The sequence below is a fragment of the Pinus tabuliformis genome, chromosome 6 (assembly GCF_031772625.1).
Source record: "Pinus tabuliformis cultivar Carrire ecotype Pingquan chromosome 6, CPIR1, whole genome shotgun sequence".
In the NCBI taxonomy this organism is placed as follows: Eukaryota; Viridiplantae; Streptophyta; class Pinopsida; order Pinales; family Pinaceae; genus Pinus; species Pinus tabuliformis.
In genome coordinates, this window is record NC_142292.1 from 789,646,141 (window position 1) to 789,718,229 (window position 72,089).

Consider the following 72,089-nt stretch of genomic DNA (forward strand, 5'->3'; position numbering starts at 1 on the left):
TATAATAGCCTGCATAGCCTAAGAAACTTCTTACCTCTTTTTGTGCTGTAGGAGGCATTAAGTTAACTAGGACTTGGATTTTTGCTGGATCCACCTTAATTCCTGAAGCAGAAATATGGTGTCCCAGAACTATTCCTTCTGTCAACATCCTATAACATTTCTCATTGCTCAACGACAAATTTGTTTCAATGCATCGTTTCAGAACTTTATCAAGGTTATTTAGACAATCATTATATGTGTTTCCATAAACTATGAAGTCATCCATATAAACCTCTACACATTCATGAATTAGATCAACAAATATTGCAAGCACTGCTCATTGAAAAGTTGCAGGTGCATTGCATAAACCAAATGGCAAAACATTATATGCATAGGTTCCCCATGGGAAGTGAATTTTGTCTCGTCTTGGCCTTTTGATGCTATTCTTATCTTGTTGTATCCACTAAACCCATCCAAGAAGGAGAAAAATTTATTTCCAGCTAATGAGTCTAACACTTGATCAATAAATGGCAGAGGAAAATAATCTTTTAGTGTAGCTTTGTTTAGTTCCCGATAGTCCACACATACCCTCCACTTTCCATTTTTCTTTGGTACAATAACGAGTGGAGAAACCCATTGACTATCTGAAATAGGATAGATGAATCCAACATTTAACAATTTTTGCAGTTCCTCTTTCACTATTTCTTTCATCATGGGATTCATTCGTCTTTGAGGTTGCTTTATAGGTTTGAGTTGATCATCTGTATAGATGTGGTGGATACATGCACTAGGATGGATTCCTTGCATGTCAGTATAATCCCAGGCAAAAATTTTTGAATATTTCTGTAATAATGCAATTACCTCTCGCTCTTGTACTGATTGCAATTGGTTTCCAATGTTTAAATGTTTTCCAGGATATACCTCAATTGTTTTTATTGTTGGATTGGAGATTCTGTTTATAGGAAAGATGTCTATAAAAGAATTCCGCAAAGTTTGAACAGTACAAGTTTCCTGAAAGCATTGATTCAAAAGGTTACTTGTAGCTTCATATTGGATTTCTCTAAGTTGCTCTGAAATACTTGGTTCTGAAATGAAAAGATCCATTAAGTCTTCATTCTCTTCTTCTTCTCTAAAATCAAAGAATTGATTTATACTTAAAACTGATTTAGTTTGTTGTTTTTCTTGAGTTTCAAGCACTGATTCTAAAGAAGTTGATTATGCAGGTGAATAAAGAGCAATGTGTTTCCTTTCATCTCCATGTGAAATAATCATGCTTCCTGATCTGCATCCTATGAAGGCATCAGCGGTAGCTAACCATGGTCTGCCTAAGATTAGAGGATGTCCTCCCAAATTTTCTTTTGGTTGCAAGATAAGGAAGTCAATAGGATACTCCCATGAATCCAAAGAGACTATGATATCTTCTAATATTCCTTTAGGAACAACTTTAGATATGTCTGCTAGTTCTAAAATTGTAGAAGTTGATCTAATGTTGTTTAAATGCAAAGTTTTCATTATCTCCATTGTCATTACATTTATAGCTACTCCCAAGTCTATTAATGTGTTTGGTACTGAGAAATTATTTATTGATATAGTAACCATAGGGATACCAGGATCAATATATTTCTCTACTATGGTTTGTGTAGACATGAGGCTTGCTAGTTTACCAATGACTTGGATTGTAGTAGGATCCTGCTTCTTTTTCCCTGATTTCTTAATGCACAATTCCTTTATTGTTTTAGCATATATTGGTATTTCTTTAATTGCCTTCAACAAAGGAATTTTTACATAAGCATTTTTTAACTCATCTAAAATATCAAATTCAGGAAGGTTTATTTCTTTTTGTTGTTCCACTAACCTTTCAGGATAAGGTGGTGTTTGTGTTGTAATGTTTTTTTCTTTCTGAATTTGTATCTCAGTTTGTGATGTTTCAGGTGATTCTCCTTGTTTAGTTGGTTCTTCTATGATTGGAGGAGAATCCTTTTTAAGCACTTTTCCAGACCTTATATGGACATCATTAAGAGGAAGAATCGAATATGTGGGAAAACATGTTGCTTCCTCTATAGCGTATGCAAATTTGTCCACCTTAATATTCGGATTTGCCATTGGTTGGGCTGGTAATTGAGTTGGTCTGGGTTGATTTGTGGGTAGCTGTAACTGTTGTGGTTGGGTCAACAACGGTGGTGGATTCTGCTGTGGAAATGGCATGGATTGTGGATATGCAGAATGTTGTATGGATTGTGAATATTGTGGATATGAAAATGGCTGTTGGTATTGTTGTTGGTATTGTTGTTGATACTGCTGAGGTGGTTGGTTTCCATAACCATATCCTCTCCAACCTTGTGCAGGTTGTTTTGAATATTGTTGTGGAGGCCAAGCTTGCCATGGCATTAGAGGAGTCCAAGGATTTTGAGGTGGATAGAGGTAATTTTGTTGAGGGAATTGTTGTTGATTTTGTTGAGGCATCCTAGGTTGCCATGGTCTTCGTGGTGCTACATAATAAAAACCTTCTATTCCTAACACTTCTTCCATTGAGTTTATTTGTAATTCTTTCAATCTTAGACAATTTTATGTGGAATGATTTTCTGTACAAATACCAACCAACCTGAATACTATCCAAAGAACATTCTCTCAATGGATGCTTCTTTCTACATTTGGTACAAAAGACTGCTAGAGCTTGTTCTTGTTCTTCTTTCTTGTTGTTTTCCTTTAGCACATCTACTTGTGTCCCTAATGTACTCAAGAGGTCTGTTTTGAAGGTTTCCAATAAGCTTCCTATTTCAGCTCTTGTTATCCCTCTTGCAGCTGACTTTGTTGCTTTTGAACTTGCTTCTCTTTTTCCTGTTTTTGATCTTCCTCTAGAATATTTTTGACATAACTCAACAATTTCTTCGAATGGTAGGTTTGAAATGTATCCTTTACCCATCAAATTCAAAATGTCAAGGTATTCATCCCTTACACCCTTAAGAAATATTTTTCGAATGGTTTCTTGATTTAGAGAGTGTTGTTTAGATTTTTGTAGATTATATGCAAATCTTTCCAAATATTCTTCTAAACTTTCATCTTCTTGTTGTGTCATTCTGAAAACATCTTCCTTTGAATCTCTAGATCTGCAATAAGCTTGATATTTTTTAAGGAAGACTGATCTCATATCATCCCAAGAAGTTATTGTTTGTTCTCCTAAACCCATAAACCATTTTAAAGCTGCTGCTTTTAATGTTGCAGGGAAAAGACGAAGTTTATGAATGTCATCAGTGTATCCATATGTTCTACATAAAATATCAAATTCAAACATAAATGCATCAGGACCTTTTGTGGACATTCCATAAAAATTTGGCAATACAGAAGGTGGAATATTTTTCATTTTCACTTCTCCTAATATTGCACTTGTGTCTACTATTGGAAATCCAAAGGTAGCCTCTTGATCAATACCATCTTCTTTTCTTTTCCGAGCATTTTCTATCTTTCTATCATTTTCTTGTTTTGCCTCCTCCTCTCTCTTTCTTCTCCATTCTCTTTGTTGTCTCTCATATTCAGCTCATTGTTCAGGAGTGAAAATAACAGATCCATGTCCCTCTTCTGCCATTGGTTGATTTGTTTCAATTTTGAGTGGAGATTCAGGTTGTTGAAAGATAGGTGGATTTATGGATGGAAAGACAAGTTGTTTTCCTTTGATATTTTCTTTTTGTTTTCCAGAAATTGAGGATTGTTTTTGCTTTGCTTCCCAAGCTAACAAATTTTTCCTCTCAATCAAAGTTAATCTTTGTCTAGTTCTTTGTTTTTCTGCCAATTCCTCAATTATTGGATTACTAGTAACTGGGGTGTTTGATAATCCTATCTATATTTGTGGAGGGTTTTTAATAAATCTACCTTGAGGATCTCTGTATCTAAGCATAAAGAAACATAACTAAAAAGGGATGTAACTAATGTTTTTGTTTCTTTTGAAATTTATCTTTCTATTGACTATGCCGATATTTGCCTCCCCGGAAACGACGCCGAAATGTTGAGCTAATTTGTGTACCTAAATTAACACAATTATTTCTTATCAATCTGGGTTGTTTATGCTTTGAGGCAATTTCACTATATGTGAAGATCAGATCTAATCAAACCTTGAAATATAAGTTATTCAAAAGCTTAAAGTAATACATCCTACAAGTCTAATTCAATTAGTTTAAAAGAGGAAAAACATTGAAATAGTTCTTGACTCAAGAAGTCCACTTTTGCCTCAATTACCACTTAATGAATCAGAGGTTAAAACCAAGAACTTAAGATGGATAAATTATTAATGAAAGAAGCTCTTAATCTAAGAGACACATAAGGTATTTCATCATAATTCATTCATCTCAATATCAAAATCTCAATAAGAAACTACTTGCATGCAAACAAAGGAAACTAGTTTTAATTCATCATTTTAGTAGAAGGGATGCTCAACTTGAACACTTGTTTTTCCAACATAATAAAGTGATGAATAAGCTAAGAACTAATAAAATCAATCACCATGCATGAACCATAAAGCAATCTGAAATAAATCTTGAAAAACCAGTTCTACAATAACCAGATTACAAGAAATAAAACTAGTTAACAAGGAAGTGTACTTAGCTTGGAATGGGGGCCCTCCACCCTTGCCTTGCACACTTGAGAGGTGATATCAGAAGCTCAAATTAAGTCACACATCCATAGCATTGAACAACAAAACAATAATAGCACAAGTCTTCAAATTAACTCCTCAATCCAAAAGTGTCACAACATAAAAGTATAATAAGTCAATACATAAGCCATCAAAGTTTTGGCTCTTAAATAAGAAGTCTCATGAAACAAACTAATCTATATTCACTCAAACAAACCCATCTAATCTCATCCACCTATCTAATAACTAATGAAATCAATCACCATGTAGGAACCATAAATCAATCTAAAATAAAGCTTGAAAAACCAGTTCTACAATAACCAGATTACCAGAAATAAAACTAGTTAACAAGGAAGTGTACTTAGCTTTGAATGAGGGCCCTCCACCCTTGCCTTGCACACTTGAGAGGTGACAACAAAAACTCAAATTCAGTCACACATCCATAGCATTGAATAGCAAAATAATAATAGCACAAGTCTTCAAATTAACTCCTCAATCCAAAAGTGTTAGAGCATAAAAGTATAATAAGTCAATACATAAGCCATCAAAGTTTTGGCTCTTAAATAAGAAGTCTCATGAAACAAACTGATCTATATTCACTCAAACAAACCCATCTACTCTCATCCACCTATCTAAGTCAAATTAATTACTCCCATCCCAAGAAATATGACCAATCCCATAGAATCTCAAAACTGCCCTATTTCTATGGGATTTCTGAATGACTAGTCATGATTGACTAGCACCAAATGGGCCTAATAAGGCTTGTTCTGTTCGAACTAAGCATAGCTAGCTTAGTCCTAGTTCCCAAGCTGTCCATCCATGCATTAAATTCATGCCCAAGTGTCCTGCAACCATATCAACCATAGAGCTATTACGGGAATTTCTGAATCTGCCAATTTTGCACTAAAAACCAAACTTTCATAAAAACTTTAGAAATTGAAAAATTGAAATTAAATACCTGAATGGATATCAAATATACATCAAAATGGGATGAATGAAGGGAAAATGGATGGCAAATAGATGGATTAGTAAGTTTCTTAGAGCAAACATAAGACCAAAACTAAGGCCCAACACAGTCAACGACTATTGTTTCCATCTGGTCTTTGGTGGCAGTGTTGTGGACCCTCCGCGGGTCATTTGTGGCTTTTATGTGGACCCCGGGTCTGTGGACCCATCTTCCAAGGCATTTAGGGTTTCTTTTGATGCTTGTCAGTATGACCAGAGGGTCCACTGCTTCCTTTTGTATAATGTGTCTAGAGGTAACTCCACGGTTTTCTTGTTCGAGCTTCTCATGGTTTTAAGTGTGTGGTTCAGAACTTTGCCTGCCCAACTGTCTGTTGAACTCTCACGGAGTTGGTGCAACTTCTTGTAAATTCTGTATTATTGGCTTGTTTAATAGAAGGTCCTACTCTTACATGATTAAAAAAAAGAATATATCTATATATATATATATATATATATATATACATATACATATACATATACATATATAGAACATTTTTGTTATCAATAATATTTTTTAAATGCTATATTTCATTTCAATTTTATATTTAGACTTAAAAGAATTACACATTTATCTCTTTTTAGAAAATCACTGAATTATTATACATTTAATTATGTTTTTACTCGATGTATATATATATATATATAATCTTTCCAAAGTTGATATAAAATTGTTATTTAAAATAAATATCAAAATATTATATTTATGATATTGAAAACCAAAATAAAATATCTTAACACAACTACTTCATACTATACTAAATTGTACTATTAACCATTAATCAAGCTACTGAAATGTAACCAAATATTGATATTCATATATATATATATATATATATATCCATTTATATTCGATTTTAACTAAAATTAACTAAATATATATACTCTAGCCAACATTGCATTTTTTATTTACAGTTATTTTATTTAGAGTTATACTCTAGCCAAGTATTTGACACACAGTTTTGCATATTCTCCGATCGGTTGGGTGCCCTACTTATCCGATAGTGTAAGGACTTGCGGTCCAGGTCACCTTCACCTTGTGAAGGACGAGCGAGGAGCTCATGCGAAATAAAACAACCAAGAAACGAGGTTATATGATGTTGGGCGACTTAAGAGGGCAGTCCCACAAGTTGGGTTGGCCGACCCTCCACTTAGGCAAAGGCAATATGTTGAACGAGTCGTCTTGGGTGTTGGGCGTGGGTCAGCCGGGTGACACAACCCACCACTCACTCGTATCTATTGGTGGAGCATTTGAGAGATGAGCCATCATCATTCGGCCAAGACGAGTTTGATCAAGGAGTTTTGCGATGCATGGATGAGCCCGCACGACGGGCAGAACTTGGGTGAAAAACTCGTGCAGGAAAGTCGGGTGAAAAACTCGGGTGAGAAACTTGGGTGAAAAGCTCGTGCAGGAAACTCGTGCAAAAAACTCAGGCGAGGTCGTCGGGCAGAACTTGGGTTAGGTCGTTCAGGCAGAACTCGAGCGAGGTTGTTCAGGTAGAACTCGGGCGAGGTCGTCGGGCAGGAAACTCGAGCGAGGTCGTTCGGGTGAACCGGGTGAGGTCGTTTGGGAGAGCCGGGTGAGGTCGTCGGGCAACCCAGGTGAATTTGTTCGAGCGAGCCAAGTGAGGTTGTCAGGCAGCCAAGGTGAAGTCATTTTGGCGAGTTGGGTGAAGTCGTGTGGCGACCCAGGTGAGGTCGTTTGTGCAAAATAGGTGAAGTCGTGTGGCGACCCGGGTGAAGTCATGTGGTGAATCGGGTAAAGTTTTTCGGGTGAACGGGTTTGGGTGAAGGCGTTCGGGTAGACTCAGGTGAGTCGTGCGAAGGCACAGGTGAACGTGCGGACAGGCAGCTAGGTGAGGTTGCACTGTGCACGCCAAAACGGAGGTTGGAACCAAAGGTCGTGAATGAGAGTTGGGTAGACGAGACTGCGTGTGGTCCACCAAAAGGAGGTCGGGCAAGATAGCACGATTTGGGTGCTTGCTGAACAAACGGAGATCGAGTCGGGTGAAGACATGCGACGAGAACGAAGGGTTGGTGAGTCATGCGACAACCGTGCAGAGGTGTCGACGAGCTGGGAAACCGAGTTTTCCGAAAGTTGGAAATTTGGTTAAGTGTAAATTTGGGGTTTCCCAAGATTTAGCTTATACTTTGTAAAAGTGGAAAATTATATTTATTGATATCAAGCAGACTCATATTGCAGGGAGTTTCCCCTCCCTTTATACTATTGTGCAATTGTATATGTGTTAATTGCTGTTGATGATGAATATGTATGGGTTTTCATCTGTATAAAGGATAAAGATAATACTTGGTAACAAAAAATAAACTAAGTACGAATGTTAGGCATAGTCCATGAACATAAGCATTGGTGAAAAGAAAGTGTTCGGTGGTTCCGCACCTCGCTATAGTGTGGTTGGAAGATTACCACCAGTGTAGGGGTGTGACAAGTGGTATCAGAGCTGAATCGGGTGGAGTGCAAGTGAAGGAAGCTGATCTCACTGACAGGTTGAATCAAGAGCTGGTTCAGTTTTTCCAAGAACCCGGTGAATGGTAAAAAAGGCTGATGGCAGAAATGGTGGAAGAACCTATGACAGGTGAATCTAGCCATAATGCAGGTGAAGCTTTCTGATACAAGGTATTGGAACTGATGAGTAGATGAAGTTCTGAATGGACTTCGATGAAGGTCGAGAACATGAATATTCGGGAGGGCTGTTCGAAGATCAAAGAATAACTTGAAGAACTCAAGGGCTAATACGAGGATGTTGTAGATGTGACAATGGTGGAGGATGAACTTGAGATTTATCATGTTGGGCTAGGATCGTGCAGTTTGTAGACACAGGTAGATGAGGATATTCACATGGAGGAGCCTCATGATGATGATGTAAGTACTATTGATACTTATGTTTCATTTGAGCATTTGGTAGATGAACCGTATGTAAGGAAGAGAAAAATCAGTTTGTCGATGCAAGGGAGCATCTTACAATGGATGTCTATGATGAGAGCTTGTATGGAGAAGAAAGGATTATTGACTATTGTAGGACCTTTTGGGGTTGTTTGTGACCATATGATAGAAGGTAAAAGGGCTCGTGACAGGGGAGGAACATGATGATCGTTGCGGAGGAATGGGTCATGATTTAGTCATATGGAGAATTGGCTAAGTGCCCGGCATGACTCATGGACAGATTAGAGGAGGGCACACACTTGAGGTATGATGATACTTGGGTGGACTTCTCATGGCCGAGACCAAGAGCAAGTCTTGGTGGAACCTTTAGTGGGGGAGCTATGATGGAGGGACTCATGTGATGATGATATGGTTGGGTGACCGAGTTCACTAGACCGAAGATTGCAAACTTGGATGGGGATGACTGATTCTTGTAATGGGTCTACTTGGTTGGACAACATGGGCAACTTAGTCATGGACATCAGGTTGGAGACATGGAGCATGGCAGTCTTATGCAGGGACATTATGCAGGAGCACTTGTAGAGGTGTCACTTATGGGCATCCAATGAGGAGTGCCAAGGCATGGATGTTGTGTAGGTAGATTTGCTGATGTGACATGGAGATGTTTTATTTATGAGCGATGGAGATATTATGCACTCTTTTACAACAAGGCCATAGACTTGGATGGAGTTGTGAGTAGACCATGGAGCATTCCTACTACATGGAGAGCTGAGGCATCTTGCAAAGACCTTTGGGCCGAGACTTGTATGCTTGCTAGAGTGTTGGTTGGAGATGACTCATGGAGCTCATGATAACATGAGGTTGTGACTTTTGGGGACTTCATAGATTGTGGACTTGGAGGATCTGATGCATTGAGGAGCTGAGGTCAGAGACTTTAATGTAGAATGGGATGCATGCTTTTGAGTACATGTATGGATGTGTCTTGGAAGAGTGACTTGATGTGGAGGATTGATATGAGACACTTTGGAGTGATGGATTTACGATGATGATAATGCCTTGGTGGCAACACTTGGGCATGGGTTGAGTCGAGACTTAATCACTTTTGACACATGGGAGCTGATTGATCTATGATCGTGGGCAGCACATGGATAGATGAGACATATGTATACTTGTTTCTATGGCAGACTTGAGGGATGGCACATGACAGTGATGATGGAGGTTTCTTCATGGACCTGGATGTGGCACATCGAGAATTGGAGTTTGAGGATCTCTTCACCTTGAGGAGATGGATGTTTTGCAGATGGATGATGTTGGGATAGATGCGGCTGATTTTCATGCAGCACATTGGTACCAAACATCATGGAAAACATGTTGCAGATGAGATGAGAGTTACTTCATGGACCTAAGCATGGCTTATACTTGTATGGAGATGGATTCTTTATCAAGTTGATGATGTGACGGGATTTTTTGAGAAATGATTGATGATGGCATGAGGATATTCATTCTTATGATTTGAGCATGACAGTTGGACTGATCACTCGACTAGTTCGAGTCATGAGGAACGTCACTATATAGATATGTGTTAGCATTGTGTTGGAGTATCATGGCAGTAGTTCAAACAATGACGATACATGATGAGGTCAACATGATATGATGTAGGAACCATGTAGCTTGAGATGGAGGGGCCAACCTTCTACGATGGGGAGCAACATGTGGAGATTCTGACAGAGTGATTGATGGTCATGGATTGAGATGATATTTTAATGTATGACATACTGATGGGGTGTATTCCTTGGTTGGATATCTTGGCGACAGATGGTTGCTAGGATGAGATATTGTTGAGGACGACAATGACTTCAGGTGGGGGAGGATGTAAGGACCTGCAGTCCTGGTCAGCTTCACCGTGTGAAGGATGGGTGAGGAACTCGTGTGAAATGCGAAGTAAAACAACTAAGAAATGAGGTTATACGATGTTGGGCGAGTTGAGAGGGCGGTCCCATGAGTTGGGCAAGCCGACCCTCCACTTGGGCGAAGGAAAATTTTGAATGAGTCGGGTTGGGCATTGGGCGTGGGTCGGTTGGGTGACACAACCCACCACCTGCCCATATATATTGGTGGAGCATTTGAGAGATGAACCATCATCATTCGGCCAACACGAGTTTGATCAAGGAGTTTTGCGGTGCGTGGATGAGCCTGCACAACGGTTAGAACTCGGGTGAAAAACTCATGCAAGAAAGTCGAGTGAAAAACTTGGTTGAGAAACTCGAGCGAAAAACTCGTGTAGGAAACTCAGGTGAGGTCATTGGGTAGAACTCGGGCGAGGTCGTTCAAGTAGAACTCGGGCGAGGTCATCAAGCAGGAAACTTGGGCGAGGTTGTTCGGGTGAACCGGGTGAGGTCGTTCGGGAGACCTGGGTGACCCGGGTGAAGTCGTTCGAGTGAGTTGGGTGAGGTCGTCGGGCGACCCGGGTGAAGTCATTTGGGCGAGCCGGGTGAAGTCATGTGGCGACCCAGGTGAGGCTGTTCGGGCGAACTGGGTGAAGTCATGTGGCGACCTTGGTGAAGTCATGTGGCGACTCGGGTGAATTTGTTCAGGTGAGTGGGTTTGGGTGAAGGCGTTCGGTCGAACTCGGGTGAGTTGTGCGAAGGCGACTCGGGTGAGTCGTGCGAAGGCGACTCGGGTGAGTTGTGCGAAGGTGCAGGTGAACGTGCGGATGGGTGGCCGGGTGAGGGCACGCCATGCATGCCGAAACGAATGTTGGAACTGAAGGTCATGAACGAGAGTTGGGCGGGTGGGACTGCATGTGGTCCACCGAACGGAGGTCGGGTAGGATAGCACGATTTGGACATTTCCTGAACAAACGAAGAGAGAGTCGGGTGAAGACATGCAACTAGGTGAGCGAAGGGTTAGTGAGTCATGCGACAACCGTGCAGAGGCGCCGACAAGCTGGGCAACTGAGTTTGCCGAAAGTTGGAAATTTGGCTAAGTCTAAATTTGGGGTTTCCCAAGATTTAGCTTATACTTCGTAAAAGTGGAAAATTATATATATTGATATCGAGCAAACTCATATTGCAGGGAGTTGCCCCTCCATTTATACTGTTGTGCAATTGTATATGTGTTAATTGTTGTTGATGATGAATATGTATGGGTTTTCATCTGTATAAAGGATAAAGATAATACTTGGTAATGAAAAATAAACTAGGTACGAATGTTAGGCATAGTCCATGAACATAAGTATTGGTCAAAAGAAAGTGTTCAGTGGTGCCGCACCTCGTTATAGTGCGGTTGGAAGATTACCGCCAATGTAGGGGCGTGACAGGTAGACCCTAATAAATGCCAACACCGGTGACTAGAGACAGTTTTACATATTTTCCAGAAAAAAAAATATATCAATTAAAGATGCGATGATGTTCATCGGACATTCTCGTTGCAAATTTAATGGATGGATCATATAGTTCTCTTAATTTTAAGGTGCAACAAAATTGTTTCAAATTAAAATGTTTTAAAATAATAATTTATTTTAAGTCGCAACAAAATTATTTCAAATCAAAATAATAATTTTAGTGAGAAAGAAGACTACACGTTGTCTCTCATTTTTTTAAATGAATATTTATTTTTTACATACAAATATATATGAATTATTTGAAATTATATATATATATATATATATAAAAAGAAGGATTGCATATGAAATTATTTTAAATTTGAAATGAATATTTATTTTTATAAAGAGTTCCATATGAAATATTTTTTAATTTAAAAATATCAAAATTTATATTTTAATATAATATTATATTATTGAAAAAGTATAAATTTAATTTAGAAAAAAAATAAATGTTTTAAATAAATTTTTGAATATAAAAATAATAGTAAAAAATATTTTGAGGTTTATATAATGTTAATATTTATTAATGAAAATTTGAAAATCATTACTTATTTTTAGTGGTTATAATTATATTTGAAATTAAAAAAAAAAATATGTTTAAAAAAAAATCAAAGTTGGACAATGAATATTTATTATTGCATAAAATTATATCACATTATAAGATTATAATTTAATTTAAATGAGATTTCTAAAACATATTAAGATCATTGCTTAGCCACATAAAAATAATTAGAAGTACATTAAATTTAATAAGAAGTCAAGTAACATAATCTAAAATGAGTAAAAAGAAAATCATTATCACAAAAATAAATAAAATTACAAATTAAAAAAAAAAAACACAAAAGCATATGTCTTTCATTCTTTTAATTATCAAAAACTTTGGTATGCACTTTTTATAGAGAAATTATTGATACATTTATTAGAATAAAAGTGTTTAAATAATCATTTAGAATTATTATTTGTGGGTGGGTGCAAACTAGTGATGATATTCTTTGTGGGTCGGTGAAAACTAGTGATTGTTTTTCATGGCCCATTTGTGGCATTGCAAACTTTGAGAAACAATAATCTGTCAACTTGGAGGAATGATTAGGAGTAACTATGAAATGAAAGATTTTCAGAACTAAAAAGACCAAAATTTGTATTCAAAGTTTTAAATTGTGAGATTAATTCAAATGATTAAAACTATTTTAATAGTAAAAAATTCTTTTTTTAAGAGATTTATATAATATATACATATATCTATAGTTGTGTTGACGGTGTTGGACCCACCAACATGTCAGGGGATCCCCTGGTAAGAAGTCCAAACTAGACCTCAGACCATTTGGTGTGGGAGTCCCAGCAGTGGTTCGTACGGTATCACCTTGACGCGGTTGTGCGAAGAGGCAAGTAAGATATCCATGTTGGTAGAAAGGTTGTGATATGCGTAACAAGTCAAGGAAGGTGAATGAATGGTTGTAACACATGGAAAGTGCGGTGAGTGCACCCCTTTGAAACCTGTGAAACCATGCGACTAAGAAGGAAACAGATGAGAAAAGATGCATCAAAAATTGGAAAACAAGTAAGCTAACAATCCAAAGTGATGGTTAAACCAATAGCACATCTTGAAAAGATTCATACATACTTATATAGAAAAAGTCCATACATGCATGCCTAAGTAAATAGTACATATATAATTAGAGTAAGCAAGATAAGTGAAATAAAATAACAACATATGCATGAAATGTGTTTTCTCTATCATATTAAGAAGTGAAAGTTCCAATCATACAGTAAAACCATGACCAACCACTAGTTCCCATAGCGGAACCTTATAGTCACTACTGCCTGCTCCTCTAAAGGGATGTATTAGCGTTGCACTGTGGAGATGCCAAGGCTCATTACAATACTCTCCAAGCTTTCTCTAAGATACTCCTATTGGAAGCTTGGCTGACCAAAAGCCTATACAGTTTGTGATGAGGTACTATATATAACAAAGGGTGGGGTGACCCTTGACATTCCCCTTTGTGACTGTTCATCTACCCTCATGACTCTTCCACTACTCTATGACTGTTACATTTAGCTATTGACACTTGAACTTCCCCTTGAGAAGATGTTACATACAACCTGCACATGTACCCATGTGAGACAAAATAGGCTTAAGCAAGCTATGCAAGACATCACTATGACTCGGACAATTGTGGGAAGACCAACTCTTCAACATCTTCATGATGGTCGACGGTGGCGAAGTGATGCCAAGCTCAGTAGTCCATGATGGTGTCCGTGTACTCTGTGGTGCCATCTTTCTGGAAACAAACTCTTGTCTCTGTTGCATCTGGGTACACTTCTTTGGCTCCTCTGTCCAACTTGTCTAATAACATGCACACCATTTTCTTGAGTGTGTCCCAATGAGTGACATATTGATTCGTAGCATCTACAGTGATCGCCAAGTTTGTGCTGGTGGCTATGCACATCAACTCATCAAAGTACCAGTCTAGCTCCAATTAGAATTGTGCCTTTGTCTTTGCCTCAGTGAGTGTCCCAATAAATGGTATCGCGTGTGCATGCACAACAACATCCATGCTTCTGAATACCCGTGCATGGGCAGCCTGCAAACTAGTGACGAGCTGTGAGAGTTCTTCATAGTTTCTGATTTGACTCTGGATGCGTGCCTTCAACTCAACCACCCTGGCCTTCATCATCCTGGGCAAGTGGAACGAGGCTCGCTTGTATCTCATTGTCCATGTTTTCATGTAATTGACAACAACATCCAAGTTTGACCAAATACGTGCTCTCCTAGAACATCACTCTTGCCAATCGTTGAGATGGACAACTACCTTATGCACGGTACCAAACCTAGAATACAATGCCCGCATGACTGTCTCAAGGAACAATACCTCATCCAGTATCATGTTCTTCAACTCCTCTCGGGTGGACGTTGTAACTAATTCTCCTCCCTGCTTGGCCGTCTGTAATTCCTTATCCATTTGCTCATTCTCTGCTATCAAGAAGCGAAAACTCGAGCTAGTGGCTTTGGAATATGCTCTAGTAGCATCGGCCAATGTTGGTGGATGCTTGCACAAGTCAGATACAATCACTCATTCCTCAAACTACGCAGGAGATGTGTGGTCATTTGAAGTAGACACTCTACATGATTGTACAACTCTATGTTGTGACGCATCGAATGATATGTTGTGCGTCTCTTCTTCTGAATTGTCTCCAAGGATCTCAGTATCTCCTTGGTCACTTGGGACCTACTCTGCTTCTGGATCAGGTGAAGCTAGTGGATTGACCTCTTGGTGGTAAGGCATGAGGTCGATGTCCTTCTCTAACTATGGTTGCTCCATATCCATATCCATCTGCTCAAGTACTCGTTCAATCTCTTGAGCGAATTCCTGCTCTTACGACTTCCCACCTTATCTTCTTTGCCCTAGCTGCATTGATGAGTCTACCACCTGTACAGGCTTAGTTTCATCAATTTGTGCATGTTGCGCCCCCTGTTGTATCTACCCCTTCTACACTTCCTTCTCATGTCTGCGCAGCTCCTGTTCCTTTCTGAGTTGCTCCTTCAACTCATGCAAGTCCTTCACTGTTTCCTCCATCCTTTCTTTTTCTCTCCGCCTTTTCGTGGTCCTTTTGTCGAATTGTTGCCTCTTCACCTCTATTGCCAAAGTTGCTTTCTAAACAAGTGGGTATGCTCTGAACTTGCAACCTTTTTCTACCTTTATGTTGTCAACAATCATTCCCTTGCCTTTATCGCATGCCAGTATGTTTACCTTTGCTGCTACTGTTGTTAGTGCTCTCCTAGATGCTACTTCACTAATAATTCCACAACGATGCTGACAGGATCATTAGGCCTCAAGAAGCGGTGACAATATCTCTATGGCTCTTCCTCAACCCAATGACACACCCCGTGGATCCACGGAAACTGTACTCTCATGGAACGATCCTTCACAAAAAAATGTGGGTCATATGGATTGAAGCTTCGGGTGCTGAAAGTAAATTTCTTGAACTCTTATGTCTCGACATCCGCATGCTTGAGATTCTATATCTCGTACAAATCATTCTGCAATAGAAGAGTGGGCCAAGGTGCCTTATTCTTCTGGTGCATCCTAGCTGACAATCCTGTTGAGATGTGGTATGCCACTTCTTGCATTACGAGCTTGTCCGTGGCAAACTTCGACAAAACATGTGGAGGCTTCTCCACATTGTACATCCGTATGAAGGTGCCAAATGGTGAGGCATACCAATACACTATGTCGATCAGTGCCTCCATTGATGCCTTCGACATGCAAGGTGGATCTTGTTCAAATGTAATCTTGTACACGGGGTGACAAAATGATCTAACAGTTGTGTGATGACCCCTCGTAAGCTGCATTCGGAAAACAGTTTACAATAACTGTTCACAAAGGTTTCCACTGGTGTCCATGCCCACTTCAAGCCCGGGAACTGCTATCAGGCATAGATTGCATCCAAGATGTAAGCAAACATGTAGATTTTTGCTTGCTGACCTTTGGGCAGCTGCCGAGCTCTTGTTACTTATTCCCTTAGCATGTGAATTAACATGTCAGACCAGTTGCATGCTTTGCCTTCACTAACCAGTTGGTCCAACGTGATCACCCAACTCTGTGGGAAGGTCTCCATGCTCTCTTGGCCATACAAGTGACATGCAAAGATGACCAAGTATTGATACGCCTTCCGCAGTATCTTCGTCTTGTAAATCTAGTTGGGTGTCATCCTAAATTTGGTTGGCTCCTTCACCCAGTTCTTCAAGATATCCTTGGAGTTGGCATTGTTGCTGGGTATGCTGAAGGGTGTCTCCATTGTGGTCAATGGCTTCGGAAAGCGGTATCTTTTCTGATAATCCTGTCCCTTAAAGGTAGCAACCTCTGTCCCTCTGAAAGTTCTTAACACCATCATATTGGGATCAGTGACAAGATGATCCAATATATCATATCGGCACATGAGAACACGTGATATTTGCATGGAATTCAGTATAAGCTGGACTTGTGAATGTTCACACAGACTTTTCAGACTTCGAGATCTTCCCCAAATGTGCCCGAGAATGCATCATTGACCTCCTACCGTTTCAGCTTCATGTCTTTGTCTACGATCAGCTTAGTGTCATCGTATATCAGCAAACTCGTAGACACTTGCTCAACTGCTTCTCTAGTTGTACTTCTGTTGGTGTCCTTTGACCCTGCTCTCTTGAAGGCCATTGATCCTGAACTATTGAGAGATGGATGAACACTCGCTATATCTGGAGATGGTGACATGCATGGCAAGAAATCTATTAGTTAAAACCAAAGAAAACTTAAATACGGACATGCAAGATGCCCGGGGAACTGCTGGCAAGGATTGCGTAATTTTCACTTGTAGGTCGGGAGACTGACTTCCTGAACTACAAAAAAGGAAGTCCAAACTATTGAGAGGTTGGTTGACTGTTGGAATTGTGCAATGCATAATCCATATTGGCCTGCTTGGTGACGGGATTGTGTAATGCATAATTTTAGCTGGAAAGTGATGTAGGCTAGCAGACACTGCCTCTCAGAATTACGCAAGGCAAGATTGGAGGGAACTAACTAGCTAGTTTTTTACATTTTTGGGGAGCCTTCCCTCTTAAAATTGTGCAATGTTGTCTAGGAAAAGGCAGAGTCCAGACCCATCGACGGGCAACTGGAAGCATATGAATATGTGAATGCATGGCCAGACTAAGTGTAAGCAGGAGTGAATGATCATGCATGCAAATAGCCAATGCGATATTTAGAAAACAGAACAAGATGCATGTGTGTGAAACGAGTCGCTAAATCAATGACCATTGGTGAAAAACGGTGTCATGCATGTGACAACAGTGAGATGAAAATGAAAATTGAAACAATGCTTGTATAGGCTAACATGCATGAAAATGACAACAAGTTTTCACAGAAGTCAAACAAAGAATGCTCATATAGTCCAAGACACAAAAAGCAACAGAAATGCTGCAAAAGACAAGTAAAGCGGACTTAACCAGAAATAGATGAGCTAGACGTACTGAAGATTCTTGGATGTGTTGTCAGATGTCAAATCTCCAAGATCGATGTAATGAATGTGCTCTAAAGAATCAAATAAATAAGTTTTAGGCCTATGACGTGCATACCACAAATCTAGGAAAAAGTGACACTTGGAGGAAAGTTTCTAAAACGATCTTTGCATGTAACCTCTAGCTGCTTAAAATAGATCCCTAAAATCTAGGGATGATTTTTGCATGTTGCTTTTTTCTATTTCAGGATAAAGCATTCCATGCATGCAAATCAAGTTGTTGGGTCCCAGGTGGAAATGGTCAACTTGAAGGCACATGCAATAGCCTACTTGACTGAGAGGGATTTTTGTGCAATTTCTGGGAGGTGATGGGCTTGTTGTCTAGAAGGATTGCACAATTTCTGGGAGGAGCACCTTATTTCTGCCCAGAATTACGCAATTTTTGGGCTGAGCTGCAATTCTCGGCCAGATTGCACAATTTTCCTGAAGAAGGTTGTTTGATTGAATTGCGCAATTTCTGGGCCCATTAGGTTGCCCAGCAGATTTGCGCAATTTCTAGAGGGAAGGCTGGTTCCCCTCTAGAATTGTGCAATTTTCTGAGGGAGCTTCTCAGCTAGCAGCTGACCCAAGTTTGGAGTGGTAGCCTGTGAGGGGAGTCAAGTAAGCTATCAAGCATAGGCTGGCAAGGTGTTGAAAAACCAATGAAGCCTATGTACTTGATAGTGCAAGACATGTTGCTAAGGATGGTTGGTAGGGAGGCTCCAAAACGAAGCTAAGACAAAATTTTGGAGGGTGCTTGTAGCCGCTACAACAAGTTGACATTAAATTATTTTATTTAATATGAATATTGAAATATTTTATTTAATATGGCCATTAAAACATTTCAGTTATAGACTATATTTCTTATATTAAAATTCTATATTTTATTTAAGTTATTAATATATTTTAAAATACACATCAATATTGCCTAAGATTTTATAGTGGGATATTTTAGTTTGATCAAAATTGAATATTTTTGCTATCAATAATATTTTTTAAATGTTGCATTCCATTTCAATGATATATATATATATATATATATATATATATATATATATATATATATATATATATATATATATATATATATATAGTTGATATAAGATTATGTTATTTAAGATACACATCAAAATATTTTATTTATGGCACTGAGAATGAAAGTAAAATATCTTGAACACATCTACTTCATACTAGGTTGCACTATTAATCATTAATCGAGCTAGTGGAGTGTAATCAAATGTGTATATTCATTTAACCAAATATGTTTATCCATTTCGAATGGATTTTAACTAAAACTAATCAAGTATGTAACATTGCTTTTTACTTATAGTTATTTTATTTTTATTTTAAAATGAACACGTGCCAAATCCACATTGCGCATGGATCAAATGACACATTGCCCTTATACTAGTTATTACAAAGCCTTCCCTTATTGTAACTTTCTTAACATTATCAAACAACTCCTTTAAGAGTACAAGTCTTGCAGACCTATTTTTTCAAAATTTAGGATCTTTAATCTCAAGTTTTTTTTAAATATGAATCTCATTTATCCTTGAAAAGGAAAATCCTCCCCTTAGTGTAACTTAAAAGAGTCTTTAAATTATGAAACAAAACCTTCTTTAATATTATAGGTCTTAATTATTCCCTAAGGCATTCCCTCTGGGAAGAACTCCCCTAGCATCCACTCTGTACTCCTGTGCACCTTTAGATCCAATGTTAGATGATTGAAAGTTCTTCCACCGGTAGATCCCACCACTTTAACTGTCAACTGATTCTTGATTGGTGCAATCGTTCACCTTGTTGATCTTTATTATAACCCATGAAAATATTGCATATTACAAATACTTATCCAACCTTATGGCATACATTGATCCTTAAGAAGGCGTACTACCCTTGGGATTTTCCACGTGAGTGTTTATTCGTCCAAACCTGAGTTCACATTGCTATGCCTTACTTTTATTTTTTGTTACATTATGTAATATTCTTTCTCACCATATATATATTTATATGTGTTCATTGTGTTTGAGCGAAGGTTTTTTTCGGGGATAAAGAATGGTATTTCTTCAGTCAAAGGGATCCAAAATTATTAAATTCTCAATGTTGTGTAATTTTTTTGCAACATCATTAAATGGGAGATTAATATGAATGCATGTTAGTTGATTTATAGTTTTGTTTTGGTTTTCTTGACCTAAATGGCACTGGTTGGATATTGACATTGGTGTTGGCGTAAATGAGTGCAGGGATGAGATGCATCGGTGTTGTTAGACTCCACTCCAATCAATGAAACAAAGAAAGACGCACCACCCAACGTATCACTTCTTGCCTTCCATGTTTTAGATGATGCCAAAGAAAATCTCGAGTCTGTTTTCCCACAAACAGTTTCCTGCATTGACATTCTTGCAATCGCTACCAGAGATGTTGTAGTTCTAGTATAATTTCCTCCCATAAAATCTTGATGCTAGGCTAGACATGTATGAATCATTAATTGAAATATTGATTTGACAGACATGGGGGTCCAAAGTGGGACGTTCTCAAGGGAAGAAAAGACGGGCTCATCTCGAGGGCAAATGATACAAGGAATTTGCCAGCCCCCACCTTCAACATTTCTCAGCTCATTCAAAGCTTTGCCCTCCGTGGACTCTCTGTCCGTGATCTTGTCGCATTGTCAAGTATTTACGACACTCCTATTTACACTCCTATATTCTAATTTTAATTGTGTCAAGAGATGTTGGATGGATGATGTAAATCTCAGTGGATTTATTTAACCCTTGCTCTATTAAGTTATCATGCTTAATCTATTTTTTATCCTATTCGGAAACAAAAATTGGGTTTATGATAATTTAAAGTCTCATTCTAATTGACTTGACTATCCACTCAATATTCCATAGTTTATCTATTAGAAGTATTGATAGTATAAAGTCTCATTATAATTGGCCCGATTGACCATCAACTTGATATGCCGTAGAAATCGTTCTTTCTCCAACAAAGAAAATTTATTGTGGATTTTTAATTCAACATTTAAAACAATTTTATGAAAATAAACAAACAAATTTGCAGGAATTATAAAGATATGTATTGGGGTTCGAAAACTTTTGGAAGCAGTAGCAGGATACATAAGGTTGGAGGAAGAAAAACAAAAAGTGTATGCTACAACGATGGAAGAGAAGGAAAAAAAAATGGAAGGATGAGGGTGATATCGGGAAGGATGAGGGTCATATCAGGAAGGATATATTGCACTATGTCTTTTCTTATGAAAATATTTCAAAGACTTTGAAGGATTCATTTTTTGATATTTGCTCATTTTTTCATGGATGGGATTGGGAAGCAGTTGCAAATATTGTGGGAGAGCTTTCATTGAATCAACTAGAAAAGGGAGCACCTATAACCAAAAACACAAACATGACCGCAAGGATGTATGATGTTATATTCATGATTGGTAAGCAGAAGACAAAGGGATTGAGATTCACTAGTGCAAGTAAAATTCAAGATTTTTTCTGATAAAGGGAAGATGAGGTTTGAAATATGGTAGCTTAAATATAGTTCATATATAGTTTTTTTCATAATATGGGTATCTTAATATTCAGGACTGACTATGTTATATTAAAAAATAGCATTTAGGACATTCGAAGGATCAAAGGGATATGGTTGAGTGAAGATCACTCTCCATTATCAATACCTTCTTCCAAACTAGACTTAATGTACAGTTCACTGAGAGTTCTTAGACTTGGAGCCTTACATGAGGTGCATGGCCAATGTAAGAAAATATTTGAAAAGTTGATTTTTTTTCAAGAAGAAATTTCTCATCTCCCTTTCAATGTGTCAAAGTTCAAGGAGTTGAGACATTTATGTTACAAACCATAACATTTATCAATTGTAATTCAAACAAGTTCACTTTAAATAGTAATCCCGACATTTTTTTTCCCATCTCAATTTACTTGGAATAACTAGAATTCTATCTCATGTGCAGTGTTATTACTTTTTATACAATCATTACATATAATTAATTGCATAATTTGCAGATGCCTTCGAGTCTTAGACACATCGAGTTTGAATTTGACAGAAAAATTATAAATCCCTTTGACTTTGTAATCTCTTGTAATGGTCTTGGACAACCCAAAAATTTGCAAGTATTGAGATTGAGGTTTTCACAATTGATTTTTTTTTATCAAGAGAGAGGTGATTTGCTAAATAGTTTGGAGGAAGTAGACCTCTCAAGTTGCCAATATATAGAGGAGTTACCGGGATCAATTTCAAATCTTTGATCTTTAACAATATTGAGAATGGAAGTGTCACAAACAAGCTCGATTTCCTGAAAGAATTTAATCGAGGACAAACAAAAGAAAATCCAATCACCTTAACAGAAAGTGCTAAAAGATTATAAGCTTTTGATCAAGCGAGAAAGTTTAATATTAAAAAAGAGCATCTTTTTGACCAAATATTTGTTATTGGAACTTGAAAGAGCATATTTGAAGATTGAGAGGAAATCTATGTTGGAAAGGTTATAATATATAAATTTGGCATAATCTAAGTGATTTCTCTTTATCTTCTAGTTTTGAGTGACATTTTGTTTACTAATTTTTATATTCATTTATCTTCTATATGTCACCGTTCTTCTCAAACTTATGCCTTACTGTGTTTTCTTTGCAACATCAATTTCTAGTTTATGAACTTTCTTAACACAATATCATTGAATCAAATTTTATTCTTAACCACGGATATTAACTCTCACTTTACCATGGATATTATTAAGTTGTAAATAGGCTTTGTTACAGTGCTATGGGCCAACACCATAGCTAATCAATACACATGCCCAAAAAACATAAATTATTTCGCAATAAGATATTTTATAAATATTTTATTTTAATTTAATTTTATAACATTTTTTTAATTAAATCTAAAAGGAAAAAATATTATAATTACTTTTGAGATATATCTAAACCCTCTATTCTCATGACTAGTAAGATTCCCAAAGAAATAAATTAAGGTTATAATAAACATAGAGATCAGAACACTTTTATATATAAAAATGTGAAATTTATAAAATATATATAATATTATGAAGAATGAACATATATCCGTATTAACTAAGGATCCAAGTGATGAGAATGAACAAATTGACTAAGAATGATAAAGGAAAGATAGTGCATGATTGTTTTAAGTTTTTCATTATTGTATTTTCTTTGATTTGATTGATCTAAAATGTAGGTTTAATATTTTACAACCAATTGTTTTTTTATTATTATTTAGATACTTTTTAAACATAATATGATGGGATCAAATTTTAGGAGGGGGAGGGGGGAGGGAGCGAGATAGTGACAGACCTGCAGGGAGAAAGAGAGAGAGTGAGTGACGGGGGGAGAGAGAGAGAGAGGTGGGTGAGAGAGGGAGAGAGGATGGGGGAGAGAGAATGAGAGAGGGAAAGAGAGAGAGATGGAGTTGGAGGGGGAGAGATATTGAGGAAGAAAAATACATAAAGAGATAGAGGTGGAGAGAGAGGGAGTGACAAGGGATAGATGGGGAGAAAGTGAGGGAGGGAGGAGAGGAGAGAAGAGAGAGAAGAGGAGATGAGTGAGATAGGGAGATAAGGGGAAGAGAGGAAGGGAGAAACGGAGATGAAGGGGAAAGAGAGGAGAGAGGGAGGGAAATAGTGACAAAGAGAGAGAGAGAGAGAGAGGGTAGATATAGGCAACTGGGACAGAAACACAAATAGATGAAGGAAGAGATAGAATGAGATAGAGAGGGAGAGAGAGATTGAGTTGGAGAGGGAGACAGAGGTAGTGACAAGGAAGAGATGGAGAGAGTTAGGGGGAGAGGAGAGTAGGAGGGGAGAGAGACATGGGAGAGAGAGAGAGAGAGAGAGAGAGAGAGAGAGAGAGAGAGAGGTAGTGACAAGGGAGAGATTGGGAGAGTGAGGGAGAGAGGAGAGTAGGAGGGGAGAGAGACAGGGGAGAGAGGGGGGTGTGTGTGTGTGTGTGTGAGAGAGAGAGAGAGAGAGTGGAGAGAGAGTGTGTATGTTTTGGGGGTGATATAGAGAGAAGGAATAAGGAAAAGACACATAGATACAAATATAGATATTATATAGTATTATATAACCAGCCTAGATCCACCTTAACCCTGGATCTGTCAAGAGTCAAGAGAGATCAAACCTCTTGATAGACCTGAGGTTAAGATGGATCTAGACTAGATTTTAGACTTTTGTCAAATCTTTCTTAGTTTTACCTTTTACTTATCAAAAATTTATTTCGTTTAAGTCAAACTTTATCCATTCTTCCTCATTTTAATGAAAAACATTAATTTTACCTTTTATTTATTAATAATTTCTTATTTATTATATTAATTTTTCTTTTTTATTTTCCTTTATTCCTTATTAAATCCTTATGAAACCTTTCCATTCCCTTTGAACTCCGATATATTATATAAAATATATTTTTCATATTTCCTTTTTATTTGCCTTCCCATCTTAAGTATTTTATATTGGTTAATTTATTACTTTACTTTACTTTATTCATTTTTACTTGTTAATTAATCAATAATATTATTATTAATAAAAATATTAATAATAATTAATTTTATTAGTACTCGTGAACATTCCTTTTACAAAGAATAAGATATGTTATTATGTAACATTAAATTTAAAAATAATTAAATAATATTAAGAAATAAAATATATTAATAATAAAAAAAAATCGACTCCATAAACAAAATATTCAATTTCCATCCTAATTTTACATCAAACATTATATAGAGAGATAAATTAATTGAAACTAATCCATGAAGAGTACACTATTTGAATTGTGTAGGGTTTATATTAAGAACATAAAAATAGTTTACTATAGCTATAGACAAAAAAAAATTAACTAAAAATATTTTTTTTCTTATATCTTCAGTTTCATTGTGAATGAGATGTATAATTTATTTGATTCTTAATATGAACTATTTTACTATAGCTAAAGAGAAAAATAAAATAATTAAAATTTTACTTATATTTTCACTTTCATTGTTTTTATTGTGAGTAAGATGTGTAATTTATTTCAAATGGAATTCATATATAATATTAAAAAAAAATTAAGAACAATTTGTTTTTTAATATGAATTATGTATCAATAATTCAGTATGTATGTTGAGTAAAAGTTATTATTATCATTGTGCCCAGACATCTCTCTAACCCAATAAGGGATAGATGTTGTTATGTAGGGTAAACATTTTGACTGGGTCAAATTACCTTGAAAAATAAATAAATAAAGAATTTTTTTATAATTAAAATAAAATTGAGGTAAAATAATCAATTTACCTCTGGTGTTTTTTGGGCTCAAGGTCTTGACAATCTATGGTTACGGGAATAGTATACTTGACTAATATAACCCATTTAAAAATATTATGTGAGATTTCATTGCAATAAAATATTAAAAGCTAAAAAATCATAATTATGTGGAGGAATAGTACACCACATTTAGTTTGATCAAAATAAACCCTAATGTCTACCAAGAGCAACCAAAAAACACCGAATAAAAACACAAAAAGCAAAGACTTTATAACGTGCATATATTCCAAGGTTAAACTCACCTTTCTACATAGGGTTCAAAGGCCACACTGTGCTACTACTGGTGTATATTATTTTATATTTTTGAAACCTTACTCTTCAGGTTGAAGAAGAATGCTAAAACAGTTTTAGAATTTTTCTTTCATTATTTGTTGTTACCAGTTGCAGTATTTTAATTTTCTCATTATTAATTACTAGTTTTGATATTTTAGTTTTTCATATTTCTATTTTTCTCCACGTTTTATAATAAAATGGAGGTCTAAACCGACATACACTCTTTTAATTCAAATATAAATACATTTTTCCCAAAATAAAAAAACTTCCATTCAATTTTAATCTGACACAAAACAGGATTAAATGTAAATACATTTTCCCAAAATAAAAGATTCTTCCGTTCCATTTTAATCCGACACAATACTCTTTAGCAATACAAACATATTTCCTATTAAATTAAAAAAATATTTCTTTCAATCATAAATCTTATGCAAAACTCTTCTGACCATAATGTATATACATCTCAAATTATAAAATTAAATCCATTCTCTCCCTCCAAAAAATACAACTGATGGAGAGAAGGCAGATGGGACGCATTTGGCACTCTGATGAGGCAAGAATGGGTAAACTCATTTTCTAATCTCTTGGTTGATCGCTCACTCTCAACATGGTAGGATCTTCTTTTAAAATGAATACAGTAAAATGTTGGGCGTAATTTAAGGAATAATAGTTTATGTTTGTTGTTGTGACATTAATTGAAATGTTGGGCATAACTTAAGGAATACTAGTTCATGTTTGTTATTGTGAGATTAATTGCAGATATTCATCTGCAGCCTTGATTTTGTCCCAAAGTTTCTTGCAAATTGAATAAAGGGAAACATCCAGCAAGTCCTCTTGGTTACTTACATGCACTTAAAGGTAGCAGCAGAAATGAGCCACTTGGTATCCATGTGCTGATATTTTAATGTGCCTCTGGTACACCCCTATCATAACCTTGTCTCATGGCGTATTGCGTTTAGGATCAGTAGATTTCATGAAAGTGTCCACAATGTTTTAGATGGTATATCTAATTTGTGTTCATAATATATACATTTATTACCAAATGGTATTCTGACTTATGTCCAATTATTTTCACCATTATTAAGGAGGCTAACAAGCATCTGAGACCATATTTTTCCAATGTTTTTCCATTAGCTATGATTGAACACACCTCGATTTACTGATATATACTCAACCTGATTCACATATACGTTGTCTACCAATGACAAATTTAATGTGTTTCCCACATTTTTTTTTTGAGGCTACATGCACAATTTAGTCCTATTTGATATTGTTTGTGTACAATATGATTGTTAGAACATGAAAGACACTTCGATTTAGTGATATATAGTCAAGCTTATTCACATCTACGTTATCTACCAACGACAAATTTAATGGGTTGTTTGCAAATCCTTTTAGATTACCTGGATAATTTAGTCTTATTCCATATTGTTTGTGTAGACTATGATTGTTAGAGCAGGAAGTCTCTATTGTACATCGACACTAGACGTCTGCTTCATTTTGTTAGGCAGAGACTTCTGTAAAAGTAATTATGATCCAAAGGTTGTTTGAGTTAGTGTACTAGTGGTCTTGACTGTGTTGGTGCAATGAATGTCTTATAGGACATATCACTTGTAAGCCTTAGCTAAGGTTCCACTAATGTGTTATTTAGGGTTTAGTTATTATTATTATAGGCATATCTTTTTCGAAATGGGGCATGCATAATTTTAATTTTCTTTAAAAAAAAATAAGATGTATGATCTTGATTTCATTTTTATGGAATATTTTTTCTTTGTAGAACACCATAAATAGTCTTTTACGTTACTTGTTTAATAATAATTACGTCGTAAGGCATTTCCCTTTGAAATCAACTTTCCTCTTGGGTTACGTGTACATTTCTGAGCCTTTGATTTAAGTGTTAGACGATGAAAATAATCTTACCCATCCAATTGATTAGACCAGTATACGATGCGACCCAGCGGATCGACACTTGCCCTCACTCGACGCTACGCTACTTCCAGGTGCTTCTTCGCGTTGAGACCTTGCACTTGCCCTCGCTCTGAATTTGGTTTCAGGCTTGCTGTTCTTGGCGGTCTTTGTAATTTTCCTCTGCGTATTTACTCCACTAGGAGATTCGTTAGCTGCATTGGGGAGACAAGCATTGGTGCTGAGCGGGGGTAGGGACAGAGATGGAGATCCCCAGCACAGAGAACACTTTCTCAGAGTGGTTGAATAAGGGGAGGCAGCAGTGGAGGCCTACCCCTTGGAATCGTCGATTACTGTCCTTGCGAAGATCCACGACGAAGTAGCCATTTCACTAGAGAAAGAAATGTTTACAGAGAGAGGCACTACCCTCCTCAAGATCAAAATCTCCTCTGCCTCATCCCACCACCTCTCGACTACAAAATTCCTCTACCATGGCCTGAAAGTCTCCACAAGGTCTTTCTTACTTTTCTAATGGCAAACATCTGTTTTCTTTAATGTTGGTTTCCAGTTGAATTTTAAAGTTGTGAGAAAGAGCATTATGATTTTAGGAATTATATTTTAGAAATTGCAAAATGCTGGATGCCAGATTGGTAATTTGAAATAGCTTATTCTTGGTTCTAGATTCTATAGACATTCAGTGGCATTTAGGTTCCATAATTAGATATAACTACTTTCTTGGGTAGTCTGGGGAAAGACTGTTAATCTATTGATAAATCTCTATGTGCTTATTGAACGAAAGACAACCAATTCTCTTTCTGTAATATTACTATTAGTTTCGAATTGGCTCGAGGAATCTCCCAATGTCATTTTGCTCTCTGCCAAAAATCATGCATCAAATACTTGACTCAATCTTGTGTACTGCAAAATAGCTTAATTTAAAATCGGTTATTAAATCTTGTTGTTTGATTAAACCTGCATGGTAGATATGGCATAGCAATATGCCCCATAACAAGATTGCAGATCGGAAAGGGCATCAGGGCTAGATGAAGGTAGAAGGACCTTACTTCATATTTCCAGGTGGTGGCGCCATGTTTCCCGGTAGAGCAATACAATACATTCAGAAGTTAAAACAATATTTACCTATAAGTGATGTAACCATCAGGACAGCTTTGGATGTTGGCTGTGGGGTTTGAAATTTCTCCCTTTCTCTTCTCCTTAATTTATTGTTATTGAAGCACCTTTGCAATCTAATTTGTAAATGTACTAGTACAGCCACGACCCATTACCAAAGGGAATATCACAATTGATTGATTGATTGATTAATATTGAATCTTGACTCCCTAAATGTAGGTTTCCAGCTTTGGAGGATACATGCTTAAGGAAGATATATTAACCATGTCTTTTGCTCCCTGACATTCACACAAGTCACAGATACAGTTTCCATTGGAAAGGGGCATACCTGCGTTTCTAGCAATGCTTGGAACCCACAGACTGCCCTTCCCTGCTCATGTATTTGACCTGATTCATTGTTCCCGATGTTTGGTACCCTTCACTGCTTACAGTAATCTTTCTCCATCTCTAACCTAGTGAGAAGATATTGTTGTTGAGTGATATTTCATTTTGAATTTACACCATTGATGATGTCTAATTTTTCACCTCAAAGAAAACAAAAAGTTAAAAGCACTGTACTTGCACACTATGGTGCAAAAATGACAAAAGGTGTATTTAGTGAAGGAATACTCTGTCAAACAGATGGATCTTACATGATCGAGATGGACCATTTGTTGCGATCAGGAGGCTACTTTGTCATCTCTGGACCTCCCGTGCAGTGGCCTAAACAAGAGAAAGAATGGGCTGACCTGCAGAATTTAGCACACACATTATGTTACGAGTTGGTTATTATTGATGGAAACACTGCAATTTGGAAGAAACCTTCCAACAACTCGTGCTTTGCGTTGAAGAGTGTAACTGGATCTAATTTATGTGACGAACATGATGATCCCAACTTGCCATGGTAATTTATTCCATCTAGTGGTTGAAACTGTGTTTTTTTATGTAAAAATGTATATCACCAACTTGGAGCTTTGATCTCCTGGCTAACATTCTCTTTCAATCCGCTTACAGGTATGTACCATTGAAAGAGTGTATTAGACAGTTTCCACCATTGAAAGAGAAAGAGAACAGTTTAATCGAGCTTCCAAAGTGGCCAAGCTAGTTGAACGAACCTCCTCAGAATGTTGTAGACATAAAGAATTTTCTGGATATATTTAAAGCCGATACATGGAGATGGCAAAGGAGAGTGACATACTATAAGAATGTGCTGAATCTGAAGTTAGGATTTTGAAGTGTACACAATGTTATGGATATGAATGCAGGATTTGGTGGCTTTGCAGTAGTGCTTATTGCAGATCCTGTCTGGATCATGAACGTTGTTCCTACTTATACAACAAATACTCTTGCTATGATTTATGACAGAGGCCTTATTGGAGTTTATCATGACTCGTAAGTTTATATTCCTTGAGAGTTTTGTTAAGTGTTTGAACTATATTGCTATGATCTGCAGAATTCACGTACTTAAAATTCCTACAACACTGCATCTTTTATTTCTGATTTTCTAATTTCCTTCCTTGGACGTTGAGTTCAATTTCAAATCAAGGTTCTAGTTAAGTTTGGTTGGCTCTTGGAAAAACATCTCAAGTACCATAAGATGGGAATATTTGCTGCCCATGGATTTCCTTGGTTTGTTTCATCTTTTGATGGGAGAGTGCAAGCAAGAACACGTCTATACAATTTGAATAGTATGTACTTGCATTATGGTAATGTTGGTTTCCAGTTGAATTTTAAAGTTGTGAGAAAGAGCATTATGATTTTAGGAATTACATTTTAGAAATTGCAAAATGCTGGATGCCAGATTGGTAATTTGAAATAGCTTGTTCTTGGTTCTAGATTCTATAGACATTCAGTGGCATTTGGGTTCCATAATTAGATATAACTACTTTCTTGGGTAGGCAGGGGAAAGACTGTTAATCTATTGATAAATCTCTATGTGCTTATTGAACAGAAGACAACCAATTTTCTTTTTGTAATATTACTATTAGTTTCGAATTGGCTCGAGAAATCTCCCGATGTCATTTTGCTGTCTACCAAAAATCATGCATCAAAGACTTGACTCAATCTTGAGTACTGCAGAATAGCTTAATTTAAAATTTGTTATTAAATATTGCTGTTTGATTAAACCTGCATGGTAGATATGGCATAGCAATATGCCCCATAACAAGATTGCAGATCGGAAAGGGCATCAGGGCTAGATGAAGGCAGAAGGACCTTACTTCATATTTCCAGGTGGTGGCAGCATGTTTCCCGATGGAGAAATACAATACATTCAGAAGCTGAAACAATATTTACCTATAAGTGGTGGAACCATTAGGACAGTTTTGGTTGGTTGCTGTGGGGTTTGAAATTTCTCCCTTTCTCTTCTCCTTAATGTATTGTTTTTGGAGCACCTTTGCAATCTAATTTGTAAATGTACTAGTAGAGCCATGACCCATTACCAAAGGCAATATCACAATTGATTAATTGATTGATTAATATTGAATCTTGACTCCCTAAATGTAGGTTGCCAGCTTTGGAGGATACCTTCTTAAGAAAGATATATTAACCATGTCTTTTGCTCATCGGGATTCACACAAGTCATAGAGATAGTTTTCATTGGAAAGGAGCAAACTTGCATTTCTAGCAATGCTTGGAACCCACAGACTGCCCTTCCCTGCTCATGTATTTGACCTGATTCATTGTTCCCAATGTTTGGTACCATTCACTACTTACAGTAATCTTTCTCCATCTCTAACCTAGTGAGAAGATATTGTTGTTGAGTGATATTTCATTTTGAATTTACACCATTGATGATATCTAATTTTTCACCTCAAAGAAAACAAAAAGTTAAAAGCACTGTACTTGCACACTATGGTGCAAAAATTACAAAAGGCCTATTTACTGAAGGAATACTCTGTCAAATAGATGGATCTTACATGATCAAGATTGACCGTTTGTTGCGATCACGAGGCTACTTTGTCATCTCTGGACCTCTCGTGCAGCAGCCTAAACAAGAGAAAGAATGGGATGACCTGCAGAATTTAGCGCACACATTATGTTGCGAGTTGGTTATTATTGATGGCAACACTGCAATTTGGAAGAAACCTTCCAACAACTTGTGCTTCACATTGAAGAGTGTAACTGGACCTAATTTATGTGACGAACATGATGATCCCAACTTGGCATGGTAATTTATTCCATCTAGCGGTTGAAATTATGTTTTTTGATGTAAAAATTTATATCACCAACTTGGAGCTTTGATCTCCTGGCTAACATTCTCTTTCAATCCGCTTACAGGTATGTACCATTGAAAGAGTGTATTAGCCAGTTTCCACCATTGAAAGAGAAAGAGAACAGTTTAATCGAGCTTCCAAAGTGGCCAAGCCAGTTGAACAAACCTCCTCAGCATGCTGTAGACATAAAGAATTTTCTGGATATATTTAATGCTGATACACGGAGATGGGAAAGGAGAGTGACATACTATAAGAATGTGTTGAATCTAAATTTAGGATCTTCAAGTGTATGCAATGTTATGGATATGAATGCAGGTTTTGGTGGCTTTGCAGCAGCACTTATTGCAGATCCTGTCTTGATCATGAACGTTGTTCCTACTTATACAACAAATACTCTTGCTGTGATTTATGACAGAGGCCTTATTAGAGTTTATCATGACTCATAAGTTTATATTCCTTGAGAGTTTTGTTAATTTTTTGAACTATATTGCTATGATCTGCAGAATTCACGTACTTAAAATTCCTACAACACTGCATCTTTGATTTCTGATTTTCCAATTGGCTTCCTTGGACGTTGAGTTCAATTTCAAATCAAGGTTATAGTTAAGTTTCGTTGGCTCTTGGAACAACATCTCAATTACCATAAGATGGGAATATTTACTACCATGAATTTCCTTGGTTTGTTTCATATTTTGATGGGAGAGTGCAAGCAAGAACACGTCTATACAATTTGAATAGTATATACTTGCATTATGGTGAATTCTCTCTGGTTATCAAGGTGCTCTAGGAACTAGGGCATCTTCAGATTTACATGATATTTAACTATTTTCTTGATCCGAATGGAAAATGGCATCAACCCATGCTACTCATCCACCCATATTATTCATCGACCCATGGAATTTACCCATGGTATTGTAAATGGCATCCACCCATGATATTGTAAGTGACATTCACCCATGGTATTCATTCACCCATGGAATTGACTCGTGGTGTCATAACTGAAAAATACTATAAGTAACAAGTCACATTTTATAAAATGACAGATTGTCTGCCACAATGTAGCCTTTACAGTTTATAGGCATGTAGCCACCACATCTCTTCTCAGAGATAAGCTACCATCGCCCTAGCTGGTTTATTTCCATTTCTGGTTGTAAGAATATTTCAATATTTTCCATTAACGAAATGAAGCATTATTTCTGCTATATCTTTTTGTATATGGTTATCTTGGTATTTTGTGGCGTTCCTGTTTAAATCCAGATCAGTCAATTTTAACAAAAAGTTTCTTTGTGGTGTTGCTTTTTGGGCATTCTCCTCTTTTTCTTCTGGCATTGCAAGTTTTCAGATCTTTAGGGTCTATCTTCCCAAGATCCATTTCAATCTTTTAGATCTTTGGGGCCTCCCCCCAAGATCCGGATCAGTGGTATCAGAGCAGGTTATGATTCCATGGGAATGAGGGTTTCATGCATATTTCAGTCTCAATTTTTTTGCAGGAAATTTTTTTGGGCGGTGACTTTGCAGATCAGATATGAAACATTTGGTACAAAATTTACAAAAAAAAAATACCATATCTTGATTCCTCTCGAAAAGTCACCCACTTTAAAAAAAAAAGGGTCGAATCGGAGTTCGGATGTGGGAGATATCTCTAATTTAAAATCAACTATTTTATCAAAAATTTTGTGATGGCGGAACTGTTGCAGCACGAATCTGAGATCTCAGAGTGTCCAGATAGGGATTTCCAACTCATGGGAAGATGCAAAATGATCTTTATGCTTCTAAAAACAGGTTATAATAAATATTCTGAGTTATATTGGCCGAGTTATGTCCATTTAAACTTTGGAGCAGCATTCGGATTGGGTTTCCATTGGAGACGTGCCCTCCCACCCCACTTTAGTAGGCACCTACTTCACATTCATTAGTTTCAACATAGCAACATTCGGCTTGGGTTATTTGGAGACGTTCCCTCCCACCCCAGGTTATGTAGGCACCTGCTACTTCATCAGCAACCAACATCATGGTTATGGGTCAGCCGCATAAAATCCTTGTCATCGAAGTCCATTTGCTAGGCCGCAACTGTCAGAATCACAGTTGGTCACAAGCATTACATGGTATCTCTATCCTCGGATCTTCTTTTATCAGGTTTTTGGTTTAACCACATAAAACGCTTACCTTCTGTGGCTGTTCATATTCCACAAAGGCTTCGCAAGAGGGAACTTTATGCAATGGGGACCATTGCTTCTTAAGGAGGGAGGAATGATCCGAATGGAAAATGGCATCAACCCATGGTACTCATCCACCCATATTATTCATCGACCCATGGAATTTACCCATGGTATTGTAAATGGCATCCACCCATGATATTGTAAGTGACATCCACCCATGGTATTCATTCACCCATGGAATTGACTCGTGGTGTTGTAACTGAAAAATACTATAAGTAACAAGTCACATTTTGTAAAAGGACAGATTGTCTGCCACAATGTAGCCTTTACAGTTTAGAGGCATGTAGCCACCACATCTCTTCTTAGAGATAAGCTACCATCGCCCTAGCTGGTTTATTTCCATTTCTGGTTGTAAGCATATTTCAGTATTTTCCATTAACGAAATGAAGCATTATTTCTGCTACATCTTTTTGTATATGGTTATCTTGGTATTTTGTGGCGTTCCTGTTTAAATCTAGATCAATCAATTTTAACAAAAAGTTTCTTTGTGGTGTTGCTTTTTGGGCATTCTCCTCTTTTTCTTCTGGCATTGCAAGTTTTCAGATCTTGGGGGTCTATCCTCCCAAGATCCATTTCAATCTTTTAGATCTTTGGGGCCTCCCCCCAAGATCCGGATCATTTCTAGAGAGATCAGGGGACTCTGGGGAAAAGTTTAATAGGATGGTGATTATGGAAATATCATTGAATATTCTATGACTAGAAATGTGATTTGGCAGGTGTGAGGCCTTCTCTTCTTACCCTCGAACATATGATTTTATTCATGCAATTGGCATTGAATCTCTAATAAGAGATTTGAGTAGAGGTGGAAATAGGTGCCTTTCTGATCCTCCATTTGTTTTTTGGGTTTTCTTCAGATTCCTGAACCTATCACTTTATATTGTTTATATTCATGAACCTTGGTCTAAAGAATGATATCTCTCCTCCTCTGTGATAGGCATTCTTCAATCATCATTTTTATTTCCATGTTAAAGTTCATGTGTTACTTACTCATTGGTTTTGGATTTTATGCTTACAGATGTAGTCTTGTTGATTTGATGATTGAAATGGATAGAATTCTCCAGCTTGAAGGAACTGTTGTTGTCCAGGATACTCCTAAGTTTATTGATAGGGTTGCAAAGATTGAAAGTGCAATACGCTGGAGTATAGAAGTTTATGACACTAAGCCAGAGTCCAATCGCAAAGAGAAATTGCTAGTTACGCTGTAAGGCATTTCCCTTTTGAAATCAACTTTCCTCTTGGGCTATGTGTACATTTTTTATCCTTTGATTTAAGTGTTAGATGATGAAAATAATCTTACCCATCCAATTTATTAGACCGATATACGATGCGACCCAGCGGATCGACGCTTTCCCTCGCTCGACGCTATGCTATTTCCAGGTGCTTCTTCATGTGGAGACCTTGCACTTTCCCTCGCTCGGTGATACTATATTCCAGGACCCTGGATATGTGGAAATCGACTTTAGGAAACCCTTCATATCAATCATAAGGTAGAAAATGATATTCTGACCCTCAGAACATACCCAGTCTGCTACATGACCCATGAGATGATTCCAGGAGGTCTCGCTAAGCCTTAAAATGGCTTGGATTATCACCACTAGATGCCTTGGACTGTCACAAGTCCACTTCTGGACTTCGGTCTATTGTGGGATGGCTACAAGAATTGCGATTTGTTACAGAATGGTTGCTCGACATCAGGGTATGTATTTCCATTTTAGTTTGTCTCAGAGTATATGTCTGCTTTGATTTCCTATTTTCCAATTATTTTGGTTGTGGCATCGCATGGGCCATGTTGTGGTTACTCTCCGATGCCCTGTCATTGTGTTTCAGTGGTTGTTCTCTCTGATCTCGATGTGATTAATTGGTTGAAAAGGAAAAGACTAGTTGTGGGCAGCTTCTTGGCTATTCACAAGTTCATCTGATGTTAGTACTTTATATCAATACAAATATGAGGTCTTTGTTTCCTTTTAAAAATAAGAAATTGTTATGGTGGCAACCAATGACTATATGGTATCATTTGTTGCTTACAGTCCTTCCTATTGTGCTAGACGTCACAGCGAACACTCCAGATGATTCTCAAGTTATTTTAAAGGTACGCTGTCTCATAAAAAATATTATCCAGTGCTTATGAGGGTAGGTGGTAACACAAGTCTTGTCATAGATGTTTGATCCAACTTTAAGAATTATGATGAATATAATCCAATCTTGCAGCATCCAGACCTATGGATAGTTATGTTTGGTTCGACAGTAGATTTTAATATATGTTTGTTTTATGGAAACAGGGAATTTGCACAGACCGTATTTTTGATTTATGCCAATTATTAGCTGTGAATGTGGAGACATGCCATCTGACCAACTACTCTTTATCCCATGAGGTAAGAAAATCAGTAGTTCAGAAGCTCATTAAATAATGGGATTGTTTGACAGGCTGGTGGATTGCAATTGACTGGTTCTGTTTAAGATATCATGTGGTATGACCCTACTTGCATTAAAAACATGGGTGTTCGTGTCAAGATAGAAATAACCATGTACAGTGAAATTGGTTCTATTATTAGTTTTTAAAGCTTAAGTGTGACCATGGCAACATTGACCATCTTAGTTTTCTTGAAGTATCCATGAATTGGTAAAAACTTGAATTATACCAGGTTCATGGCAACAGGTTGAGGGATTCATCAGATGTTGCAACCTTGAAGCCCTGTGCCCTTACTATTGTAGAAGGTAACCAATAACTATACTCCCCCATCTGAACAAGTCGGGGGAGATAGCTAGAAATTTTGTCTTGCCTTTCTTTAAAATATAAATGTTTTTATCTTGAAAAGGGGTCAGAAATAATGTTAAATCATAATATTAGAAATTTTTTCTCTTGTTTCTCGAAGTAATCTAAACTGAATTTCTACTTGCATACGTGCTTCAAATATATATATGCAAAGAAGAATATGCATTGTTTATACTCAAAGTTTGCATAATACTGTATATATAATTTTCATTTATTTTTCCTTTGCAGAGGACTACATAGAAGAGCATGTAGTTGCACACATTAGAAGATTACTGGACATTGTTGCTTGTACAACATGCTTTGGTTCTTCATGAAAGAAGGGGAACCTCGGTCTGGGTAGGGAGGTGGAAAAGAATCAGCTCACTCAATGATAGAGAATGTGGCTGAACAAAACAATGATGTTGCTCTAAAGAAATCTTACCTAGCAATAAAGAAATAAAAGAAGCAAACAAGGATGGAAAAGACAATAAACCAGAGACCTTTCAAAAAGTTGAAGGTAAGGTTGAGGCTAGTGAAAAGGAAAATGATGGAGAGGAGAACTCAAACCAACATTCTTATAAGGGTGAAGGAAGAAAGAAATCCTCGAAAGAGGGGAAATCTGAGGTCATTGTAGCTATGGCTGCTACCAAAGAGGCCACAGATAAAGGGGATATGACAGGAATGTGTCATACCTCTAAACTTGGCCAGTTCTATGAATTCTTCTCGTTCTCACATCTCTTGCCTCCTATCCAATGTTAGTGTACCGTTCCCTGCAATTTTTTATACTTTGAAAGTAGTAGTTTTCAATCTTGTGTATAATAGAAATATTACGAGAATGCATATATCCCATACAAATATGGATATGATGTTGAAAGATTTTCCATGTACTCTTCAAGCCACCAAACTATGGTTCTTTATTTGATTGTAATGCAAAGATTCCAGAAATTTTTGAGCTGTGAAGCATGGCAAACAATGTGCACATTGCCAAATTTAATTTGTTGATTTTCTTTGGAGCTTATGAGTTAAAACTTTGAAGGGAAAAAAAGTGAATTACGAATAGTATTTTAGTGACGAATGACATTGGGATGTACATTCATAAGGAAGTCCACAAGGCAATATGTTGAAGACAAACGTCCTGGAGGTTTTTTTCTATAGACATGAGCGCTTCTTATCCAATCACGCACTAATTTTGAGCTTCACCTCCATAATGGCTATGAACTGAATTGTTTCTTCTATAGATTTCTTATATTTGTCATGCCATTTCCCCTGATATATAGGTGAAGCTTTGCAATGGAAAGTTCGTGACTATAACAACATCCACCAAAGGTTTTTATAGTGTTGGAAAGTAGCTTGTTCAAATTCATGCACTTGTCAACTTGCTACAGCAGTTGAGCAGGGATTTTGAAAATTTCTATAGACATGAGCGCTTCTTATCCAATCCTGTACTAATTTTGAGCTTCACCTTCATAATGGCTAGGAACTGAATTGTTTCTTCTGTAGATTTCTTATATTTCTCATGCCATTTCCCCTGACGTGAAGCTTTGCAATGGAAAGTTGGTGATTGTAACAGCATCCACCAAAGGTTTTAATAGTGTTGGAAAGCAGCTTGTTCAAAGTCATGCACTTGTTAACTTGCTACACAAGTTGAGCAGGGCTTTTGCAAATGTGAGTATCTTTAAGGTCCAAACTATACTTCTATTTCACCTTATATTATTTAATTGCTTACAAGATGCCTTCTCTCGTGTTTAAGAAGTTGACATCAGTGTTTAATGTTTGGGCATCGATCTTCTCTTTGTGGGATTGATCTTCTGAGTGTTTTAATTTCCTTCTAGCTATTAAGGATTTAAGAAATTATAATGATTTTGGATTTTGAAATAGTTTGTTTTGTTGATAAAAATTGAGGCTTGGACATATTTGTTATAGATGCTTTCTTCATGGGCTACATCAAGTGTTGAAGAGGTTGCTTCAACTGGACCAGGCATTTGCTTTTTTCAACTTTATGTAAGTTTATCATTTCCACCCATATGATTGTCTTCCCATGTTTTCTTAGATGTCATTGAGTTCATATCCATCCAATTGTATGATAGGCTCCTAACCCAATGGTAATATCAATTATATTGCGTTGGGTTTACTAAATGTGGATGTATGAGTGGTGTTAAAATTTAGATGTCATTGCTGGCAGGTTTACAAGAATAGGAATGTTGTTGCACAACTTGCTAGAAGAGTGGAGAGGGTTGGTTTTAAGGCAATTTCACTGACTGTGGACACACCTCGACTTGGGCGGAGGGAGTCTGACATTAGAAATAGGTAGTGAAAATTCATTTTATTTTAGATTTGCTGACAAGACTAGGTAGACACGTGGGATAAATCTTATATTCAGAGTATACTCCTCTTTAACGTTATGAGTTTGTACCCATGTTTTAACACTTTCTCAACTTTGAATAAAAATTAGAACATTGTGGAATTCTTTTAGGATCAAAAGCGACGCTAGGGTTAGAAAATCATTTAGCACCTATAAAGTATCAAACTTAAAACAAGTCAGAAGTCTCCATTTTATCTGGGATTCCTCTTTGTTCATCCCTTGTCTCACACTAAGGTATCTAATATTCTGAAAAGTCTCATTGTGATATCCACTAACAGAAGGCACGGGTCTACAAATTGTTTAGTTTGAGTTTGTGACCAGGATGTGAAATGGTTCAATTTGTTTCTGCATGGTTGTTTTTTATTTTTTTTTACAGAGATAGCCGTTCAATTGCTTGCATATTATGAGTTTCTTATGGATTCCACAATCTCCCCCATTTAGCTATTGTACCTTCAACTAATACATAGTCATTTGAAAAAGATGTACCTTCAGCTCCCGTATCTATTTTTTCACCAACTTTATGACTGCAACCAGATTAGATAAACATTGAATAGCTATAGTTTTCAATTTCAGTCACCCTATCTTGGGCCAAACTTTTGAACATTATGGCACCTCTTTCATTAAAAGCATCAGGGGAATTGACATTATTACAAAGATTTTCGTTGATGTTGTATGTATCAGGTTCCGTCCCTATATATTGGTTGATGTAACAAAGGTGGATTTGAGTACCACTGTGTTGGGATTCAAGATATCAATGCCTATTATGATTGCTCCAACTGCCATGCAAAAGATGGCTCATCTCGAAGGTATGCATTAGATTATTGTATTACAGTCAACATCCTATTTTAATGCATATATTTTCTGAAAGTGAATCCATCATCTTTTACATGAGAGTATGCTACTGCAAGAGCTGTTGGAACTATAATGTTTGGGCATCGATCTTCTCTTTGTGGGATTGATCTTCTGAATGTTTTAATTTCCTTCTAGATATTAAGTATTTAAGAAATTATAATGATTTTGGATGTTGAAATAGTTTGTTGTGTTGATAAAAATTGAGGCTTGGACATATTTGTTGTAGACGCTTTCTTCATGGGCTACATCAAGTGTTGAAGAGGTTGCTTCAACTGGACCAGGCATTTGCTTTTTTCAACTTTATGTAAGTTTATCATTTCCACACATATGATTGTCTTCCCATGTTTTCTGAGATGTAGTTGAGTTCATATCCATCCAATTGTATTATAGGCTCCTAAACCAATGGTAAGATCATCTATTTTAGATTTGCTGACATGGCTAGATAGACATGTGGCATAAATATTATATTCAGAGTATACTCCTCTTTAATGCTATGAGTTTGTACCCATGTTTTAGCACTTTCTCAGCTCTCAATAAAAATCAGAACATTGTGGAATTCTTTTAGGATCAGAAGCGACTCTAGGGTTAGAAAAAGCATTTAGCACCTATAATGTATCAAACTTAAAATAAGTCGGAAGTATCCATTTTATCTGGGATTCCTCTTTGTTCATCCCTTGTTTGACATTGAGGTATCTAATGTTCTGAAAAGTCTCATTGTGATATCCACTCATACATGCTAGACAGTAAGGCACACCTCTATGTTGAGATTCAATTCTGGATCCATAATTGTTTTTGACTTCTATTGATTTTTCTTTGTCAAAAATGTAGATTCGCATTGCCTCAAATTGTGCTTCTGCTTCCCCTCAAAAGAGACCATCAATGAAGGAGGTATTGCATTTTCTAGAAAAAATGCCATCATCCACAACCGATTAACCAATTCTTTCTTCCTATGTAGCATCCTTGCTTTGACATAAGTTGGATAGAGATGAGGACTTACACCCACATTCCATATTCAACAGCTCTACTTAGACATTGACATAACTGATATAGACACCTCTATGATTGGGACTCAGACAAACTCTACTGTCAACTCAGCTGCTTATGAAATCTCCAGAGTCTTCTTAAAAATTTCAATATTTCTACAGTTGAGGATTGTAGCAAAACTCAGGGATCAAACTTAACTCCATGCTTATGAGGCATCCGCGTTCTCACAATTTACTTGCAGCTCATTCTCAGTTTTAATGGGAAGGTGATATATGGTGTATTATTGTTGGAGTGGCAGGGGATGGATTTTAATTGCTGGTTGGACCAAAAGAAATTGATGCAAATCAATATTGAAAATTAGATTTATTGGTTCAGCTATAGTTTGCATAAACAAAGAAGAAACTGCTCCTTTTTAGGTTAGAATATTTATATATACATGTTCATCTCAACAACAAATGATAATTTATCAAAACCATGACAATGCTACACAACTTCCTTCATAAGCCTTCTTAGGAAGACCATGAAATAAGACAAGTGACCCTATGCTTGTATTTGTATCTTATTCTACATAACATCTTCTTACTTAGCTGGAGAACAATTGCTTGCAGTATTTATATCAGTTTCTATGGAATGTTTCTACTGTTATATATTGAACAGGTCCATTATACCATATTACTATATTCTGCAGAGTCTATCCATGTTTTCTCTTCTTTAGAATATATATCAACCCTTTTGTTTTGTTTCAAGGATATGTTGCAGTTTATTTCATTTCTCTTTTATCTTTAAGATGTATATTTATCTTTTTTATAACCACGTTCTGTGTGGTTCATTTAAATTGGATATTTGTCATTTTGTTCACTAGGTTCTCTATATTTTGTTATAACTAGTTATTGATAATTTTGCCCACTGAGTTCCCTGAGTTCGAGTATAATGCTTTCCTTGCTTATCAAAGAGTATTGATTCCTTTTCAATTTCAACATTCTGGATAACCAAATCCAGTTCTATGTAATCATTGCAAAAGGGAGTCCATTATCATGTAGGGTTTGAATTGTTATTCTCCTCTTGTTGCATGCTAATCTTGATCATCTTGTTCAGCTTCTAAGGTTCTTAGTGGCCTATCCTTTTCACATCCTTTAACTAACACTATATCTTTCCAATCTTGCAGGATGGTCATCAAACTCTCCCTTTTATCTGCAATGGTTGGCCAGGATTAAAATTGCAAAGGGAGTAGCCAAAGGCCTGGTTTATTTACATGAAAGGAAGTTCATTCATGCAAATATTAAGCCAAGCAACTGTAGGAATTTACAGGGTAAGTTCCTAAGAAAGAATACCAAAAGGGCACCGCTCACAACTAGATCACAGATCAATACACCAGTATTTTTGACGTGGTTAAAACCCTCAAAGAGGGAAACATTCCACGGCCTGTCCCAACGTGGGTACTACAGGCAATTTATTAATCAAAGAATGAAAATTTACATAAGCTTCTCTCATGCACGGATTTCCCGAACAATGACCCTCCATGCGCTTTAAATAGAACTCATGGACCAATCGAGTGTCAAGCCACGGATCAAGTGTCGGTAATACCGAGGAGAGAATGAACTGTCTGATCACTACATATCGTGACCGTCAGATTGTAAGTTACAATATGTACAACGGTAAAGAAGTACACTTTACCTAACTCTATACCTAACTCTAAACTAGACCAAGTTGTACTTAACTATTTCCTATGTGTCGGAATATCCTAACATCCCCCCTTAAGAACAACTTGGGATAGGATTGAAGGATTTACAAATATGACACAATAGGAGAAGGAAGGAGGCACTAGAACCTACCCCCCCTTAGTGACAACTTCCTGAACTCTAAGCATATGTCGAAGTTTAGTGAACTTTGCTTCTGTGAGAGCCTTTGTGAAGATGTCTGCAACCTGATCATCTGTTGAACAATATTTCACTTCAAGAACATGGTCATGAATGAGCTTTCTGATGAAGTGCATGTGTAGTTCAATGTGTTTGCTGCGCTGATGCTGGACTGGATCTTTGCATAGCTGAAAGGCACTTTGATTATCACACCAAAGTGTGGTTGGATGCTGCTGCTCAAAGCCAAACTCTGATAGGATCTGACGAAGCCACAAGGCTTCCTTACTAGCTTCCACAGCACCACGATACTCTGCTTCTACCGACGAAAGAGAAATGGCAGTCTATTTCTTACAAGCCCATGTAATACGTCCTGAACCAAGAGTGAAGACATAACCGGCAGTAGACTTTCGATCATCAGGGTCACCAGCCCAATCAGAATCAGTGAAACCAACTAACAGAGGAGCTGCTTTGGCACTGTAATGAATCCCAAACTGTACTGTACCTCGAACATAATGAAGTATTCTTTTAGCTCCTTTCCAATGACTTTCACCGGGGTTTTGCATAAAACGAGCAACAAGGCCAACAACAAAGGAAAGATCAGGACGAGTATGGGTTAAATACAAGAGTTTTCCTACAAGTTGACGGTATAAGGTAGCATCAACTTCAGGAGAAGTACAAGAGACTGAAAGTTTGACTCCAGACTGAAAGGGAGAAGGGGCTGGCTGACAGTCTTCCATGTGAAAATGACGAAGAATATCACAAGCATACTTGGACTGGGAAAGGAAAATACCCTCCTTGGATTGCAAGACTTGAAGACCGAGAAAATAGTGTAAGTGTCCTAAGTCTGTCATTTCAAATTTCTTTTTAAGGCTGGACTTCACATGGTTTATAAGGTTGGGATCACTACCAGTAAGAATAAGATCATCAACATAAAGAACAAGGATGATAACAGAGTTGCCCACTTTCTTGGTGTAGACAGTATTGTCAGAATGACACCTAGAAAAGCCAGATTATAAAAGAAAGCTATCCATTTTGGCATACCAAGCCCAAGGAGCTTGCTTGAGGCCATAAAGGGATTTCTTAAGTCGACAAAAAAGGCTGCAGTCTGTTTGTATGAAGCCAATGGGTTGTTCCATATAGATTTCTTCCTGCAAGTCCCCATGCAAGAAGGCATATTTAACATCCATCTGATGGACTTCCCATTTTAAAGAGGCAGCAAGGGAAAGAACAAGGCGGATAGAGTTCATTTTGGCAACAGGGGAGAAGGTTTCAGTGTAGTCAATGCCTTCAACCTGTGAAAAGCCCTTAGCAACGAGACGAGCTTTATGTTTATCAACTTTCCCATCTGGTCCATACTTGGTTCTGTAAACCCATTTACATCTAACAAGTTTGCGTCCCTTTGGTAGAGGAACAAGATACCATGTATCATTTGTCATCAATGAATGATATCCTTCATTCATAGCTGCTTCCCAATGTGGATGGCCTGAAGCTTCTGCAAAAGTGTCAGGATCATGATTTACTAGAGCTTGAGCCAGTAAAGAAGAGGCTCTTTCAAACTGAGAACGTGTACGTCGCTGATCTGTAGGATCACTGGCAAGATCACCTGTTGCATCCCGAGTAGCACGGACCCATCTTGGAAGTTGAGGATCCTGAGAAGGTGGGAGAGGATTATCATCCTCGCTATCATCATCTGAAGAAGACATGTTTTCAAAACTAGAAGAGATAGGAAGAGGTGGCACATCCGCCGGACTAGGCTCGCAGGCCGATTTATTTTCATCAAATTTTACATCTCTTCTAATGATAACATTTTTGGACTTAAATGGAATAAGTCTATAACCTTTTACATCTTCAGAATATCCAACAAAAGTACATTTATCACTCTTAGGTTCTAAAGCTTTATGCTTTTCATCTGGAATATGGGCCCATGCTTCACTTCCAAACACACGAAAGTGACTTACATCTGGTTTAATGGAACTCCAAGCTTCTTCTGGAGTGATATTCTCTAGAACCTTAGTAGGAGTGTGATTGATTATATAATTTGCACAATTAATTGCTTCGACCCAAAAACTAAGACTGAGTCCTTTAGATTGCAGCATACAATTAGCCATTTCCTTTAAGGTGCGATTTTTCCTTTCAGCTACACCATTTTGTTGTGGAGTGTATGGAACAGTATGTTGCATTTGAATTCCATTTTCGGTGCAAAAGTTGATGAATGTGTTTTTAACATATTCTCCACCATTATCAGTTCTTAGCTTAAGAATTTGATGTCCAGATTGTTTTTCAACAAAGGCTTTGAAGGCCAAAAATGTGTTAAATACTTCGCTCTTGAGTTTTAAGAAGTATACCCAAGTGCGTTTGGAGAAATTATCAATGAAAGTTAAGAAGTACTTGCAGCCAGAGAATGAAACAATAGGAAGAGGACCACATAAATCACTGTGCACAAGCTGTAAAGGGCCTGAGGCGTGCCAAGAGGCACGTTTGTCAAAACTGTCCCGATGATGTTTTCCGAGTACACATCCGGAACAAACACCATCTCTGCAAGATACCATAGGAAGACCTGTCACCATATTTTCTTTACATAGATGCTGAAGGGAGCGATAGTTTAAGTGACCAAATCGCTCATGCCAAAGTTTGCTCACTTCATCATTATGAGCAACAAATACTGAGGGAAGATTTGATGACCCAAAGTTGTGAAACTTATACAACCTTGTGGAATCATCAGCAAGACCAATAGCTAGAATCTGTTTAGGATCTTTTAGATCCTTGATTACAACATCATGAGGTGAAAATTAAACAATTTTACCTTCACCTGAATGAGTTATCTGATAGACAGATAGAAGGTTGCAGGATAAGGTTGGAACACATAATACATCATTAAACTGACCATTGTCTAGATGAACAGTTCCAGTCCCTACAACATTAAGAGATCTATCATCACCAACATATATATTTTTGGTGTTACAATCATTTAAAGAAGAAAACATGGCTTGGTTTTTGGCCATGTGATAAGAGGCTCCAGAATCAATGAGCCACTCATGAGAATGAGAAGAAGAAGAAGATACATTTAATGCATAACCAGACTGAGATGATTGACAATGACATGCAGAAAGTGCCATTCCGGAAGTTGAAGTTGAAGTAGGCTCCACATGGATGTTATGTTTCTTCATTGCGGCTTCCAAGGCTTCCATCTTCTTAAAGCATTTAGATTCTAAGTGGCCATCTCGATTACAAAAGTTACAATGTCTATCAGTCTTCTTCCATTTGTTTTTATTGGTCTTATCATTTTGCTGAAATGATCTTTCATTTTGAGGCTGAGTTGGTTTAGGACCATTCTTTTGAGGATATGACTTCTTAGAATTCTTTGAATTTGGTTGCTGCTGGGCGGCTAACGCTTTCGTGGAAGAGTTTCCAAGATTAAGAAGACCAAGGTGTAAGAGTTTTTCTTGTTCTCTTATTAAGGAATCACAAAAGGAGTCAAAGGAAGGGGCCTTGTAGTCTTTTCCTTGACAAATGAAAGCTTCCCTTGTAGAATGGAAAGTGGAAACAAATACAGAGTAGGCTGGTCCCGACTTAGTAAGGATGGAATAAATAAGGTTACCATCTTCTTTCTTAACTTTAACACCTTCCAAGAGATATCTAAGGGTCTTGAATTTGGACAAGAAATCTTCAATGCAAGAAAAATTATTAGGATCCAAAGTAAGCAACTCATTTTCAAGTTGATGGGCTCTAATTTCATTTTTAATCCCAAAAACTTTAGCGAGTTTTTCTAATGCTTCATGAGGAGTCTCAAGTTCTGCAATGTGGAATCTAAGATCAGGAGAAATAGACATCCCTATCAAACCACGTGCTTGATCTTGTCTATTTTCCCATTTTGCAGCCTTGTCTTCATCTTTTGGTTTCTTCTCTTGGTCTGTGGCTATTCTAAAGAGACCTTTACTTCTAAGTAAATCTTCCATGTAGGCTACCCATTTGAAGTAGTTAGTGCTGTCAAGAATGACTTGGCATGGACTTTCCATTTTTTTTTTTTTTAAACTGAAGCTGAAGATGCTGAAAGTAAGTGTTCCAATCGATAGATCTCGAAAAAATAGGCGGTTTAAAAAAAAACGGCTCTGAAAAAGGCTTCTGGATGAAGAAGTTATGGATTTTTGAAAAACAATTGTTGACGTTGCCGGCAAAGTGCGAGAATGTGCGGGAATGAAAAAAAAAACCACCCCACAAAATGGAGACTTGAACCCAAGACCTCTACTCTCTTAAAATAGCTTTGAACCAATTGATCTATACAAAAAATTTGAGAGAGAGAGAGAGAGAGAGAGAGAGGGGGGGCCTTGGTTTGCGTGCTTGCCTTGAGAAAGCTCTTTTTCCCTACAAAACACAAAACACAAAACCCAACACGAATATGCAAAGAAAAACGAACCTTGCGGCTCGAAGTTAGCTTTAGCCAAAAAACTAGAAATTTAAAAAAAAAATCTCAAAGTTAGCTTTAGCCGAAAAACTAAATATTTTTCTCAATGTTTCTGATTTTCCAAGATCACACTAAGGTGCAGGGAAAAGAGCATACGCATGAGAAAAATCCTTCATTTCTGTTTCTGATTTGCCCAGATCGCACAGAGTCGCAGGGCAAAGAGCATACGCAGAAATGAAAGGTATAGATCCGGTTAAAAAAAAGGGCTAAATAAACCGAAACCGAAATAAGCAGAGAGAAAATAACAGTAAATCACAAAAACACTGTATACCTCCCGATCTGAAAAATGACGCAGCTAGGGCTACCAGAAACCTTTTCGCGTGAAACGAAAGGGGTTACTCACTGGAACAGATGCTCCGAACGCAACAGACCAGTCCTCTTGGCCCAAAAGCAGTCAGAAACAGCAGATCTAGGAAACAACAGCCGCATGCAGTTCTACCGGCTTCAGATTTGGATCACCAACGGACGCAGCCCTCAAATAGCTCTGATACCATGTAGGAATTTACAGGGTAAGTTCCTCTGAAAGAATACCAAAAGGGCACCGCTCACAACCAAATCACAGATCAATACACCAGTATTTTTGACGTGGTTAAAACCCTCAAAGAGGGAAACAGTCCATGGCCTGTCCCAACGTGGGTACTACAGGCAATTTATTAATCAAAGAATGAAAATTTACATAAGCTTCTCTCATGCACGGATTTCCCGAACAATGACCCTCCATGCGCTTTAAATAGAACTCATGGACCAATTGGGTGTCAAGCCACGGATCAAGTGTCGGTAATACCGAGGAGAGAATGAACCGTCAGATCACTACATATCGTGACCGTCGGATTGTAAGTTACAATATGTACAACGGTAAAGAAACACATTTTACCTAACTCTATACCTAACTCTAAACTAGACCAAGTTGTACTTAACTATTTCCTATGTGTCTGAATATCCTAACAGCAACATCCTTCTCGGCTTTGACATGGAGCCATACATAGTAGATTTTGGGCTAGAAAAACTACTGGATACTGCCAATGTCAAGTATAGTAGCTCTGCTATCCACCGAAGGAACCTTGAAGGTATATTTTTAGGGAGAAAACACTTGGTTCCTACGATAGCCTGCAAACAATGTTTCAATTTAAAAGAGAATTATCATGGTAAATTGGTATAAGAATATTAGTAGAAAAAATCACCTAGTTATAAGCCTAAATATTGGCAAAGGCTAATTCTTCATGTGGCATAATCAATTAGCCATGTTATCTTGCTACATGATGCAAAAAAATGACCCATGGATCCTAATAGTTTTTAGGGTTCTTTTTGATTTCAATAGGCTTTTCTTCTTCTTCTTCTTCGTGAGATGGTAAAGATAATGACTCAAGAATGACTCTAAGCTTACTAGATAACGAAATTCTCAACATGGCTTGCAATTTCCACACTAGCCACTTACGGATTTTCAAACATCAATGTTTAGATAATAAATAATGGATAGGCATTAAAAAAAACATAAACATTAACACCAAAAATAATAATAATCACATGAGCCTACTGAGAAAGTGGAAACACATAAGATATCATCTTCACATTTGATACTTTGGAGAAAGGCAATCTTGAGTACCACGATCAAATAAAGAAACACCAGACTACGTGAGAAGTGAGTGTTAATTTTTAAAATTTTGATATAAACATTGGTTTTCAAGAGAAATTGCAATTAACAATGTACAAATTACTGAATAAATAATTACCAATTACACCTCTATTATAGACCAAGACAAATGTAACAAATCAATGTACACTAGTTTTCACATAAGGCTTGATCATTAAAAGGACATTAAGGCTTGTGCCTTTTGGGACAATTGCAAGAATAGTCAACATCAGAGAAAATACAAACGACCCAGAACATGAGAGAAAATACAAATGACCTAGATCCATTAAAACCTTGAAAGTTTGTTCATGAACTCTCCGAATTTGGTATAAAATGTGTACTGTATTTGAAACTTCAATTTGCCATTAAATTAATGGGACATGAATTCCCACAAAGGAGTTCAGAAATGTGCAATTAAGTTGATCTTTCATCTTGTCATTCAATTGATGGACACCGAATATTAAATATAAGATAAATATATAGGAGTAGCATGTGAGAGTGAGTTTTATAAAGAAGATTCTTTATATTATTAAATAAAATATAGATAGTTAGTTTCATTTTAAAGGGTTATAAATACAAGACTTACAAGGTTGTAAATATTTAAAGTGTTGTAAATATGAGTTATTAATTGTTTTTACTCAAAACCTCATAAATAACAATTTAGCAATTTCTTTTTAATTGAGTGACTCAAATTCATGTTTTTTTAGGTTGAAGGTAAAGCCACTAAAGTGGAAAAAATTGTGATGCCAATAATTAGAGGGATTGTCATAAGAAATTTAATATTCCAAAAAGAGGAGGTAGTAGTGGATTCTAAATAAATTACCAATGCAACAACATAAATGTTTGCAACAAATTTAGAGAGATCCACCTTCTTGAATAATGCACACACTACATGGATAATGGATTTCTAGGATTTTGTTTGCAACATCTGATGCAAATGCTAATTTATACTTTTAAAAGAAAATTTGATATATCTTATTACGCCGTAAGGCGTTCCCTTTTGAAATCAACTTTCCTATTGGGTTACCTGTACATTTCTGAGCCTTTGATTTAAGTGTTAGACGATGAAAATAATCTTAGCCATCCAATTGATTATACCAGTATATGATGCCACCCAGCGACGCTTGCCCTCGCTCGACGCTACGCTACTTCCAGATGCACTTGCCCTCGCTCTGCGATACTATATTCCAGGACCCTGATCTGTGGAAATCGACTTCAGGAAACCCTTCATATGAATCATAAGGTAGCAAATGATATTCTGACCCTCAGAACATACCCAGTCTGCTACAGGACCCAGGAAGCAAGAAAACCTAGCTATTCAGAAATTTAGGTAGTCCCCAAGCTAGATAATATGGAGTACGCCAATTCTGTTCTACCTTTTGTGTTTCATGGGCAAGCTATAACCCTGTGTTGGCTGCTAAGATCACTACTCAGTGAAGATCCTCTGGATTATATTCTAGTGCTAACCACTTCATGAAAGCCCTAGAGTTATAGGATAGCACCTTGCAAATGTTGTCCAGGACCCATGAGATGATTCCAGGAGGTCTCGCTCAGCCTTAAAAGGGCTTGGATTATCACCACTAGATGCTTTGGACTGTCACAGGTCCACTTCTGGACTTCGGTCTGTCGCGAGATGGCTACAGGAATTGCGATCTGTTACAGAATGGTTGCTCGGGATCAGGGTATGTATTTCCATTTTAGTTTGTCTCAGAGTATCAAGGATTTTTTAATTTCATACAATTAGCGATGTTTATATACAAGTCTAATCGAATTCCCTGTCTAAACTGAAACTTGAAATGGTATCCTCGCCCTCCTTAATTCTGTTAAATTCTTGTACGATCTCTTTGACCTGTCTTTCTGTTATTTTTTGGGTTTATGATTAAACATCAAATGCAATTAGCTCTGTTTATACGCAACTCTTATTGAAATCTCAGGTTAAACTTAGACCTGAAATGGTAGCTGCGTCAATTTTCGAATACGCAGGCGTGCGCAGTGATTCAATCTCATCTAGATAAGGTAAATTTATACCCAATCTTTTTATGTCTTCCTTTCTTGGTTTTTTGGACTATAGATGAAAATTTAGAGAAGAGGACTGGCAGGCTCCTCGTACAAACAATTTTCATACTATTTTCTTCAAGATTGATGGGGTGCTTCAAGGAAGCAAGAAAACCTAGCTATTCAGAAATCTAGGTAGTCCCCAAGCTAGATAATATGGAGTACACCAATTCTGTTCTACCTTTTGTGTTTCATGGGCAAGCTATAACCCTGTGTTGGCTGCTAAGATCACTACTCAGTGAAGATCCTCTGGATTATATTCTAGTGCTAACCACTTCATGAAAGCCCTAGAGTTATGGGATATCACCTTGCAAATGTTGCCAACATCCTTAGAAATGATTGAAACTTTGGCATGTCTATTTGTTATCTGCTCATTCCATTCCAAGATATATCAATAATTTTTCTTGATTGTTGACTTAGAAGTGGAGTGAAATACTCACAGCTCTTCAATCGTTTTGATAGAAACAAATTCTGTTTCTTCTTGGATTGGTAGTGTTTTTACGATTAAACAAAAACTGTGAAGAGAACAATGCCATATGCAACTGAATGTTCTGCAGAAAGATGGTTGATGCGCATAAATAATAAGGCAGAGTAAACGTACTGTGCAATCCAGATTTACCAACAATGCTGTGCACTGTGACTGAAACCTGACACAGAAAGATCTATCCATATAATGTCAAAATAATAAATAAAATAGAGAAAACTTCCCCTGTTTTAATGGATTTACAAGTCTGGATCTTTCCTACTATGCAAGCAAATGGAATTGCTACAATCCAAAGAAATGATCTCTTACAATTTCCATTGTTTTGATAGAAACAAATTCTGTTTCTTGGATTGGTAGTTTTTTTACGATTAAACAAAAACTGTGAAGAGAACACTGCCACATGTAACTGAATGTTCTGCAGAAAGATGGTTGATGCGCATAAATAATAAGGCAGAGTAAACGCACTGTACAATCCAGATTTACCAATGATGCTGTGCACTGTGACTGAAACCTGACACAACAAGATCTATCGATATAATATCAAAATAATAAATACAATTTTCATGCTATTTTCTTCAAGATTGATGGGGTGCTTCAAGGAAGCAAGAAAACCTAGCTATTCAGAAATCTAGGTAGTCCCCAAGCTAGATAATATGGAGTACGCTAATTCTGTTCTACCTTTTGTGTTTCATGGGCAAGCTATAACCCTGTGTTGGCTGCTAAGATCACTACTGAGTGAAGATCCTCTGGATTATATTCTAGTGCTAACCACTTCATGAAAGCCCTAGAGTTATGGGATAGCACCTTGCAAATGTTGTCAACATCCTTAGAAATGATTGAAACTTTGGCATGTCTATTTGTTATCTGCTCATTCCATTCCAAGATATATCAATAATTTTTCTTGATTGTTTACTTAGAAGTGGAGTTAAATACTCACATCTCTTCAATCGTTTTGATAGAAACAAATTCTGTTTCTTCTTGGATTGGTAGTGTTTTTACGATTAAAAACAAATTGTGAAGAGAACACTGCCACATGCAACTAAATGTTCTCCAGAAAGATGGTTGATGCGCATAAATAATAAGGCAGAGTAAACATACTGTGCAATCCAGATTTACCAACGATGCTGTGCACTGTGACTGAAACCTGACACAGAAAGATCTATCCATATAATATTAAAATAATAAATAAAATAGAGAAAACTTCCCCTGTTTTCTTGGATTTACAAGTCTGGATCTTTCCTACTATGCAAGCAAATGGAATTGCTACAATCCAAAGAAATGATCTCTTACAATTTCCATTGTTTTGATAGAAACAAATTCTGTTTCTTCTTGGATTGGTAGTGTTTTTACGATTAAACAAAAACTGTGAAGAGAACACTGCCACATGCAACTGAATGTTCTACAGAAAGATGGTTGATGCGCATAAATAATAAAGCAGAGTAAACATACTGTGCAATCCAGATTTACCAACGATGTTGTGCATTGTGACTGAAACCTGACACAGCAAGATCTATCCATATAATATCAAAATAATAAATACAATTTTCATACTATTTTCTTCAAGATTGATGGGGTGCTTCAAGGAAGCAAGAAAACCTAGCTATTCAGAAATCTAGGTAGTCCCCAAGCTAGATAATATGGAGTACGCCAATTCTGTTCTACCTTTTGTGTTTCATGGGCAGAGTAAACGTACTGTGCAATCCAGATTTACCAACGATGCTGTGCACTGTGACTAAAACCTGACACAGCAAGATCTATCCATATAATATCAAAATAATAAATAAAATAGAGAAAACTTCCCCTGTTTTCTTGGATTTACAAGTCTGGATCTTTCCTACTATGCAAGCAAATGGAATTGCTACAATCCAAAGAAATGATCTCTTACAATTTCCATCGTTTTGATAGAAACAAATTCTGTTTCTTCTTGGATTGGTAGTGTTTTTACGATTAAACAAAAACTATGAAGAGAAAGAACACTGCCACATGTAACTGAATGTTCTGCAGAAAGATGGTTGATGCGCATAAATAATAAGGCAGAGTAAACGTACTGTGCAATCCAGATTTACCAATGATGCTGTGCACTGTGACTGAAACCTGACACAACAAGATCTATCCATATAATATCAAAATAATAAATAAAATAGAGAAAACTTCCCCTATTTTCTTGGATTTACAAGTCTGGATCTTTCCTACTATGCAAGCAAATGGAATTTCTCCAATCCAAAGAAATGATCTCTTACAATTTCCATTTTTACTTTTAAAATATTATATCTGGAATAGTCATTCATCATCAAATAAATGAAAATCCAAATATCAAATGACTGCAATCAGATTAGATAAACACTGAATAGCTATAATTTTCAATTTTAGTCACCCTGTCTTGGGCCAAACTTTTGAACATTATGGCACTTCTTTCATTACAAGCATCAGGGGAATTGACATTATTACAAAGATTTTGGTTGATGTTGTATGTATCAGGTTCCGTCCCCGTATATTGGTTGATGTAACAAAGGTGGATCTGAGTACCACCGTGTTGGGATTCAAGATATCAATGCCTATTATGATTGCTCCAACTGCCACGCAAAAGATGGCTCATCCCAAAGGTATGCATTAGATTATTGTATTACAGTTAACATCCTATTTTGATGCATATATTTTCTGAAAGTGAATCCATCATCTTTTACAGGAGAGTATGCTACTGCAAGAGCTGTTGGTACTATAATGGTTTGGGCATCGGTCTTCTCTTTGTGGGATCGATCTTCTGAATGTTTTAATTTCCTTCTAGCTATTAAGGATTTAAGAAATTATAATGATTTTGGATTTTGAAATAGGTAGTTTCGTTGATAAAAATTGAGGCTTGGACATATTTGTTGTAGATTCTTTCTTCATGGGCTACATCAAGTGTTGAAGAGGTTGCTTCAACTGGACCAGGCATTCGCTTTTTTCAAATTTATGTAAGTTTATCATTTCCACCCATATGATTGTCTTCCCATGTTTTCGAGATGTAATTGAGTTCATATCCATCCAATTGTATTATAGGCTCCTAAACCAATGGTAAGATCAGTTATACTGTGTTGGGTTTACTAAATGTAGATGTATGAGTGGTGCTAAAATTTAGATGTCATCGCTGGCAGGTTTACAAGAATAGGAATGTTGTTGCACAAATTGTTAGAAGAGCGGAGAGGGTTGGTTTTAAGGCAATTGCACTGACTGTGCACACCTCGACTTGGGCAGAGGGAGTCTGACATTAGAAATAGGTAGTGAAAATTAATTCTATTTTAGATTTGTTGACAAACTCAAAGAATCCCAAATAATTTGACACCTCACAAAAAGTTGATTCCTATTCCTAAACTTCTCGTTTTCACTTTCAAAGTTATATTTCTTGAAGTTGGAACCAAACTCTATATTCTAGCTCTCCTTGCTTATGTAGAGATGGGGATCTTGTATAATCACTCTTTAGTTCTTTGATGTAACAACCTTCGTTCACATCTATGATGCTTCTGCCAAAAAAAACCTGCAACTTTCACTTTCCTTCATTTTCTTATTCCTGGAGTTCGTATCCTTCAGGAAATATAGAAAAGACTTTCAAGGTCTACAGTTTCATACACGATCATTCTAAAAGGCATGGAGAAATCAGCCTCACTGGTGATGGCTTCAATTTCAGGGACCTGAGCAATTACCAACCCAGTGGGATACTTCTGAATAAACCTGCAGACTATTTGGAATAATAGCAAAAGAAAATTCACTATAATATGAAATGCCACCAAGGTTAGTTGATAACAATCTAGCTCTCAATAAAAATCAGAACATTGTGGAATTCTTTTAGGATCAGAAGCGACACTAGGGTTAGAAAAAGCATTTAGCACCTATAATGTATCAAACTTAAAATAGGTCGAGAGTCTCCATTTTATCTGGGATTCCTCTTTGTTCATCCCTTGTCTGACACTGAGGTATCTAATGTTCTAAAAAGTCTCATTGTGATATCCACTCATACATGCTAGACAGTAAGGCACACCTCTGTGTTGAGATTCAATTTTGGATCCATAATTGTTTTTGACTTCTATTGATTTTTCTTTGTCAAAAATGTAGATTTGCATTGCCTCCATATCTTACCTTAAAGAATTTCGAAGGTTTGGATCTTGGGAAAATGGAGAAGGTATGTGTTCCATTTTATGAGTTCTTTAAATAGAAGGATGCTATTTTTAGTTCTTCCTATATTCAAGGTCCAGTCTTCTTCCTTAAGTTGGTTTTTTCTTGCAGACAACGGATTTTGGACTGGCATCATATGTTGCAGGTCAAATTGACAGATCATTGAGTTGGAAGGTTTGTAATAGTCCTGGTAGAGGGATATTTCAAATAATTCTTCAGTATTGTGTTTGAATAGAATGAAAATGGATAGAGAAGCACCTGGAGAAATCTTGGGGTTGAGTTCCTGCCTTTGCTTGTAACCTTCTGAATCTCAGAAAAATTATTTGTGATGAGTCATATTATGATTTACATCTTCAAGAAATACTTCGTATCCTTTTTCAAGAAATACTCTGTATCCTTTTTCCAATTATTTTGGCTGTGGCATCGCATGGGCCGTGTTGTGGTTACTCTCCGATGCCCTGTCATTGCGTTTCGGTGGTTGTTCTCTCTGATCTCGATGTGATTAATTGGTTGAAAAGGCAAAGACCAGCTATGGGCAGCTTCTTGGCTATTCACAAGTTCATATGATCTTAGTACTTTTATATCAATACAAATATGAGGTCTCCGTTTGCTTTTAAAAATAAGAAATTGTTATGGTGGCAACGAATGACTATATGGTATCGTTTGTTGCTTGCAGTCCAGCCTACTGTGCTAGACGTCACAGTGAACACTCCAGATGATTCTCAAGTTATTTTAAAGGTACGTTATCTCATAAAAAATATTAACCAGTGCTTATGATGGTAGGTGGTAACATAAGTCTTGTCATAGATGTTTGATCCAGCTTTAAGAATTATGATGAATATAATCCAATCTTGCAGCATCCAGACCTATGGATAGTTATGTTTGGTTCGACAGTAGATTTTAATCTATGTTTGTTTTATGGAAACAGGGAATTTCCACAGACCGTATTCTTGATTTATGCCGATTATTAGCTTTGAATGTGGAGACATGCCATCTGACCAACTATTCTTTATCCCATGAGGTAAGAAAATCAGTAGTTCAGAAGCTCATTAAATAATGGGATTGTTTGACAGGCTGGTGGATTGCAATTGATTGGTTCTGTTCAAGATATCATGTGGTATGACCCTACTTGCAATAACAACACAGGTGTTCGTGTCAAGATAGAAATAGCCATGTACAGTGAAACTAGTTCTATGAATAGTTTGTAAAGCTTAAGTGTGACCATGGCAACATTGGCCATCTTAGTTTTCTTGAAGTATCCATGACTTGGTAAAAACTTGAATTATACTAGGTTCATGGCAACAGTTTTAGGGATTCATCAGATGTTGCAACCTTGAAGCCCTGTGCCCTTACTATTGTAGAAGGTAACCAATAACTCTGCTCCCCCAACTGAACAAGTTAGGGGAGATAGCTAGAAATTTTGTCTTGCCTTTCTTTAAAATATAAATGCTTTTATCTTGAAAAGGGGTCAGAATTAATGTTAAATCATAATATTAGAAAATTGTTCTCTTGTGTTTTGAAGTGATCTAAACTGAATTTCTACTTGCATACGTGCTTCAATTATATATGCAAAGAAGAATATGCATTATTTATACTCAAAGTTTGCATAATACTCTATATATGATTTTCATTTATTTTTCCTTTGCAGAGGACTACACTAAAGAGCATGCAGTTGCACACATTAGAAGATTACTGGACATTGTTGCCTGTACAACATGCTTTGGTTCTTCAGGAAAGCAAGGGGAACCCCTGTCTGGGCAGGGAGGTGGAAAAGAATCAACTCACTCAATGACAGAGAATGTGGCTGAACAAAACAACGATGTTGCTGTGAAGAAATCTTACCTAGCAATAAAGAAAGAAAAGAAACAAACAAGGATGGAAAAGACAATAAACCAGAGACCTTTCAAAAAGTTGAAGGTAAGGTTGAGGCTAGTGAAAAAGAAAATGATGGAGAGGAGAACTCAAACCAACATTCTTCTAAGGGTGAAGGAAGAAAGAAATCCTCGAAAGAGGGGAAATTTGAGGCCATTGCAGCTATGACTGTTGCCAAAGAGGCCACAGATAAAGGGGATATGATAGGAATGTGTCCTCCCTCTAAACTTGGCCAGTTCTATGAATTCTTCTCATTCTCACATCTCTTGCCTCCTATCCAATGTTAGTATACTGTTCGCTGCAATTTTTTATAATTTGAAAGTAGTAGTTTTCAATCTTGTGTATAATAGAAATATTACAAGAATGCATATATCCCATACAAATATGGATATGATGTTGAAAGATTTTCCATGTACTCTTCAAGCCATCAAACTATGGTTCTTTATTTGATTGTAATGCAAAGATTCTAGAAAATTTTGAACTGTGAAGCATGGCAAACAATGTGCACATTGCCAAATTTAATTTGTTGATTTTCTTTGGAGCTTATGAGTTAAAACTTTGAAGGGAAAAAAAGTGAATTACGAATAGTATTTTAGTGACTAATGACATTGGGATGTACAGTCATAAGGAAGTCCACAAAGCAATTTGTTGAAGACAAAAGTCATGGAGATTTTTTTCTATAGACGTGAGCGCTTCTTATCCAATCCTGCACTAATTTTGAGCTTCACCTCCATAATGGCTAGGACCTAAATTGTTTCTTCTGTAGATTTCTTATATTTGTCATGCCATTTCCCCAAGGAGTGTCACATGATTTTCTTTTCTAGTTGGTAAGTATTGTCCAATTATGGTAAGAGACCCTATTTTTTGTCTTTGCTAGTGGGCTTCAGTACAACAACTTTGAGGAAAAAATAACCTAATAGTCACTTGATGCTTGGAAGGTTTCAGAGATGAAGGCAAATTACTTCCCCCCAAAGGAAGATGTCATTTTAATGAATGAAGCACCCACAGATTTTTATGTGTTAGTGTCTGGTGCTGTGGTAGGTATCTTTCTGAATGTTACAGAGTCCAAAATTTCAGAACTTTTAGGTGGTTCACTTTATTTCTTTTGCCGAATGTGTCTTCAAACAAAGAACTACAACGAAGAGTTGTAAATGTTGATGTGGCGCTAGAATAACATTGAAAATTTGTTTCATTTTGCAGGACATACTAGCAGACAAAGACAAGGGTAAAACAGAGCGGGCAAGCTAATATTTTTAAAGGAATGTGATTATTCATGCTCTTAGTATCTTCTTGTTAGGAGATTCATTACATAATAAGCATGAATATTAGAATGTTTGCATTTCATTTACAAATAAATTTGGAACAATCATTTGTTTCACTATATGTTTTAGTCACATTGGAAAATTTGAAGTACAGAAATGACATGTCTCATTCCAAATGACTTGTTTGTTTTACCCCAGGCATTAGTAGCACATACATTACTTTGAAATCACAAAACTAAGTCAGTTGGTTTCTTTACTGTAAACTTGTCTCCTTCTACATTCCAGACTCTTGGGCAGTCTCCCAGCATTACAATTCATAATGCTCATAATCAATGTTGCATTCAAAAATAAATGATAAGTCAAAGAGTGTTTCAATTTTATTACGAAGTAGATTTTATGCACATGTTTATTTTCATTAGGATTTATTGAATGAACCATCAAGTTCCAGTGATTTCTACAGGAGCCCTAGGCTGCATCCAGATATTTTTATGGGATAAGGCTGGCTGATCTAAACCTATTGGAGAATTCAATAGTTCAAACTATATTTGATTTTCTTAGGCCAAAGGATTTGACAAATCCCATCCATCCATAAGGTTGCAATATCCTACACCCCCACAATTCTGCATTTGGAGGATCTACAGAGGTATGAATATCTAAACTAGTTAGAAACTAATTTATAAATTCGAGATCCTTGATTGCTTATATATAAGTATGTGCATGGTTATCCAACTTGAGTTTCCAGCTAACAATCTTAACTAGACTCGTAGAGTAGCATGAGGTTTTGTATCAACAGTTCGTTGATTCCTGCACCTTGAGTGTCACATTGCAATTCATGATCTTAGAAAAAATGAGCAAATTCTACTACATTGCAATTCATGATCTTAGGGAAAATGGGAAAATTCCGCTACACGTATTTAACGAGTATGTATAGAGAAGAGATTCTAGATTTCATGTTAGAGAATAGAGTCCAGAACAGGTGGACTCATATGGATGCATCGGTCTTCTTGGTACTCTTAACATGAATTTTATATGATCACACAAATATCTCAATATAATTGAGCATAGAGTTTTATTTTCCTAATTTATTATAGAAAACTATAACAAAGGGAATGGAGATACTTATCTCTGCTCATACGTATTGTGAAAAAATGCAATTAAATTACTTACAATATACATGAAGAATGGTGAGCATTCTCTTTAGCCAATTGAAAGAATTGCAACATATTTTAAAACCATTTTGTAGTCAAGAGGTTATAAAAAATACCCACAGTAAAACAAAACTGAACCGCCTATTTCCTCAATCCAATTTCAACATGGTATCACAGTTATTTATGTGATTGTGATTCTTAGGAATTTGCAACGTAGGGAGAAAGGTATAGAAATCAGAGGAATTCAAATTATTTTTTAGATTTGGGAGTTTGTGCAGAAAACCTCAGGTGTGAGGACAGATTGGATGGAGAAAGGAATAGCAATCAGTCTATCAAAAGAAATACAAACTATTTTTTAGATTAGGGAGTTTGTGCAGCTAGCCTCAGGTGTGAAGACAGATTGGTTGCTGCCTCAAATTTATTATGGTGAAAGGTGAGGGTTACATTTGTACTAGAAGAGAATAATCTCAAGGATATTGTGACTATGGTTTTAGATCTATAGCAGTTAACAACTCATGATGAAAGGGAAGTGAAGGCTAAGTGGATGATTATGGATGATGCTATATTGGATCATTGGATCCATTGTATATCCAAGAAAAAGATGGTGAATGAGATGTTTGATGGCTTAGTTTTTCTACCCCAAATGGTTTATCCCTCGGAGATTAGGATTTGTTGATAGAACGCCAGGGATTAATTGAACTAGTTGTTGGAGATGTTGCTGGGCACTTGGCTAATCTTATTCCCATAGGCGTATTATTCATTTCCTCCTAGGTAAGGCTCACTAGGGACACTATCCACCGAAGTGTACAAGCATCCAATAGGTTTCCCTGCAAAGTATTGCTTGGAAAAACAATCCCCGAGGGGTTAGTTCATGCGTATATTTTTATTATTGGTAACACATAAGTTTAGGTTTAAGGGTAGATGGCACAAATTCTATACCCAAATTCGCAAGGGGCTTTGATTGTGAATGCATCTGATATGGATTGATGATTCTCAGGAAAGAAACTCTGAAAACCATGTCAGCTAGGGAAGTCGTGTAATTGCAAACAATATAAAGTGCAGAAAATATGGTAGCTTATTTGCATGATTAAAGAAGAGTCTTGGTTCTTTTCCCCCTGTATTATGTTATTGACAAGTTTGCAACCAGTTCATACAACCATGTCAACTAAGGAAGTCGTGCAATTGCAAGCAGTATAAAGTGCAGTAAATATGGTAGCTTATTTGCCTGACTAAAGAAGATTCTTGGATCTTGCCCCCCTGTACTATATTTTTGACAAGTTTGCAACATGTTCATATTGAAGTTCGCATTTGCTGAACTACATTCTGTTAAGGATATGCTTCAAATACTATCGGATCTAAGTTATGCATTGTGTTCAAAATTTGCATCGACTGGATAGCTTGCTCCCAAGGATGGGTATTTGCTTGCTCCCATCAAATGCCTTTGGATTTGAGGTAGATAAAGTGCTTATTTCTTATGATTCTAATGGGTTGTGGCACCTGTGGCAGTGTTCTTAGTAACTTGGAGGGAGGAAGGGGTTATGGTCATATCTTCCATGTTCTGTTGGACTTCAAAGGACCAAATAGTTTTGAACTTGGACTTCAAAGGAATGGGTAGTTTTGAGTGGACAACTATTATTTGTTCTTAATTCAGACATGTTACTATCTTTTCTTGATTTTGCTAAGCAATCTAGTTTGAAAGAAGATTTTGATTTGGAGAAGACACAACAATATAGTTTGAAAGAGGGTTTTCTTTTGAGAAATACACAGGTAGTTTTTGATCGCCTCCAGAATGAGAACAACATTGTTAATTAGGACAAAGAGGAAATGCTATTCATATCAAATTTTAATCATTGGTATCAAATACTTTGACTCTTCCAATACTTGGGAGATTTGAGGCACAAAACTTTCCAAGAAAAAATGCTTCCAACTCAATTATTTCAGTGCCCTATTCTTAACACTCCAGATCAGTGCTCGATTCTCAAGACCAGAGAAGAATATCTGACTCAACTATTTCTGGACATGCTGTTTTAAGCTTGTTTGTGTAAGTTAACACCAATAATTTCATTTTGCAGTTCACTATGCTGGATGCCTTTCATATCTGCTTGCTGCTAGATATCATGATCCAAGTAGGACATGGATTGGTGCTGTATTTCCATATTTTATGAAACAAAGCCTTTGGATTCTCTATATTACTGCAATCTATTTTTCCATTACGATTCTAACCATTTTTGGATATGGAGACCCGCATGCTGAAAATACGAGAGAAATGATATTTGAAATCGTCTACATGTTATATAATTTGGGTTTGACTACATACATGATAGGAAACATGACAAATTTAATTGTACATGGCACAAGCCGGACCATGAAATTTGTAAGGAATATATTTTTAGTAGATTTGTGTATAGAAAAGTTATGCCTACATATTCTCTTTTCAATTGATGGACACTGAATATTAAATATAAGATAAATATATAGGAGTAGCATGTGAGTGTCAGTTTTATAAAGAAGATTCTTTTTATTATTAATAGAATATAGATAGTTAGTTTCATTTTAAAGGGTTATAAATATGAGTTATAAATACAAAACTTAAAAGGTTGTAAATATTTAAAGTGTTGTAAGTATGAGTTATTAATTGTTTTTACTGAAAACCTGATAAATAGCAATTTAGCAATTTCTTTTTAATTGACTGACTCAAATTCATGTTTCTTTAGGTTGAAGGTAAAGCCACTAAAGTGGAAAAAATTGTGATTCCAATAATTAGAGGGATTGTCATCATGGGGTGATAAGAAATTTAATATTCCAAGAAGAGGAGGTAGTAGTAGATTCTAAATAAATTAGCAATGCAACAACACAAATGTTTGCAACAAATTTAGATAGATCCACCTTGTTGAATAATGCACACACTACAGGGATAATGGATTTCTGCACTTTATGCCTTACGGCGTTTTCTTTGCAACATCTGGTGCAAATGCTAGTTATTCATTCTATACAATTCATTTGATTCCTTTGTTGTCCACTCATCTTCCCTTCCATGCCTGCGTGTTGCCCGAATACTGCTCGATACTCATTACCGTTACAAAACACTCCACGTAGACCTAATTTGGATGGAGACATCCAGCCCCCACATGGTAAAATGCAAGGAATTTACAGAAGGGGTGAAATCAAAGCATCCAGACATAATGTTGGCCTACAATCTGTCCGCTTGTCTCAATTGGGATGAATAGATGACGAGCTTCATTCCTCAAATAGCACAGATGGCTTATTGATGGAAGTTCATCATTCTGGCTGGATTCCATGCCGATGCACTAGCCATCGGCACCTTTGCAAGGGGCTGTGTTAAGAAGGGCGTGATGGAACACATCCAACAAATTCAAAGACAAGAAAGGGTGAATGGGGTTGACACTTTCACCCACCAGAAGTGGTCTAATTACTATGATACTCTTCTCAAAAATGTGCAAGGTGGGATCTTCGCAACTACTGCCATGGCCAGAGGTAAAATTGCATTCCTATTATTAATTTCAGTCTCATGTATTTTTAACACGTGAAAGTGTTTTTGTTTATATTAGCTTTTATTTTGAATCTTAAAACCTTGTGTGTTTACATGTAGATCCTTGACCAGCACATTCAAAGCAGTGATATTTTCAAGAATGGCTAAAATTAGCATAGAATAGTGGGAGAAGCAGAAAAGAAAAGAAATTCAAATTTTAATGGAGATATTACCTAATTTTTTTTAATTGGGTATAAAAGCTTGTACATTACACTTATAGAACGTGAATAGTTTATGAATAAGGGAAGTTTGCAAGGTAGATAACAAAGAACGAAAAAATTCTCACACCATGTTTTGAGATTACAATGTTATTGAATTGGTGCGCATCATTAACAGCTTCATTATGTAACAGTTCTTAATTGTCGAGTTGAACTGCATTGCTTAATGTTATAAGCATAACGATGCATTATAGAATATAAATTCCGTGAGTTTTGAATGGAACTCTATGCTTATATTTTTTTGTTTTCAGGAGTGACTAAAGATCAATTCAAGGTAAATGCGTGGAGTAGTGATGGAAGAACATTTGATCTGACTAATGATGGTGTGGTTGCCTGGTCCATAATGTAATCTCTTCATTTTTTGTGTGCTTGGTAGTATATTCTAGATAGGCATATTTGCTTATACATATAAATTTATGGAAGAGTATAAGAGCAGGAAGGATTCTTGAATTCTTGTTTGACAATTTTATTCATTAGACTCTCTGTTTTTCCGCTCTATGATCCATTTTATTGGATTGCATCTTGCTTTTGTCTTTCTTTCCTGATGTTTTGGTAATACTTTTTTGGTCTCAGGACTTGCCCAGTACTAAGTGAAGTTTTTGACACCTGGTGACTTTGAATTGACGGGTTTAACCCCAGATAGGATGACTTCCATAGTCTAAAACATAAGAATAAAAAAATGGGGTTATTTGAATTGACATAGGTTTCAGTTGAGTCCAAGTTGTACCCCTACTCTCCCGTTCCTGGTTAGTAGTTTTTTTTGGAGCAAATTCTAGCTACTATAAAACTGAGGATGTTTTTCTTCTGTTAGTGTTAAACATGTCATGTAGATGAAGCTTCTCTTGCTGGAGCAAATTCTAGCTACTATAAAACTGATGGTGTTTTTCTTATGTTAGTGTCATTATCTTTTATCTTCATCTCTCTGGCACAACGTTCTAAACATGTCATGTAGATGAAGCTTCTATTGCTTATAAATTGTTTCGTTTGCCAACTGTTCATTGCATTAGACTAGAGAGTGGTTTGATGTAGTAGTTTGAATGTCATGATGGTTATGATCCTAATATTTGTACATGCAGTGTTTTTGGCTATAAGGTGGCAACGTTGTTTGTACTATGACTTTAATATTTTAGTTTTTAATGTATCATGGCTGCAATCGTGGATGTTTCGTGATTGTTGTGGTGGTGTTGTATGGATTCTGAATTTTTGAACTATTTTGTCGAGTTTGTCTTAATGCTTTTGTCTTTTTGTCTTGAACCTTTATACCGATCTTGTGCTGCTTATAAATATTTTTCCATATATGTTATAGTGCTTTTAAACTATTTCATTTTATCCTTCCTGCCCAACTTGGAAATTCAATCAATATATCCTTCTACCCAGCTTGGAAATTCAATCAATATCAAAGGCTAGGTATCACCAATTCTATTTCATACATGGTATTTGGATATGCTGCATTGATTGTCATGCTAATTTCATACTTTCTGCACAACATGAATGAGAATACACCAGCTGTCACCATGATGAATGGCAATAGTAGAAGGCTCAAGATAATTCTTCTGTCAACATATAAAGATAATCCTCAATCTAGTGCTTCACAAAGCAAGAAACCACTTTTAAATCAGTAAAGATGGGTTAATTTAATCTATAAGGTCTAAGAATAATCTCAATGCAGCCATTGCTACTCAGTCAAAGTTTATTTTCTGGGTGAGGATTTGTGCATAGCTATAATTTTGTCTCTCTCAAGTCAAGATAGTTGCACAAACTTCTGGTTGTAAATATTGTTATATTTTTGTGGTTTTTGTTCATTTCTCTATAGAGTTTGTAGTACTAGAGAAGGCTAAAGGTGTGAGAATGGGGCATTATCAAGTTTACAACATTAGAAGGGAATTTTTTGGAGTTAATTTGTTGTGCATTATCTTCATTTTAAACATATTCTAGAATATTGGCTTAGTTGGAATCTCCATGAAACTATGAAAATATTTGTACTAGGATGTTATTTTTAACATTAATCTTGGCATTTCACTTTGTTGATAAGCTATTTGTAAGCTACAATCTCTATCACAAGGATTTTATGTTGAAGACTTTGATGAATATTACATGCTTTCACTGCATGGCTTGGACTTCTAACTATAGTGTTTCTAATGCTTTGATTCAGTTCCAATTTTCCTTCCATTTACCTATTAGTGGCACCATTGGAGCAATGTGCCCCTGTACCACAAAAGAATACACACACCTGTATTATTTTCTGCACTTGGTACATTTTGAAGAAGCACAAATTATCACTGAACATCCACAAAAAATTAGATATTGATGGGATTCCTCAAACTATTTTCCTTCCTAACTATTGTAACTCAATTATGCAAAGTTTAAATTTCAAAGTTTTTGTACTTATTACATAAAATATTTACTTATTTCTTCTACGACACTATTTCCTATGTTGTTACCTTAGGAGGTTTCCCTTGCAACGTGTGATGCCATTGCTACTCATGAATATTTTTAAATATCACATATCAATTGTATATTAACAAATGAATGCATTATAGGTCTCCCTCTTATTATTTTTATTATGAAATACTTATATTTATTAGTTCACTTTTTTAACTTCCAATTACTTTTTTTCCTTTGTACATTTAATGTTTTATTATCTATAACATTAAAATATTTTCTCTCCATATATGAATATGTATAAAGTTGACATATATTTTTAAATGATTCATTTAATTTATATGTTGAAATATTTTTGAAAAAAATAAGGTATATGCTCCTATTTTTTAATTGTAGTTACTATATCTAATTTTTTAAATTGACATGAAATTATCTATATTGAGAGTGAATTTATTGATCTTTTATCATGCTTTTGGTTATAATTAACTAAACATGCATTGTAATAAATCTAGGTAAATGTGTAAATATTTGAGTTACTTTGTTATTTACTTGACATACTATGAACCATGTTAAAGGTTTGATATGAATAATTTGTGAAAATATACTTTTTAACTTCTATTAATAAATGGTTTAACTTTTATTAATAAATTTATTAAATACTTTGACGGTAAAATTAAGAGGAAAGTAATTTTGTAAGAGAGTTTCATCTTCCAGAACATGTGAAGACAATTATGGGCAGGGGCACTTGCCCAAGAGGGAGGAAAAAAATACCCTGAGTAGCCTTGAACAAGAGGTAGACGGTAACTTATGAGCTCTAAGAGGATGCTATAGAGGGAGACACATTGCTGCCAAATGAGATAGCTGAGATAGTTGGCTAGTGGAATTAGAAGTAAATCTTGTGTACTCAGTTAAATCCCTAGACATGGTTGGCTAGTGGAATTAGAAGTAAATCTTATGTACTCAGTTAAAACCCCAGACAAAATATGGTTGGATCAAGAAAGTTCTGTGTTGGACCTATTAAGATCTATTTTCTACAATTTTTTTTTTTTTTTGCTATAAAGCTGGCTGAGGGAGAGTCTCAGTCGAGTGTGGTTGGATCAAAAAAGTTGTGTGTTGGACCTATTAAGATCTATTTTCTACAATTTTTTTGGTTATGAAGCTGGCGGAGGGAGAGTCTCAGTCGAGTGTATTGATTCTCACTAGTTAAAAGGAGCATTGTGTACCATGTATTTGTGGCACTTCAAAAAAAAAAAGTGAGATGGCTATTCTGAATTATTTTTTTACTTACTGTATTGCGTGATCTATTTGAGAAAGTTTGTTTTGGAGTTTGTGTAAAGTGGAATAATGTGTAAGACTGTGTAATCTATTGACGGATTATGTTCCCTTTTCTTTGCATGAAGTGTAATACTGTTGGTATAGATTAGTTCCAGGCCAGAGCCGGTGGTGGTCAACTAACCAGGAGCAGCCCTACGCCTTAATAGTCAATCTGGAGAGGATGATAGGTCTTGGAAACAAGGTCCCATCAAAACCCCCAACCAATGGAAAAATATTGTTACTATATAAAAAAAAATCAACTGAAAAACTATTTTGTGTTGACCAATGGGCTTCGTAAGCTTTATATGTAAAAACGTTGGTTTCATAATGGAAAGAAAACCAGAATATCATAAACAACGTAATTGCACTACCAACAGAAAACAAGGGTATAGTATATACATACATATGAATAGTTCAACATGAAATAAAATTTCAAAAATTAATTAGCAACAGAATCTACAAATATTCTATGTACTTTACATAGAGAAATTCAAAACTGAATAATTCATAAGCACAAACTGAATAATTCATAAGCACTTCGTAGCATACAACCTCATTCTGGAAAACCTCGATAAAGAAATTAAAACATTTTACCCACAACTAATCTGACTGTCGAAAGAAAAGAGAACAACTTTTTATATTCAAAAATAAATTACAAACTCTGTGACTTTAGGGTTAATAAAAGACCAATGGACAAAGGGTTACAAATTCATTTTTTAGTTCAGAAGACTGTAACTAAGATTCTTACAACTTAAAATAATTTCTACCAAGGTGGAAGGTTGTAACCTAATAACAACATAAAGTAAAATATCCCAAATATTACACAGCAAAAGTCTAGAGTGGCTCTTAACAAAGAATAAATCAGTTCTCAGCCCCTAGGGCTTTCTAAGGTCACACGAACATGAACATAAAACCATTATGTAACTAATGCAATAGAGAGACAACCCCAGATAGTGTAGTAAATCATTCTGAGAACCTCCGGTAAGGTCTGGGTGCCAACACGGCCACCTGTGGCATACGAAATAGAAGGAATGATAAAAGAACCTAGTACCCAACGAAATGAGAGAAGGCACATGCGCTGAAAAACAATCCTGATTGAACAACGAATCTGTAAATGTTTTTTTTTCAAAGGAAGCTAAGTTAGTAGGGGTATCAATCGATGGGTAAAAACTTCAGAAGAACAAAGAGATAAAATAAGTAGTTGAAAGGGTTAGGGTTGCAAGAAGATTATCTGAGTATGAGAAGGAAGGCCGCCATGATCCTTCGAGAAAGGAAAATTAAGGAGAGAAATTGTTGACTTTGGAATTAAAACCAAAGAGAGGCATTATCAAATTTAAAATTAAATGAAGTTAAGCTATCAACACCCAAACTTTGACATCAAAACTTTGAAATTTGTTTATCCTCCTTGTCGTGACTGGCTAGGAATGGTGTCTAAAACAAATAAAATTCCACATAATACTCAAACCCCATAAATGAAATCTGCAATGGTCATAACAATCAATTAATGAGGAGCTTGAAAGAAAATCTAGTAAACCCACCAATGAAAATGAAATTTGTGTCCAAAATTTACTTGGTGTCACCTCAAACCTCATGGTGAGTGTCTTTGTTGCAAAGTGTTTCTTTGAATTTGTGCCCAAAATTTACTTGGTGTCACCTCGAACCTCATGGTGAGTGTCTTTGTTGCAAAGTGTTTCTTTAACAAGCGAGAATTCGAGTGAAGTGAGATGGTGAGAGATAGAGGAGGTAGTTACTTTCATAACTTTTCCATCCACAAATCAAAACCTAGATCTTACACCATTGGATCAAGACCAACTCAGATTCCTAGGGTAGTTCAAAAATTAATTACCATCATGTTTAAGAGTTGGAAAGTCAAGAAATTTCTCTACAAGCTCATATAGCCTTATCCATTAAATGTTAATTTTTCTTAGGGCTATATTGTTCTTTGCTTTGATAATTGCATTCTTTCATTTGCACATTACATTCACCCCATAACATAAAACATTATGCAGATTTACATCATTATTCAGTAGCATATGCAACTATGTAGAAAGAAAAATATCATCATCATCAATGCATTGGAACATATAAGAACAATAGAAAAAAAACATTTACACATAGAGACACGAGGATTGGTCAAAGACCACAGAATAACCCACTATGGGGAAAAACCTTTAAAATTATTCTTATTATTAAATTTCCATCAAATGATTCAGCGAAAGAGAGTACAATGATTCATATCTACATCCATACAATTATTGAGCAAAACGAAATACACAATATCCACGAAATGAACCCAACAATGCGTGTAATCAAAATTATGATTTTGAAGCTCATAATGAATTTTCCGTGTCTACGGTCAACTGCTGAACATTGTGGTCAATGAACGAAATCTTCAAATAACTAATAAACCAAACCCTAGATGTCGGTTGCATGGAGGATATGTTGGGCGTGTTAGTGTCAGTCTTTTCATCCTTCCTCCAGTGATCAAATATGCTCTTTCAAAGTGGTCTCAGAGTGTCAAGGTAAAATTTTGTCATTTCAGTGAGTCTTCAAGCAAAATTTGGTCACTAGGCCTTAGGTCTAGGGTTCGCTTTCACTCCTTCCAAATTTGTCCAAATGTCGGTCCATGTCATCATTCAGCTGAGTGTATCATCATTCAAAGGGTTGTCTTTACCATGTCAGGTTTCATTGGGTCATTTTACACCTTGTTCATGCTTCAATTGCGCCTAGGCAAGGTTCATTTCCTTCTCCTAGGGTTTTGAAGGCAATTTATCTTGAATGGTCAAATCATTAGCAAAACTTGTATCCAGATGTTCATACACCTTCCCCTATCCTTCATGTACCTTAATAAACACTTCTCATCACTAAGACCCCCCAAATTCCTCATTTTCGCACAAACCCTAGTTTCTTGCTACAACGTGGCAATTTTCTAGGTTGGGTCTGTGTTTTTCCCTTTTGGACCCCTTCCCTTCACTCAATCTCTAAGATTCCACTTTCCCCTACTTCCTAACATCTCTCCCTACTTCCAATAATTTTCTCAATAATTTAGAAGCCCCTTATCCTCTTTGTTTCGCTTCATTTCATCAAATCTCTTGTTCCACACATCGGGGTAGGTTTTACTCAAATGATGTTTTTGAGCAATCAAAGATGAATTTGGGAAAACTTAGAGAGTTTTTTGTCCACAATAGGCCAAGAAATAAAATATCCTTCACTTTTTACACAGGTGTCATGGTTTTAGAGAAATTTCAAAAATACAATCGCCTCGGGAGAATTGATGCACCTCTGCAGTGACCTTGGGAAAATCAAGTTTTCTCCTAGCTTATTTGGCAAAATGACTTTTTTGATGAGTCAAATGATATAGACACAAAGAGCTTTCCTATGAGCTATCATGAGTTCAATTTGGAGTTGAGGAAGGCATTCAAAAGTTGGCTGCAATAGCACTCTGCCTTGAGGCAGCCTCATTTGGCACATTTTGACCAGTCTTGGGAGATTTGACTTGTGACAGGGCAAATGAACTCCAAATTGAAAATTTCCAGTTGTAGTGGAAATTAGACCCAAAGACTTTTCCAACGAGCTAGCGTGCGCCTTCCATATGCGCTGCACCAGTGTATTTTTGCACTAAAAAATGAGGCTATATGCACTGCGCGAGTTGCCCAATGTGCCGAGCCATCAAAAACTTCAAAAATTTGCTCCAAATCGCCCAAAATGCGTGGATTTGTCTCGATGCAAGTAGGATGAGCTTCTCTCATAGTTTTTTATCAAAGATTGAGATGGTGTTTATTGCATGGTGAATGTACAAACTACAAACCCTACCTCTTCAAAGTTGCCAAACAGAGATTGCTGCCTAGGGTTTGCTTAACTATTTTGCTGCTAATTCTATCATTCCTCCATCACTCCCTCATCCCATTGGTCCCTTGTTTTCATCATTCCCTAAGTTTCCCTATCCCCCTAAGCTCATTAATTCCTTCTCCCAAATTCCCTCTCCCAAATTCTCAAACCCTAACCCTAATACATAAACTCCCAAACCATCTCATATTTCATTAACTGAATCTATCCCAACAGTCCCTCCCACATTTTGCAATTGCGCCAAACTCTCATTCTCCATCTCATTGAAAGCCAAACAGACTTTGAAACACCATGAAGGCGGACACGCAGTAACTTTACAATTGAAACTCCATGCATTAGGAGGACATTGGAACGGCGTAAAAAGCAAGATCGGCTCCGAATCTTGGCCAAAGCTTCTTTGGCTAAGCATGGCACTTGATGAGGCACCTTTAGCCCAAATTTAGAGGAATTTGGAGAAAATTTTGTCAATTTTGAATTTTTTGGCTTTAAAAACAGGTTTTTTCTCTATATGCGCCACACACCTTGCGCGACGCATAGGATTGGGAGCTCCAAATAAAAAATGGCTTGCAGTTTTGGATTTGTCATGAGAAATCATGAATTTTGGTACTTGGACAAGAAATTTGGGCAAGTTTTGGGTCCCCAAAATGTCAAAAGATATGCAAAAAATGACATCACTGCCCCTATTTTGACACACATGAAACAGTCTTGGGAGAATTCACTTTTGGAGGGGCAAACAGACACCAAATTGGAAAATTCCACTTGGGTTGGAAAGTAGACAGGCAGGGCTTTCCAACAAGCCAACTTGAGCTCAATTTGGACTTCAGAAAGTGCCTCAAAATCAGCAGAAAAGTAGCACAGAACATATAGAAATCAGTGCGTCGCATATAGATGTTTTGCCCAATTTTTCATCTTTCAGCTCAGAAATTCGGCCAGTTTGATTAGTTTT

At 36.5% G+C, this 72,089-nt stretch overlaps 1 pseudogene; it reads left to right on the forward strand.

Moving 5' to 3' along the window:
* The first annotated feature begins 6,863 nt into the window (after positions 1-6,863).
* On the forward strand, positions 6,864-29,927 carry LOC149261128 (putative pectin methyltransferase QUA3; annotated as a pseudogene).
* Positions 29,928-72,089: the final 42,162 nt, after the last annotated feature.